A 60,948-nucleotide genomic window follows, 5' to 3' on the forward strand; every position below is an offset into this window, starting at 1 on the left:
TGCCCCCTGATATATTTATACATAGTAATTAGATCTCCCCTCAGTCGTCTTTTTTCTAACGTGAATAACCCTAATTTTGATAATCTTTCAGGGTACTGTAGTTGCCCCATTCCAGTTATTACTTTAGTTGCCCTCCTCTGGACCCTCTCCAGCTCTGCTATGTCTGCCTTGTTTACAGGAGCCCAGAACTGTACACAGTACTCCATGTGTGGTCTGACCAGTGATTTGTAAAGTAGTAGGAATATGTTCTCATCACGGGCATCTATGCCCCTTTTGATGCAACCCATTATCTTATTGGCCTTGGCAGCCGCTGCCTGACACTGTTTTTTGCAGCTTAGTTTGCTGTTTATTAAAATTCCTAGATCCTTTTCCATGTCAGTGTTACCGAGTGTTTTACCATTTAGTATGTACGGGTGACTTGCATTATTCCTTCCCATGTGCATAACTTTACATTTCTCAGTGTTAAACCTCATCTGCCACTTATCTGCCCAAGCCTCCAATCTATCCAGATCCCTCTGTAGTAGTATACTGTCCTCTTCAGTGTTAATTACTTTACACAGTTTAGTGTCATCTGCGAAAATTGATATTTTACTATGCAAGCCTTCTACAAGATCATTAATAAATATATTGAAGAGAATAGGGCCCAATACTGACCCCTGAGGTACTCCACTAGTGACAGTGACCCAATCTGAGTATGTACCGTTAATAACCACCCTCTGTTTTCTATCATTGAGCCAGTTACTTACCCACTTACAGACGTTTTCTCCGAGTCCGAGCATTCTCATTTTATATACTAACCTTTTATGAGGTACAGTGTCAAATGCTTTGGAGAAGTCCAGATACACGACATCCATTGATTCGCCGCTGTCAAGTCTAGTACTTACCTCCTCATAGAAACTGATTAAATTAGTTTGACATGACCGATCCCTCACGAAGCCATGCTGATATGGCGTTATTTGCTTATTTCCCATAAGATGCTCTAACATAGCATCTCTCAGAAAACCTTCAAACAGTTTACCCACAACAGATGTTAAACTTACCGGCCTATAGTTTCCAGGCTCTGTTTTTGGACCCTTTTTGAATATTGGCACCACATTTGCCATGCGCCAATCCTGTGGGACATTCCCTGTCAGTACAGAGTCCGCAAATATCAGAAATAAGGGTCTGGCTATGACATTACTTAATTCCCTTAGGATACGGGGGTGTATGCCATCCGGTCCTGGCGATTTGTCTATTTTGATTTTTTTAAGTCGCTGTTGTACTTCTTCCTGGGTCAGACAGGACACTTTTAATGGCGAATTTATTTCAGCATTCAGCATTTCATCTGACAGTTTATTTTCCTCAGTGAATACACTGGAGAAAAAAATATTTAACAGCTTTGCTTTCTCCTCGTCGCTCTCTGCGACTCCCCCCTCATTACTCTTTAAAGGGCCGACACCTTCAGATTTATACTTTTTAACATTTATATAATTGAAGAACATTTTAGGGTTAGTTTTACTCTGTTTGGCAATTAATCTCTCGGTCTCTAGTTTGGCCGCTTTTATTTGTTTTTTACATGTTCTGTTTTTTTCCTTATAGTTTTTCAGTGCTTCCGTGCCACCCTCCTGTTTTAGGGTTTTATATGCTTTCTTTTTGTCATTTATTGCTTTCTTTACAGTTCTGTTTATCCACATTGGTTTCTTTTTGTTCCTTAACCTTTTATTCCCATACGGTATGTACCTCTCACAATGAGATTTTAGGATGTTTTTAAAGATATCCCATTTTTTGGCTGTATTTTTATTTTTGAGGACTTTGTCCCAGTTAGTTAGGCCTATGGCCTCTCTTAGTTGGCTAAATTTAGCTTTTTTGAAGTTTGGTATTTTTGTTTCTCCCTGTAGAAACGCTCTTTTGAATGATAATTGGAAGGTTATTACTTTATGGTCACTATTTCCCAGGTGTCCCCCAACCTGCACGTCTGTTGTTCTGTCAGGTCTATTGGTTAATATTAAGTCCAGTATGGCCGTCCCTCTAGTCGGGTCCTGAACCAGTTGGGAGAGATAATGGTCTTTGGTTATTGCCAAGAATCTGTTTCCTTTATGAGATATACAAGTTTCAGTTTCCCAGTCTATATCTGGGTAGTTGAAGTCCCCCATAATAACCACCTCATTATGATTTGCCGCCTTGTCTATCTCGTTTAGTAGTAGATTTTCTGTGGACTCTGGTATATTAGGTGGTTTATAGTAGACTCCTATTAGTAATTTATTGTTGTTTTTAGCTCCATGTATCTCTACCCACAGTGACTCCACATGTTCATGTCCCTCACTTATATCTTCACGGAGTGTGGGCTTTAGACAAGATTTTACATAAAGGCAGACCCCTCCACCTCTCCGGTTTTGACGATCCTTTCTGAACAGACTGTAACCTTGTACATTAACTGCCCAGTCATAGCTATCATCCAGCCATGTCTCAGTTATTCCCACTATGTCATAGTCCTCCTCACACATCACTAATTCCAGTTCACCAGTTTTATTAGTCAGGCTTCTGGCATTAGTATACATACATATGAGAGGTTTATGTATATTTTTTACCCTACACCTTTCCTTCTGAACTGTTCTTGTCCCTCCTTCCATTTCCAGATATTTAGCTAATAGAGAGAAGACAGTTGATTTGTATGGTGGGGGAATATAAATAAACGCCAATATAATCTCCTGCCCTTTCCAAAAACCATGGAGGAATACAAATCTCCCTTCTTTATCTATCATATTATCTACAGGTTGAAACTCCATCCCGCGGTGAATATATACGCTGACCCCTCTTGCGTATGAAGAGAAGTAAGCGTGATAATTAAAAGAAGCCCATTTCCTTTTCAATGTATAGAGCCTATCTACTGTTGCGTGGGTTTCTAGTAATACCACAATAGCCGGCAAATGACGGGCCACAAGATCAAACACCACCGTCCTCTTCACTCTTTCTCCCAACCCTCTCACATTCCAGAATAGAATATTACGTGGCATAAGCGATGTATAAATGCAAATCCCAGTCCCCCATCTAGGAGAGAGACACGTAGACCTGAAAAGCAAGTGACGACAGCCAATCCCTCCCTTACACCCACCCCCAGAAAACCCCCTACATGGTTGACAAGGTATTTCACATTACCCATCAACCTCTTTCCTTCCACCAAACCTCCCCCCCGGCCATTTCCCCCCTTGACCTCCCTCCTCCCCACCTCTACATTCTCTTCATAGCCCCATCGAGTCCAGCCATTGCACAACATAAGCCTGTGTGGAAAAAAAACGGACAGAATCATTGTGTATCTATCACTTTCTTTCTAAGCCAAAAGCGATCTTCATCTACCTCTTCTAATCTCTTTTTTAATATACCGTTCTCTAAAGTGACAGAATTAACTGCGGATTCCAATTCCCTCACCTTCAGTCTCAGTTTTGTCATTTCATCTCTAATTATCGTGACATCTCCTTGTACTACTGAGAGGGAAAAGGCCAGCTCTGCAACTGAGGTGCTAGTGGAATTTACTACTCCCAATATATCCGCAAGTTTTTTATTAATACTCTCAAAACCTTCACTCTGGGGCGAACTGGTCTTTAACGAGCCCAATTCTGACCGGTCCGTATTAATCAATCCCAACTCAGCCTGTGGGACAGATCTTTGCACACCTCCCCTAGTTTTGGGTGGTGGTAACTTCAAAGATTTATCTAAATCGGGCCTGGGGGCTCCCCCCCGAACCACCTTTCGGCGAGGACACCCTCCTGATTTACGATACTTTGGTGGCATTTTTATAAACTTAAGAGGTAACCACTATGCAAACAATTCAGAGATCAAAAGGGGGGGGGGGGGAGTAATTTTAGAGCCAGGCAATATGAAATACAAAAGGATTTCCAGTACCAGATCCACTTATAATCCGAATCTGCCTAAGGCAATACCCCACTTTACTGTAAGACCCAGACGACTTATTTCGTGCTCATAGAGACATAAATATCGAACAGACGGATATATCATATGTACATACAATGCCCGGTAACCAAAAACGCCAAATACATATAGAAGGAGAACATAGAAGCTGGATACATATAGGCTAAGAACACAAAAAAGAACATGTTCAGCTAAGTACATAAACACCCCAAATGTCAGACTGATTCGGCTTGCCAGAAGTCATACAGGCAGGAGCCGCTGTATATCCAGATAACTTGTTGGAGTGAGAGTTTGTCATATAAATCGTATGCGGTAAATAAGGCAAAGGCCTCTTACAGACCTCACCGTCCTGCCCTCAAAAGGAAGCCCCCAAATGTGTCCTTTCCACCCAAACCACCGACTTGTCAAACCACCCAACTGAATGAAGCCAGTTTTTAGCTGCTGCAGCGGACCACATGAACCCGGCCGTCCAGAAGTTTACAGGACAGGTATCAGAAGAACGCTGAAGGAGCCACTTTTCAACAGGTCAAATGTCCCAAAAAAGTGCATGCTCAGATTTGATTTATCTCAGCTCACGCTGATAGAACCTGCAATATGATCAATATACATCCTCCATTATATACAGTCAGGTCCATAAATATCTGGACATCAACACAATTCTAACACTTGTGGCTCTATACACCACCACAATGGATTTGAAATGAACAAGATGTGCTTTAACTGCAGACTGTCAGCTTTAATTTGAGGGTATTTACATCCAAATCAGGTGAACGGTGTAGGAATTATAACAGTTTGCATATGTGCCTCCCACTTGTTAAGGGACCAAAAGTAATGGGACAGAATACTAATCATAAATCAAACTTTCACTTTTTAATATTTGGCTGCAAATCCTTTGCATTCAATTACAGCCTGAAGTCTGGAACGCAAAGACATCACCAGACGCTGGTTTTCATTCCTGGTGATGCTCTGCCAGGCCTTTACTGCAACTGTCTTCAGTTCCTGCTTGTTCTTGGGGCATTTTCCCTTCAGTTTTATCTTCAGCAAGTGAAATGCATGCTCAATCGGATTCAGGTCAGGTGATTGACTTGGCCATTGCATAACATTCCATTTCTTTCCCTTAAAAAACTCTTTGGTTGCTTTTGTAGTATGCTTCGGGTCATTGTCCATCTGCACTGTGAAGCGTCATCCAATGAGTTCTGAAGCATTTGGCTGAATATGAGCAGATAATATTGCCCGAAACACTTCAGAATTCATCCTGCTGCTTTTGTCAGCAGTCACATCATCAATAAATACAAGAGAACCAGTTTCATTGGCAGCCATACATGCCCACGCCATGACACTACCACCACCATGCTTTACTGATGAGATGGTATGCTTAGGATCATGAGCAGTTCCTTTCCTTCTCCATACTCTTCTCTTGCCATCACTCTGGTACAAGTTGATCTTGGTCTCATCTGTCTATAGCAGGGGTACTCAACTGGCGGACCGCGGTCCAAATACGGACCGCGGCCGCCAGTTGTCCGGACCCCGGCCATCCTTCAGAGCGCTGCTCCTCTCCTGCACACTGTACCGTGCAGGAGGAGGAGCTTACCGGCGCACTTCCACCTGTCCCACAGCACAGTGAGACAGGGCTTCCTCCACATGTAGCGCTCCTCCTCCTGCACACTCTGGCAGCTCTGCTCAATACAGCGGCGGAGCACAGGGGATGATCGTTCTCAGCAGCGCAGGAGGAGTCTCTCCCTCCCCCCTGTGCTGCTGCTGTCCCCGCCGCTGCCAATAAGAAGAGGCAGGAGGAGGAGGAGGGGAGGGGCTGTGGCCACTGCGCCACCAATGAAGAAAACTGACCTGTATTACAAATACAGGAGGCGGGTGCCGGAATCAAATAGCCGGCACCCGACCTCTGTGACAGGGAGCTGCGATCAGCTGCAGTTGAGTTAACCCTTCAGGTGCAGTACCTGAGGGGTTAATTGTAGCTGATCGCAGCCCCCTGTCACAAAGGTCGGGTGCCGGCTATTTGATTCCGGCACCCGCCTCCTGTATTTGTATAAGAAACGTTGGTGGCACAGTGCGCCCCCCCCCCCCCCTAGTATAAGAAACGTTGGTGGCACAGTGCGCCCCCCCCCCCCCTAGTATAAGAAACATTGGTGGCGCAGTGCGCCCCCCCCCCCTTCCCCATTATAATAAACATTGGTGGCGCAGTGCGCCCCCCCCCTAGTATAAGAAACATTGGTGGCGCAGTGCGCCCCCCCCCCCCCCCCCCAGTATAATAAACATTGGTGGCTCAGTGGGAAGTGCCAATGAGGGTTAAAAATGATAAAAGAAAATTAACTCACCTCCTCCAGTTCATCACGTAACTGCCGGTCTCCAGTTCTTACTTCTTTCTTCAGGACCTGTGGTGACGTCACTGAGCTCATCACATGGCCCATTACCATGGTGATGGATCATGTGATGAGCTCAGTGATGTCACCACAGGTCCTGAAGAAAGAAGTAAGAACTGGAGACCGGCAGTTACGCGATCAACTGGAGGAGGTGAGTAAATTATTTTTTAACCCTCATTGGCACTGCCCACTGCACCACCAATGTGTATTATATTGGGGGGGGCGCACTGCGCCACCAATGTTTATTATACTGGGGTGATGGGGGGGCGCACTGCGCCACCAATGTTTATTATATTGGGGGGCACACTGCGCCACCAATGTTTATTATATTGGGGGGCACACTGCGCCACCAATGTTTATTATATTGGGGGGCACACTGCGCCACCAATGTTTATTATATTGAGGGGGGGCGCACTGCGCCACCAATGTTTATTATATTGAGGGGGGGCGCACTGCGCCACCAATGTTTATTATACTGGGGTGATGGGGGGGCACACTGCGCCACCAATGTTTATTATTTTGAGGGGGGGCGCACTGCGCCACCAATGTTTATTATATTGAGGGGGGGCGCACTGCGCCACCAATGTTTATTATACTGGGGTGATGGGGGGGCGCACTGCGCCACCAATGTTTATTATACTGGGGTGATGGGGGGGCACACTGCGCCACCAATGTTTATTATACTGGGGTGATGGGGGGGCGCACTGCGCCACCAATGTTTATTGTGATGGGGGGGCGCACTGCGCCACCAATGTTTATTGTGATGGGGGGGCGCACTGCGCCACCAATGTTTATTGTGATGGGGGGGCGCACTGCGCCACCAATGTTTATTATTTTGAGGGGGGGCGCACTGCGCCACCAATGTTTATTATATTGAGGGGGCCGCCAGACGAAAAAGTCGGACATGTAGTACTTTTAGTCTGGCGGCCTCTCACCGTGCTGCGCCGTAACTCTGCCCCCATCCCCATTATAGTCGATGGGCACAGAGCAGCGGCACGGCGAAGTAGTGGCAAGATGGATCTGACGGGGTGAGCAGCCTGTCGGATCCGTCCTGCTGCAAGTGTGAAAGTACCCTTACTAATGAGCGCTTCCATCATGGAACGCCCATTAGTACAGCATTTACCTCCACCGCTACTTGTGCTAGTAAAAAAATATATATATTACGCCTACGGTACCTCCACCTCCATTTGCTCACGCTGTGGAGAACACTCCCTGCTGACTAGAAGCTCAGGACAGGACCTACAAGACGCCATCACGTTAGAGCACCGGTCCTGAGCTTGCAGTCAGCAGCGAATGTTCACCGCAGCCAGGTGAATGCAAATTTTATTTTATTTTTTTGCAAAAGCAGAGAAGGGGGGCACTACTCTTACTGGGGGCACTAATGGGGACATTATTCTTACTGGGGCACTAATGTGGCCATTACTAATTCTGGGACTTACCCGGGGCGCTCCACTATAATGTCAGAGCGCCCCACGCGCATGTATCACATGATCGCATGGCATCTTTACTGTTGGCGTTCAGCTCGGACCTTCACCTGACTGCAGACCCTGGTATGTGGACCTTTAATAAAACTAGTTGAGTACCCCTGGTCTATAGGATGTTGTTCCAGAACTGTGAAGGCTTTTTTAGATGTCGTTTGGCAAACTCTAATCTGGCCTTCCTGTTTTGAGGCTCACCAATGGTTTACATCTTGTGGTGAACCCTCTGTATTCACTCTGGTGAAGTCTTCTCTTGATTGTTGACTTTGACACACATACACCTACCTCCTGGAGAGTGTTCTTGATCTGGCCAACTGTTGTGAAGGGTGTTTTTTTCACCAGGGAAAGAATTCTTCGGTCATCCACCACAGTTGTTTTCTGTGGTCTTCCGGGTCTTTTGGTGTTGCTGAGCTCACCGGTGCGTTCCTTATTTTTAAGAATGTTCCAAACAGTTGTTTTGGCCACCCCTAATGTTTTTGCTATCTCTCTGATGGGTTTGTTGTGTTTTTTCAGCCTAATGATGGCTTGCTTCACTGATAGTGACAGCTCATTGGATCTCATCTTGAGAGTTGACAGCAACAGATTCCAAATGCAAATAGCACACTTGAAATTAACTCTGGACCTTTTATCTGCTCATTGTAATTGGGATAATGAGGGAATAACACACACCTGGCCATGGAACAGCTGAGAAGCCAATTGTCCCATTACTTTTGGTTCCTTAACAAGTGGGAGGCACATATGCAAACTGTTTTAATTCCTACACCGCTCACCTGAATGGATGTAAATACCCTCAAATTAAAACACATCTTGTTCGTTTCCTTTCAAATCCATTGTGGTGGTGTTTAGAGACAAAAATGTTACAATTGTGTCGATATCCCAATATTTATGGACCTGACTGTATATAGGCAACCAGGTAGAACACATGAATCTATCTTTTAATTACTCTTATAGTGCAACTACCTACAGCAAGATACTATAGACATAAATAATGCAAAACATCTGATACTTAGCTAGAGATATGGAAGGTATCCATCGCCAGTGCCCAAATGTTTTGCCCGGTCACATAGTAAGAGATATCAATGGTATCTATCGGCAGTGACAAGAAGTTATGACAGTCACACAGCAGGAGGCAAAGAAAATGATGTTCTCCTGGTACAGAAGCACACCAGAAGGCAGATCTACACATGCTTGCACCCACTATGGAGGTTTAAGTGGATGCGCTGATATATACATCACACGTCAACCGGTTTATACAAATCCCTCAAAAATGGCACAGGCATCACAAAAGGGGGCAGAAGTGACATATAACCCCTGTTCATGCACACCGCTAGTCGGCACTAGCATCTAGGGGACAGAAATGATACGCCCACCACGAGTAGGTGCTCCGCCCTCCTCAATACTGACACTAAAGACAAAACTACCCTCCCAGGGAAAACATCCAATCTAGCACCGCAAGCCGCAATGATACCCCACAGTACCACTAAAATAAAAACACTGCTTGCAAATTTAAGTGTTAAACAAATAATACAAGTAGGGAAAATCTACCCAGTGCAAAGATGTCATTTTAGGTGTATTCCCATCTTGGGCATAATGTCTGATAGGTGCCGGTCCCACCTTTGGAACCCACACCTGTACCTAGAATAAAGCCGGAGGGCACACCGCGCATGCGCAACATCCCTCCATTTATTCCTACGGGAGCACCAAAAATAGACGAGTGCTGGCTCGGCTATTTCCGTAAGCCCCATAAAAGTGAATGCAGCAGTGGTTGCGCTTGCACAGTGTGCTTCCTATTCAAACCTTAAAAGCTGCAAACCCTTAAAGCTGCCTCTGCAAACCTTAAAAGCTGCCTGAAAAACTAGAAAGGAGAGGGGTCTAAAATCCACAAGGTTTTCCTTTAATTCTGAGAACTCTAAGGCCACATATTGGATATTTCCAAAATCTACAGAATTAGGGTAATAAATGTGGAGTATTAGTTCTATTTTATCACCTGTTCCCAAAAAAGTACTAAAATTGAAAATCTGCAAAAAAATAAAAAAATAATGTTTAAGCTTCACCTCCATTTTGCATTAATTCCTTTGAAACACCTAAAGGGTAAAAAAGTTCTTAAATGTCATTGTGAATACTATGAGGTGGGCAGTTTTTAAAATGTGGTGATTTAGGGTACTTTCACACTAGCGTTTTTGTTTTCCGGTATAGAGTTCCGTCCTAGGGGCTCAATACCGGAAAAAAACTGATCAGTTTTATCCTAATGAATACTGAATGGAGAGCATTCCGTTCAGTATGCATCAGGATGTCTTCAGTTCAGTCCCTCTTATGTTTATTGGCCGGAGAAAATACCGCAGCATGCTGCAGTTTTCTCTCCGGCCAAAAATCCTGAACACATGCCAGATCCGGCATTAATTTCCATTTAAATGCATTTATGCTGGATCCGGCCCCAAGTGTTCAGGCAAAACGGATTTGTTCTTTCCGTCCGCGCATGCGCAGCCCATTAAATCTGTGAAAAAAATAAATACCGGATCCATTTTTCCGGATGACAACCGGAAAGACGGATCCGGTATTGCAATGCATTTTTTAGACTGATCCGCATCCGTCTCACAAATACATCCGTTTGTGTCCAGATTGCCGGAACTGCCTCCCGAAATCCTCTGCCACAAGTACCCTTATGGGGAGGGTCTATTATATAGGCCACTCAAAACCACTTCAGTACTGAATCGGTCCCTTAAAGTATTGGATTAGGAAATTTTCTTGTAAAATTGCTGCTAAACTTAGCCTTTTAACTTCTCCAAAAAAAGTTAAAAGTACATTTGACCAATGGAATATTAAATATTAATTATTAACTATTTTGAGAGATGTCTTAAAAGCAGAGACATTCAAATTTGGAGAAAAAACGAATTTAGATTTTTTATAAACAAAATATATTGACCGAAATTTGCTGCTAACATAAAGCACGTAAAAAACAATAAAATTTGTCCCTGATGAAGCATTAGCAAAACGTGCGTCAGGACGCAGGAGGAGACGGCTTTTTGGTATATCAATTGTTTGGGCTGCTTTAGTATGTACATGTGATTTGAGTTCATGCACTTGCACTTTATTTGGGTCTCAACATTGTATCATGTAGTGTATTATATATCTTGGTTTATAAATTGTCCAACCATATGCCTGTATTTCACCATTACCTCTTACTAGGGCATTGTCTGTACCTCTTGCTAGGGCATTGTCTGTACCTCTTGCTAGGGCATTGTTAGCCTTGTTTATGCTTGTACCCCCTGGGTCTCACAAGCAAGCAGGCTGTCAGTGTATTACACTGGTAATACACTGACAATCGATGCATTACAATACACATGTATAGTAAAGCATTGTAGAGGGGATCAGACCCCCAAAAGTTGAAGTCCCACAGTGGGACCAAAATAAAAATTTAAAAAACATAAACGTAAAATAAGTGTTTTCATAATAAACAAAAAAGTAAAAAAAAAAAGTCCCTTTTCCATAATAAACACATAAAATTTAAAAAAAAATAGAAAAAAAAAGACATATTAGGCATTGCTGCGTCAGTAATGACGGCTCTATCAAAATATCACACTATCTACCCTGTCAAATGAACGCTGTAAAAAAAAAATATATATTTAAAAAAGGGACAAAACAGCCATTTTTTGTCACTTTGCCTTACAAAAAGTACAATGATAAAAATTAAAATGTACCCCACAATGGTACCACTGGAAACATCACTTCACCATGCAAAAAATAAGCCCCTACACAAGATGACAGGCAGAAAAAAAAAATATATGGCTCTCAGAAAATGGCAACATAAAAAGTGTTTTTTTTTCCCCAAAAATGCTTTATTGTGCAGACTGCAAACAAATATAAAAAAATAGACATATTAGGTATAGCTGCGTCTATAAGGATCTGCTCTATAAAAATATCTAATGGTCAATGGCAACACAGCATTTTCTCTGATCCCTGCTGTCAGTGGCGGATCCAGAGCCTGGTCTCGGGAGGGGCACTTTCAGATTTTTTTTCTGTCTGCCGCCACAAAACAATGGTGCTTATAGAACAGACTACACAGTGTATGCTATATGTGTATAACAAACATATTTCACATGAAAACTTACAGTTACTTGACTTGGCCCTTGGGGATCTCGGACGCCACTTCAACACTTTGGCCGGGGGCTCGGTGGAGCTGATGTTGTGTTTTATCCTAATGAGAAAGATTTCATAATAAGGATTTGGAGAATGGGCAGAGGGATAGCAGAGCAGGGAGAGGCTGGTGCTGCTACTAGGGGGTCATTCCATGGGGGAGTAATAAAGCCCCCCCCCCCCCCAGTAGAAATAACTCTCCTTATAATGTGACAGTGCAAAAAATACCCCCTTGTAATGCCCCCAGTTGAGCTAATGTCCCCATAGTGCCCCCATAATGTCCCAGTATAAAATACCCCTATATAGTGCCCCTAGTAAATGCCCCCATAGTGCTCCACACCCTCCTTCCTCCTAGTGTCCCCCATAATGTACCAGTATAAAATGCTCCAGTAGATGCCCTCAGTGTCCCCCATAATTTGCAAGTATAAAATATCCCTTCTTAGTGCCCCCCATAGATGATCCCATAGTACTCCTCTCCCCCCTTCCCCATAGTACCCACCATAATGTGTCCCAGTATAAAATTGTACTGTACAGAGCGCCCATATAAAATACCCCTTCTTTGTTGCCTCAGTAGATGCCCCTATAGTGCCCCCAATCATGTGCCAGTATTAATAACAGCCCCCCATGTGGCAGTATTAATAACAGCCCCCCATGTGCCAGTATTAATGACAGCCCCCCATGTGCCAGTATTAATAACAGCCCCCATGTGCCAGTATTAATAACAGCCCCCCTGAGCCAGTATTAATAACAGCCCCCCCCTGTGCCAGTAATAACAGCCCCCCCTGTGCCAGTAATAACAGCCCCCCCGTGCCAGTAATAACAGCCCCCCCTGTGCCAGTAATAACAGCCCCCCCTGTGCCAGTAATAACAGCCCCCCCTGTGCCAGTAATAACAGCCCCCCCTGTGCCAGTAATAACAGCATTGTGTCCTGCGCTGTATGGCTCAGGCAGCCCGATGACGTCATCGCGCTGCCCTCTGATAGGCTGCCGGCCTAGTGCCTGCAGCCTATCAGAGGAAGGGAAAGGGACACGCCTCTCCCTCCCCTGCCGCAGCACAGGCATCTGTATCGCTGTCCTGAGGACGGCGATACAGATGACTGGAGATGAGCGCTTCCACAATGGAAGCGCTCATCTCCCTGTGCCCCGCCGCCAGCTAGGGGGGGCAATTGCCCCGTTGCCCCCCCCCCCCCACCTGGATCTGCCACTGCCTGCTGTGTGCCCAAACAGCAATATACCACTACATATAGGGTGTTGCCACGTTCAGGAGAAAATGCTTAGCAAAATTTGTGGTGCTTTTTCTCCTGTTACCCCTTGTAGAAATGAAAAATTGGCGAGCTTATGCAACATTTTTTTGCAGGAAATTAAAATTTACATTTTTACACCCAAGTGCGTCTAAATTCTATAAAAAACCTGTGGGGTCAAAGTGGTCAGTACACACCGGAATAAATTCCTTGAGGGCTGTAGTTTCCAAAATGGGGTCACTTTTTGGGGGATTATACTGTGGGGGTACCTTAGTGTGTCTTCAAATGTAACACCGTGCCCGAAAACCATTCCAGCAAAATCTGCCCTCCAAAAACAATATGGCGTTCTTTCCCTTCTGAGCCCTGCCGTGTGCCCATAGAACTGTTTACGACCACACATGGGGTGTTTCTGTAAACTGCAGAATCAGGGTAATAAATATTGAGGTTTGTTTGGCTGTTAACCCTTTCTGCCTTACAGTTAAAAATTTATTAAAATGTAAAAATCTGCAAAAAAAAAGTTACATTTTGCCTCCGTTTTCCTTTAAATCGTGTGAAACATATAAAGGGGTAACCACGTTTATAAAATCAGTTTTGAATAACTTGAGAGGTATAGTTTCTAAAATGGGGGATTCATGGGTGGTTTCTACTATGTAAGCCCCACAAAGTGACTTCAAAACTCAATTGGTCCTTAAAAAAGTGGTTTTGCAAATTTCATTCATAAAGTAGACATATGGTGCATGTGCAATGAGCAGGACCATGGTACGGTGGCCAATGTTGCAGTGGGTCAGGATATGTGTATGAAAGTCTATAGGTAGTTCGTGACGCCAATTGCAGTTTGCGCAGGTACTATAACAGGGCCCTTTAAGGTGTTGTAATTTACGTACCAGGTGAGGAATGCCAGAGTGGGGATAATGTCTCTGTGTAGTGTCAACGGTGTCTCCTACCTTGGTACGGCTGGACTCCTGGATCCTGGCTCACATCCAATAAAATGAGTATTGTCAGTAGGAGTAACTGAGGAACTTTGGTAGCAGTAAACGAGGTCCAGACTGGTAATATAATCCAACTTGTCTTTACTTAATGGCAGCTTGAATCCACGTGAGGTACAGCATTAGTCTTGGGTCCCAGCAGCAGGTATTGGCAATATGTGGCAGGAATCAATATACACTCACCTAAAGAATTATTAGGAACACCTGTTCTATTTCTCATTAATGCAATTATCTAGTCAACCAATCACATGGCAGTTGCTTCAATGCATTTAGGGGGGTGGTCCTGGTCAAGACAATCTCCTGAACTCCAAACTGAATGTCAGAATGGGAAAGAAAGGTGATTTAAGCAATTTTGAGCGTGGCATGGTTGTTGGTGCCAGAAGGGCCGGTCTGAGTATTTCACAATCTGCTCAGTTACTGGGATTTTCACGCACAACCATTTCTAGGGTTTACAAAGAATGGTGTGAAAAGGGAAAAACATCCAGTATGCGGCAGTCATGTGGGCAAAAATGCCTTGTGGATTCTAGAGGTCAGAGGAGAATGGGCCGACTGATTCAAGCTGATAGAAGAGCAACGTTGACTGAAATAACCACTCGTTACAACCGAGGTATGCAGCAAAGCATTTGTGAAGCCACAACACGCACAACCTTGAGGCGGATGGGCTACAACAGCAGAAGACCCCATCGGGTACCACTCATCTCCACTACAAATAGGAAAAAGAGGCTACAATTTGCACGAGCTCACCAAAATTGGACTGTTGAAGACTGGAAAAATGTTGCCTGGTCTGGTGAGGGGACACATAATCTGGCATAACCACTCTGAGGGGGCACATATATGGGCATATTTACTTTGAGGGGGCACATATCTGGGCATAAATACTGTGAAGGGTCACATAATCTGCCATAACTACTGTGAGGGGCACATAATCTGGCATTACTACTGTGAGGGGGCACATAATCTGGCATTACTAATGTGAGGGGGCACATAATCTGGCATTACTACTGTGAGGGGGCACATAATCTGACATTACTACTGCGAGGGGACACATATTTGGCATAACTACTGTAAGGGGACACATATTTGGCATAACTTCTATGAGGGGGCACATATCTGGGCATAACTACTGTGACAGGAACAAAGGTGTGCATAATTACTGTGAGGGGCCACAATGTGGGCATTAGTACTATGTGGTAGCACTTAGGGGAAATGTCCTAGATTACCCTGCTATACATTGGCATGGCTCAGTCTTACAGGCCAGCACAGTGCCCCCTGCTGGTGATTTCACAGGGGCAGTCACCATCCCTTCCTTATGTGATTATTCTTTTTTTCTCACCAGAGGGACCTTGTTCTGGATCCAGCGGACATCACGCCGATGCCAGTGACACCCTGGATGAGGTAGGACTAGATTAGGACTGGGTTAGTGTAGCCATGCATTGGGTTTAGGGCTCTTTTACACGAGCGGATCCAGTGCAGGTAATCCGCTGCGTGAAAGACAGCCAAGGCCTGTTCCGGACAGCAGAGACACGGAGCAGTAACATGATTGATAAGGCTCCGTGCCTCTCTGTGATCTTTTTACTACAAAATCACAGAAATATAAAATTGTCACTGTGATTTTGTAGTAAAAAGATCACAGTCAATCATGTTACTGCTCCGTGTCTCTGCTGTCCAGAATGGGGCTTGCCACTCATTCAAGCAGCGGATTAGCCACAGGGAAAAAGCCCTTAGTAAGATAATCTGCCGGTTCTTTGTAAAAATGTTTGCACTGTGGCCCATAACACTATAGTTACAGCACTGGTAGGGGAGGTAGTGGGGGGCCCATGGATCAGTTTTGCAGCGGGGCCCCATGGATTGTGTGTACGCCACTGATAACAACATAATATACTACAATACTATAATGCAGAAGTGACCCAGCGGGTGTGTGGAGACTTATCTTCAAGGCAATGAGCCATGGAAAAAAATTAGCTCGTCATCCAAACAAAAGTGTGACCCTTCGTCAGTAGAGAGCACGGACAAGCTGGCTAATTGAGATGCCTAGGATGCAGCTTGGGAAGGGAGGATATTGGTACTCACAGAAGAGATCAAGCAGGTGTATGGAGAATTTATTTTATTACAATGCTCCATTAGAAACAGGAACAAATTATAGCTGGTATAGATTTGCGCGATCACTCGTCCCCACAGAGTGGAGACCGTCATGATCAAGCAGTTATCAGAAACATTTAGTGCTTTAACCCTGACTGCTGGAAAGCAGTGTGTGTCAGGTATCCATTAGTCCAAGGCGCAACAGGTAGTGGCAGCGAGTTGCGACTGCGGTGTGTTTGTGTCAGATTTATGTTCAATTTTTGAACCAATCACAAGGTGAAAGCAAGATTGGTCTCTTACAGTTACACCCATATTGCTGTGAAGGTGTGTACATGGCAGTGAGTGGACTGTGGTGAAGAGGAGAGAGATAAACCACTTACATATCACATTCCATGAAGGTGTGTACATGACAATCACATTTACATCAAGTGAATGGATTAGTATATATAGAAATGTTTAAGTTGTGTTCTAGATCCATGCACACAGCAGAGGTGGCCTCAGTATACTACCATACCATGCTCTCAGGTGCCATATTTAACCACCTCAGCTCCCCTAGCTTAAACCCCCTTAATGACCAGACCACTTTTTACAATTCTGCACTACACTACTTTCACGGTTTATTGCTCGGTCATACAACTTACCACCCAAATGAATTTTACCTCCTTTTCTTCTCACTAATAGAGCTTTCATTTGGTGGTATTTCATTGCTGCTGACATTTTAACTTTGTTTGTTATTAATCGAAATTTACCAAATTCTTTGCAAAAAATGACATTTTTCAATTTCAGTTGTAAAATTTTTCAAATAAAACTACATTTCTATATAATTTTTTCTCTAAATTTATTGTTCTACATGTCTTTGATTAAAAAAATGCAATAAGTGTATATTTATTGGTTTGCGCAAAAGTTATAGCGTTTACAAACTATGGTACAAAAATGTGAATTTCCGCATTTTGAAGCAGCTCTGACTTTCTGAGCACCTGTCATGTTTCCTGAGGTTCTATAATGCCCTACAGTAGAAAACCCCCACAAATGACCCCATTTCGGAAAGTAGACACCCTAAGGTATTCGCTGATGGGCATAGTGAGTTCATAGAAGTTTTTATTTTTTGTCACAAGTTAGCGGATAATTATGATTTTTTTTTTTTTTTACAAAGTCTCATATTCCACTAACTTGTGACAAAAAATTAAAACTTCCATGAACTCCCTATGCCCATCACGAAATAACTTGGGGTGTCTTCTTTCCAAAATGGCGTCACTTGTGGGGTATTTATACTGCCCTGGCATTTGAGGGGACCTAAAGCGCGAGAAGAAGTCTGGAATCCAAATGCCTAAAAATGCCCTGTGAAATCCTAAAGGTGCTCTTTAGAATTTGGGCCCCTTTGCACACCTAGGCTGCAAAAAAGTGTCACACATGTGGTATCGCCGTACTCAGGAGAAGTAGGGCAATGTGTTTTGGGGTGTATTTTTACATATACCCATGCTGGGTGAGAGAAATATCTCTCTAAAAGTCAACTTTTCCCATTTTTTTTATACAAAGTTGTCATTTTAGAGAGATATTTCTCTCACCCAGCATGGGTATATGTAAAAAGACACCCCAAAACACATTGCCCAACTTCTTCTGAGTACGGCGATACCACATGTGTGACACTTTTTTGCAGCCTAGGTGCGCAAAGGGGCCCAAATTCCAATGAGAATCTTTTAGGAGGGCATTTGGATTCCAGACTTCTTCTCACGCTTTAGGGCCCCTAAAATACCAGGGCAGTATAAATACCCCACAAGTGACCCCATTTTGGAAAGAAGACACCCCAAGGTATTCCGTGAGGGTCATGGCGAGTTCCTAGATTATAATTTTTTTGGCACAAGTTAGCGGAAATTGATTTTATTTATTTTTTTCTCTTACAAAGTGTCATCTTCCACTAAGGCTACTTTCACACTTGCGTTCAGAGCGGATCCGTCTGGTGTCTGCACAGACGGATCCGCTCCTATAATGCAGATGTTTGGATCCGTTCAGAACGGATCCGTCTGCATTATAGTTTAGAAAAGATTCTAAGTCTGAAAGTTGTTCAGACGGATCCGTCCAGACTTTACATTGAAAGCCAATGAGGGACGGATCCGTTTGAAAAATGAGCCATATTGTGTCAACCTCAAACGGATCCGTCCCCATTGACTTACATTGTAAGTCTGGACGGATCCGTTTGCCTCCGCACGGCCAGGCGGACACCCGAACACTGCAAGCAGCGTTCGGGTGTCCGCTTGCTGAGCGGAAGCTGAACGCTGCCTGACTGATGCATTCTGAGCGGATCCGCATCCACTCAGAATGCATTGGGGCAGTACGGATGCGTTCGGGGACGCTTGTGAGAGCCTTCAAACGGAGCTCACAAGCGGAGCCCCGAACGCTAGTGAGAAAGTAGCCTAACTTGTGACAAAAAATAAAATTTTACATGAACTCGCCATGCCCCTCACGAAATACCTTGGGGTGTCTTCTTTCCAAAATGGGGTCACATGTGGGGTATTTATACTGCCCTGGCATTTTAGGGGCCCTAAAGCGCGAGAAGAAGTCTCGAATATAAATGTCCAAAAAATTTTACGCATTTGGATTCCGTGAGGGGTATGGTGAGTTCATGTGAGATTTTATTTTTTGCCACAATTTAGTGGAATATGAGACTTTGTAAGAAAAAAATAAATAAAATTCCGCTAACTTGTGACAAAAAAATAAAAAATCTATGAACTCGCCATGCCCCTCAAAAGTGATCTTTTTATAGCGCTGCAGCGATTTTACGGTGTTTTTGCAGTGATCAGAAAAAAAATATTTCTGTCACTGCGGTGGGGGAGATTGAACGCAAGTGTGCGCACAAGATCAGGCCTGATCGGGCGAACACTGCATTTTTTGTAGAGCCTATAGAACATGTCCTATTCTTGTCTGCAATTGCGGACAAGAAAAGGCATTTTCTATATAGTTCTGGCAATGTGCGGATCCGCAAAATGCGGAAAGCACATTGCCGGTGTCCGTGTTTTGCGGATCCGCGGTGTCCATGTTTTGCGGATCCGCAAAACACATACGGACGTTTGAATGGAGCCTTACAGAGGGGTGATCAGGGAGTCTATATGGGGTGATCACCCCCCTGTAAGGCTCCATTCAGACGTCCGTATATGTTTTGTGGATCCGTGGATCCGCAAAACACATACGGACGTCTGAATGGAGCCTTACAGGGGGGTGATCAATGACAGGGGGGGTGATCAGGGAGTCTATATGGGGTGATCACCCCCCTGTCATTGATCACCCCCCTGTAAGGCTCCATTCAGACGTCCGTATGTGTTTTGCAGATCCGTGGAAACGCAAAACACATACGGACGTCTGAATGGAGCCTTACAGGGGGGTGATCAATGACAGGGGGTGATCAGGGAGTCTATATGGGGTGATCAGGGGTTAATAAGTGACAGGGGGGGTGTAGTGTAGTGGTGTTTGGTGCTACTTTACAGAGCTGCCTGTGTCCTCTGGTGGTCGATCCAAGCAAAAGGTACCACCAGAGGACCAGGTAGCAGGTATATTAGACGCTGTTAACAAAACAGCATCTAATATACCTTTTTGGGGTTAAAAAAAAAAAATCGCATCTACAGCCTGCCAGCAAATGATCGCCACTGGCAGGCTGTAGATCCACTCGTTTACCTCCGGTTCCTGTAAACGCGCGCTCCTGTGTGTGTGCATTCACAGGAAATCTCGCGTCTCGCGAGAGGACGCATCGGCGCGTCCAGGAGGAATAACAGGGCCGCCGCCAGGACGCAATCCTGCGTTCGGCGGTCCTGAGGTGGTTAAAAATGTTCTCCAAGATTATTTAACAGATGATCTATCCTCTGGATAGTTCATCAGTATCTGATCGGTGGGGGTCCGACACTTGGTACCCTGCTGATCAGCTGTTTTAGAAGGCACTGGTGCTCGCAGAAGCCTTCTGGCAGCTTTGCCTAGGCCATGTGACATCACCTTCATCACTGAAGTGAATGGGGCTGTGTACGGTACCAAGCACAGCCACTATACGATGTACAGCACTGTGTTTGGTGAGCAGGGGGAAGACCATGGCGCTACTGCGAGCACCAGTGCAGTGCTCCAGACTAAAAAAAAAAAGGAGATTTTTGTGAAACTCACCTGTAAAATCTTTTTCTCGTCTTTTCCATTGGGGGACACAGACCATGGGTATAGCTTAGAGATATTACTAGGAGGGACACTATGCAAAAAAAGAAGCTCCTCCTCCTCGGGCTATACCCCCAGGCACCTCCAGGAGAACTTCAGTCGTTGCAAAAGCAGTAGGAGAAGGAGAACGGAAATAAAACACAATGGAAACCATCACACAGCACACCATGAGGCGTAAATGAAAAAAGGGGCGGGAGCTGTGTCCCCCAATGGAAAGGACGAGAAAAAGATTTTACAGGCGAGTTTCACAAAAATCTCCTTTTCTCGTACATTCCATTGGGGGACACAGACCATGGGACGTCCAAAAGCAGTCCATGGGGTGGAAAAAAAGAAAAAATCCAACACCGCCAGGAGTAAACGTCCAGCAGTCAAACAGGAACCACAGCCTGCAATACCCTGCGCCCAAGGACAGCATCAGCCGAGGCCAGCGAGTGCAACTGATAAAACTTTGTGAAAGTATGTAAGGATGACCAAGTGGCCGCCTTACACAACTGGGAGGCGCGACGGGGGAACCTGACCACGAGCGCGATAGGCCGCAGCAATAGCGGAACGGATCCACCGCGCCACGGTGACCTTGGAAGCCGCCAGACCCTTACGAGACCCCTCAGGAATCACAAAGAGGGAGTCCGAACGACGGAAGGAGGCGGTAGCCCCCAGATACACCTTCAGAGCCCTGACGATGTCCAGGGAGTGGAGAGCGCGTTCCTTGGGGTTCGCCGGAGAAGGACAAAAAGAGGGCAGGACAAGATCTTCGTTAAGGTGGAAGGGAGAAACCACCTTCGGCAAAAAAGAAGGCACCGGCCTGAGCACCACCTTATCCTGGTGAAAAACCAGAAAAGGTTCCCGGCAGGAAATTGCGGCCAGCTCCGAAACCCACCTGATGGAGGTTATGGCCACTAGAAAAACTACCTTCCAGGTGAGTAAAACCAGAGAGACCTCCCTCAGAGGCTCAAAAGGCGCCTCCTGAAGGGCTCGCAGAACCAAGTTGAGATCCCAGGGGGGCAAGGGAGGCACATACGGAGGAACCGAATGCGCCACCCCCTGCAGGAAGGTTTTCACAGGTCCCAAAAAGGCAATGGACCTCTAAAAAAAGATCGCCAAGGCAGAAACCTGACCCTTTAAAGAACTGAGCGACAGTCCCACCTCGAGGCCGGACTGGAGAAAAGACAGCACCACTGGGACAGAGAAACGTAGGGGCGAAAAGCCAGATTTCTCACAAAAAGCCAGATAGGCCTTCCAGGTGCGATAATAGATTCGTGAAGAAGCCGGCTTCCGAGCCTTGATCATGGTTCTCACCACCGCATCAGAGAAGCCTCTCTTCCTCAGGATGGAGGTCTCAACAGCCACGCCGTTAAACGCAGCTGCCGTGAACTCTGGTGGAAGAGCGGCCCCTGAGACAGGAGATCCTCTCTGTCGGGAAGAGGCCACGGAACGTCCGCCAGCATTCGAGCGACGTTGGAGAACCAGGCGCGGCGAGGCCAATCCGGGGCAATGAGAATGGTTGGTATCCCCTCCGCCTCGATCTTGCGCAGTACCTTCGGCAACAGAGGAAGTGGAGGGAAGACGTAGACGAGGCTAAATCGCTGCCATGGAGATACCAGCGCGTCCACCCCGCACGCCCGCGGGTCTCGGGCGCGAGCTAGATACACCGGCACCTTGTGGTTGAGCCGGGACGCCATCAAATCCACGTCCGGACGGCCCCATCGTTGGCAGATGTCCTCGAACACCTCCGGATGGAGAGACCACTCTCCCGGATCCACCTTGGTGGATCCGCCGTCCAGTTGTCGACTCCCGGAATGTACACTGCCGACAATACTGGAACATGAGACTCCGCCCATAGGAGGATCCTCGCCACTTCCCGCTTTACTGCCCGACTGCGGGTCCCGCCCTGATGATTGACATAAGCCACAGCCGTGGCATTATCTGACTGAACACGCACCGGACGAGTTGCAAGGAGAGGAGTCCAGTGGGAGAGGGAGTGAAAAATCGCCTTTAGTTCCAAAACATTTATCGGTAGACGGGATTCCTCCGTCGACCAGACACCCTGAACTGTGAGGTTCCGGAGAACGCCTCCCCAACCGATGAGGCTGGCATCGGTGGTGACTATCGTCCAGGAGAACGGAAGGAAGGACTTTCCTGACGATAAGTTCAGGGAGGACTGCCACCAAGGGAGAGACGCCTGAACTTGCCGTGACAGGCGAACAGGAGAGTCCAGACCCCGAGAGGTCTTGTTCCAGAGGGCAAGGATCATCTGTTGTAGCGGACGAGTGTGAAATTGGGCGTACGGAATCGCCTCAAAGGAGGAGACCATAAGGCCCAGAACCCGCATGCACTCCCGAATGGTGGAACGTGGGGAGCGTAGAAGGAGCGCCACTGCCAGTCGAATCTGGGAAGACTTGGAATCTGGAAGAAACACCCGAGAAATCGAAGGTGTCCAAGATCATCCCCAGGAAAGAGAGTCTCTGGGAGGGGTGCAGAGAGGACTTGGGGAGATTGATCAGCCACCCGAACTGTTCCAGTAATTCGGACGCTGTCCTCGGCCTGTGGAAGAGACGGGGATTTTATCAAGATGTCGTCCAGGTAGGGTAACAAAGAGATGCCCCTGGTGCGAAGAAGCACCATGAGAGGTGCCAGAATCTTGGTAAACACTCGAGGGGCGGTCGCCAACCCGAAAGGTAGGGCGACGAACTGGTAATGACGACCCCCTATGGCAAAACGCAGAAAGCGATGGTGCTACTCTGCAATAGGGACGTGCAAGTAGGCGTCTTGAATGTCCACAGACGCGAGAAATTCTCCTGGAAGCAGAGAAGCAATAACGGAGCGAAGGGACTCCATGCGAAACTTCCGGATCCGTAGAAACTTGTTGAGAAGTTTCAGATCCAGGATCGGACGCACCGACCCCTCCTTCTTTGGAACAACAAACAGGTTTGAGTAGAAACCTGTCCCTTGTTCTTCCGGGGGAACGGGGGAAATGACACCACGGTCCAGAAGAGAGGAGACCGCAAAAAAGAGGTCCGAGGCCCTGGCCGGACCCCCTGGAACGCGAGAAGGGAAAAAACGTTCCGGCGGACTGGACGCGAACTCCAACTTGTAACCGGACGTCACAATTTCCAGAGCCCAGGCGTCTTGAACGTGAGCCCTCCAAACCTGCTGAAAGGAGAGCAGACGGCCCCCCACCACGAGGGGTGGGGGCACCCCTTCATGCGGAGGGCTGCTTGGGAGCAGGAGGACGTGGCCGCCAAGAGGGCTGGGGCTTGAAGAAAGGCTTTTTGCGGGAGTCCTGGGATCCCCCTGCTGACAAGGACGACGACGTCCTGGCAGTGGAGAAGCGACGAAAGGACTGGCCCTGGAAACCTGAAGCCCGAGATCGAAAAGGGCGTTTGGTCCTGGGCTGAGGTAGATGAGTGCTCTTGCCCCCAGTTGCGGCAGAAATGAATTCATCCAATTGAGCCCCAAAGAGCCTGGACCCTTCAAAGGGAAGGTTAGCGAGGGAACGCTTGGATGAGGCATCAGCATCCCACACCTTCAACCAGACCTCCCTGCGCTGAATGACCGAGAGGGCCGAAATACGGGCAAAGAGGGAGCCGATGTCCATTGAAGCCTCACAGAGATATTTAGAAGCCTGAGACATTTGGAGGATAAAATCCAGAGTGTCCGCAGAGGCGTCCTGCTCTGACAGATCCTGGTGGTGGCGCTGTAACCACGCCGTAAGGGCTCTGGCGACCCAAGCCGACGCAAAGGCCGGTCGCAGGGAAGCGCCTGCCAGGGAGAAGATGGACTTGGAAAGTGAATCCAGACGTCTGTCCACCGCATCCTGCAGAGAGGAACCGTCTAGGACGGGAAGGGCCGTGTTCTTGGCTAACCTGGCCACCGGAGGATCTACCTTAGGGGAAGAAGTCCACTTTTCCACTGTGTCAGCGGGAAAAGGGTAAAGCGTATCCATGCGCTTGGTGGCCGAAAATTTCTGATTAGGGCGGTCCCAAGCTTTTGATATGACCGCAGTGAATTCCTCATGAACGGGGAACACATCGGACTCCTGCTTTTTGGGTGGAAAAAGGGAGAACTCCCAACTAGTGGAGGGAGGAGAATCCCCTTGGATATTAAAAGGTGTCACGTACAGCTGCCACCAATTCGGTTTCCATTGTGGAAAGCTTAGGCAGGGGTTCCCGCTCCGTGACTTCGTCCGATCTGGACAATTCCCCTTCGGATTTGCGCTCCCTGAGAGGGGGAGAGTCAACCAGGCATGCCTCAAGGCGGGGGGGAGAAGCGGAGTCATCCGAGGAGGAATGCTGCTGCTCACGCTGCCTCTTAGAAGTCAGACGCCCTCTGTGAGAATCGCTGAGAGGAGATGGAGTGGTGGATGCCACTGGAGTAGTAGCTGCCATGCGCTCCATGAAGGACATGGCTGCCTTGGCAACTAAGGCCAGATCCGCTGCCGCACTAGACATGGCAGAAGCCCAGGCGGGTACCGCTGGTTCCGCAGGGACAGAGGGAGGACCGGGCTGAGCAAGAGAAGGAGGCTGATCCTGTCCAGGAACCAGTGACAGAAAAAGGCATAAGGCACACCTTACATGACCCCAGTGGAGCCTGAGAGGAGGCCTTGGAAGACTTAGGGGCCCCAGGTTTTGGCATGATGGATTCCAAGTAAAAGATTTCCTACCAGGTTGCTGCAAGTCCTACCACCCAGGCAACAGCAGAAGTCTCCGGTACTGAGAATTGAGGAGCTGCACGGCCGCAATCCAGCAGAGTCTCCGGCGTAGGGAGAGTCAGAGCGGGACGCTGAGGCTCCGCCCCCTTGAACGCATCATTGCGGCGCGAAATAAGCGCGCGCGCGCGTAGTTTAAAATACACCCCTGCACCCAATACGGCACAGCGGGGGTTAATAGAGGGAGGAGCGGTCCGGCGGGAGCTGCAGAGAGCGCAGCGGCCATGGTCTGAATAAACATTAAGCGCCATGAGAGGAGTGCCGATAACTGCAGGCAGGTAGGGAACATATGGCCGTTTGCAGTTAGCTCTTGTCCCCTGAAAAAGTGGAATCCTCAGCCCTTCCCAGAAGGCCCCCTCCCAAAAGGAAAAGATGCACCCAGCAGGTCCTTCTCTAGCTCACCCAGGCCTCAGAGCGCCAGACAGATGACATGAAGAGAGGGGGGAGGGAGGGGAGGGAGAGGAGGGAGATGTGAAGCAGGCAATACTTATCTGCTCAGTATGCTCCCTCGATGTCCGGACCAGCAGGGATTCACCTCTTCAGACGTCTGACTCCAACCTAGGAGAACAGTGCTCTGGTGGAGGGTAGGCAGCAGGTGTCCCAGCAGCTGGTGGGATGCCAGAGCTAACATGTCGAGCCTGGATCCACTTTTCTTCTGTGGGGGAATGGGAGGTAGCCAGGAACCGTCAGAAGACCGTGGCAGACCCTCCACAGGGGCCAGGAAAGCGCAATGCTGACCTGCGTCCCCATCTGAAAACAGAAAAAAATAACAAACAGGAGAAGAATAAGCGTCAACCTCCTTGAACGGACACTAAGCAAAGACTGAAGTTCTCCTGGAGGTGCCTGGGGGTATAGCCCGAGGAGGAGGAGCTTCTTTTTTTGCATAGTGTCCCTCCTAGTAATATCTCTAAGCTATACCCATGGTCTGTGTCCCCCAATGGAATGTACGAGAAATACCTAGTAGCCATTGTCTCCTGAACTGAAAAATTTAGGAGCCAAATTAAATTTTTAGTCGCCAAATCGAAACCGAATAAAAATTTTGGTATCGTGACAACGTTACGCCGATCAGATCGGCGTGGGGTTGTTTCAAAACCAAAATTTTGATTCGCTTTCGTCACCATAAAAAAGTATTGCGATACTCAAAACCACGCAAAAAAACAAAAACAAAAAAAAAACAACACCAAAAAAAGCTGCGTGCATTTCGCATTTTATGAAATGTTCGGCCCATAATAGCACAGTCCTATCCTATTTTTGGGGGTGACAAGGTGACTAAAAAATGGCAAATCGCATGGTTTTTATTTATTTATGTCTGTTACGGCGCTCACCGCATAGTAGATATTTTTAAATAATTTGGATTTTTTGGACGCAGCGCTATGTAATATGTTTATTTATTTATTGTTTATATATTTTATATGTAAAATTGGGAAAGGGGGGATTTAAACTTAATACTTTAGGGTACTTTCACACTAGCGTTTTTCCGTCACAGGGGCTCTATACCGGAAAAGAACTGATCAGGCATATCCCCATGTATTCTGAATGGAGAGTAATCCGTTCAGGATGCATGAGGATGTCTTCAGTTCAGTCATTTTGACTGATCAGGCAAAAGATAAAACCGTAGCATGCTACAGTTGTATCTCCGGCGAAAAAAACGAAAGACTTGCCTGAATGCCCATAGGAATGTATTAGTGCCAGATCCGACATTCAAAATACGGATCCGTCCTTCCGGTCTGCGCATGCGCTGATCGGTAAAAATGTGTAAAAAGATACAAGACGGATACGTCTGTCCGCATGACAAGCGGAGAGACGGATCCGTCCTTGCAATGCATTTGTGAGATGGATCCGCATCCGGATTCGTCTCACAAATGCTTTCAGTCACATCCAGATCAGCGGATCCGGCAGGCAGTTCAGACGTCGGAACTGCTTGCCGGATCACACTGCCGCAAGTGTGAAAGTAGCCTTAGTGTTTGTGTTTTTTTTTACTTACTGTTAGCCCCCTTAGGGGCTAGAACCCTTGTCCTATTCACCCTTAGGCCCCTTTCACATGGGCGAGACTTCTGCGCGGGTGCAATGCATGAGGTGAACGCATTGCACCCGCACTAAATCTGGACCCATTCACTTCTATGGGGTTGTGCACATGAGCGGTGATTTTTACGCATCACTTATGTGTTGCGTGAAAATCGCAGCATGCTCTATGTTGTGCGTTTTTCACGCAACGCAGGCCCCATAGAAGTTAATGGGGCTGCGTGAAAATCGCAAGCATCCGCAAGCAAGTGAGGATGCGGTGCGATTTTCACGCATGGTTGCTAGGATGAAAGTCTATTCACTGTATTATTTTCCCTTATAACATGGTTATAAGGGAAAATAATAGCATTCTTTAATACAGAATGCATAGTAGAAGGTCAATTGAGAGTTATAAATTTAAAAAAAAATTAACTCACCTCCAATTGATCGCGTAGCTGCCGGTCTCCTGTTCTTTCTTCAGGACCTGTGGTGACATCACTGTGTTCATCACATGATCCATCACCATGGTAATGGACCATGTGATGAGCTCAGTGACGTCACCACAGGTCCTGAAGAAAGAACAGGAGAACAACAGCTGCGCGATCAATGAGGTGAGGTGAGGTGAGTTAATTATTTTTCTATTTTTTAACCCTCATTGGCACTGCGCCATCAATGTTTATTATATTGGGGTGTTAGGAGGGTCGCACTGCGCCACAAATGTTTATTATACTGGGGTGTTAGGAGGGTCGCACTGCGCCACCAATGAAGATAACTGACCTGTTAATACAAATACAGGAGGCGGGTGACGGAATCAAATAGCCAGCACCCGACCTCTATGACAGGGAGCTGCGATACGCTGCAGTTAACCCCTCAGGTACCGCCCCTGAAGGGTTAACTGCGGCTGATCGCAGATCTCTGTCATAGAGGTCGGGTGCCGGCTATTTGATTCCAGCACCCGCCTCCTGTATTTGTATTAACAGGTCAGTTATCTACATTGGTGGCGCAGTGGCCACAGCCCCTCCCGTCTCTCTTCTTATTGGCAGCGGCTGCAGCACAGGGGGGAGGGAGAGACTCCTCCACTGCGCTGCTGAGAAGAACATCGGCGGCGGGGCAGAGAACTATCAGCTCCTGTGCCCGCCGCTGTATTCAGAGCTGCGGCGGCGGGTCTAGTCGCAAATGGCGACAAGACTAAAAAGTCTTGTCGCCATTTGTAAATTCTAAGTCACATTGGCGACCATTTTGGTCGCTATCTGGAGCCCTGCAGTGCCTTCTCAAACAGCTGATCAGCAGGGGTCCTGGGTGTTGAACATCACAGATCAGATACTGATGACCTATCCAGAGGATAGATGATCAGTAAAAAAAAAAAACACACACACACACACACACACACACAAAACCCTTTTAAAAGGACCTGTCACCTCTTCTGACATGTCTGTTTTAGTAACTACTTGCATTTCCCATGTAAAAACAATTCTGGAACATCTATTCTAATGGATCTATGTTGTGTCGTTCTTCTTTTTATTCCAGCTAAAAGTTTTTGGATAAAAGTACAGACGGGTGTTGGGGGGTGGGGGGGCACCCGGGGTGGGGGGGCACCCGTCTGATTGGATAGTGTCACACTGAACCCCGCTCCAAACTAGTAATACCCATCTGTACCTTTATCCATAAACTTCTAGCAAGAATAAGAGAAGAATGGCAAAACAGAGTCACAAGTCTAAATGCTGCAGAATTGGTATTTCATGGGGAATGCAAGTAGTCACTAAAACAGACATGTCAGGAGAGGGGACAGGTCCTCTTTACGGTCCAAATCCTTAAATGGATGCCATATTACAGCTCCGTACAACCGAGCAATAATTTGCCCATGTGTATGAGGCCTTATTATGCATTACATTTTTTCACAGTAGTATATATTTCACACTTTATGTCTATATTAGGGATTTTATAACATTTTAATGTTGGATGATTTGTAAAGTGGTGTTTTTCTGTGTCAACTATATGGCATGACTTTCACCAGTCCTTGTCCTTCCCCTGCATTCAGGTAATAGTACACTTATGCGTCATGTTGGTCACAGCACTCTATCCACTGAACAAAAAGTCCAGGAGGATTGCTGTTCATACTATACTGAAATTTTGGCATGTTAAAGGGAATCTGTCACCAGGACATTCACTGCTCACTCTCCATACATGTTGCATGTTGGCTCGATTACAAAGCTGACACCCACCCTTAAAGGGGTTGTCCAGGTTCAGAGCTAACCCGGACAAGCCTCTATTTTCACCCAGGCAGCCCCCCTTGACTTGAGCATCGGAGCAGTTCATGCTCCGATTCTCTCCTTTGCGCTGCGCTAAATCGCGCAGGACAAAGGCTCTTTTGTTTACAATAACACACTGCTGGGCAGAAGCTTCCGCCAGGTAGTGTGTTCGGTGACGTCGCCGGCTCAGATGGGCGGGCTTTAGCACTGCCCTAGCCGTTTTACTGGCTAGAGCAGCGCTAAAGCCCGCCCATCAGTGCCGATAACGTCACCAGGCTCCCTGAGCAGCCGGAAGAAGAGGCTTCAGTGCTCCTGCAAGGGACCCGGTACGTCACCGAGTCTAAGAAAACTTCACTTCCGGCGAAGAATTTCCTATAAGAAAACGGGGCTTCAGAAACATGTGGAAAAGGTAGGAAATGGATGTATGTTATATGTATGTCTGTCTGTCTTGTACTAATGGAACAAAGTCCTCAATCCCGGACAACCCCTTTATAGGGGTTATCCAAGAACTATAATGCCCCCCCCAAATGGGCCCCTCACACAGATTGTACTTACCTCGCTCCCCGGCACCCGCGTTGCTTCTGATGCCGGCACGACCTCCGCATCTCCCTGTTGCGCGGATGAAAACATTTAGCAACGGGGGTGGGGTAGGCAGCCAATAGCAGGCCATGAAGGGAACAAGCCGCCCTAGAGTCAACTGCGATGCTACGGAGGCTCGTTGTGGCCTGCTATTGGCTGCCCCCCATCCCCGGATGTTTTCATCCTCGCGACAGGAAGATGCAGGGGCGGCATTAGAAGTGACACGGGTGTCAGGGAGCAAGGTAAGTACAATCTATGTGAGGGGCCCAGGCATATGGGGGAATTATAGGTCTTGGCTGGCATTAACGGCTGTGTAACCCTTCAGATGCTGAAGTCAATATTGACTGCGACATCTGAGCTGTTAGACAGAGGGAGAGTGCTCCTTTATTCCGGCTGACACCCACACAATGTAACCACTGTGTGCCAATTGGATTTCTATGGCTGTCAGGGGCCTTCTGATGGTCATAGATATGCCATGTTATGGCTCCTATAACACCCCCTGGCAGGCTGTAATAGAATGCTGGTAAAAATGCTATTCACAGCAATACAGAAGTACTGCTGTGAATAAACTAGAGAAAAGTAAAAAAAACTGTACCATGTAACAAATATGGTATCAATAAAACAGCAAACCCCATGAGGCCTCACACAGTCAGTTGGCTGGCACCACATGCTGCAACCTGCGCACAGTGTGAGAATATCAGTGCACTCTGTGACGTCAGGTCATAGCACAGCACGGCAGGAAGAGTACTGGATCTCCCGGGTGTCAGCAACCTCCGGCGCAGGAGAGGTGAGTTGATTGATTTTTTTGTACGATCTGAGATCTGATTAACAGTGGGGGGGTCTGATTAACATTGGGGGTCTGAGCTGAGATCTGATGACAAATATATTTTTCCCTTATTTTCCTTCTTTAAAACTCCGTCTAATGGGCAGGTGCATTTTATAGGGCAAAAAAATATGGTAAATTTTGCACTCCTGTAATCATACTAACCCATTCAATAAAGCTTACATTTTCATCACACAGTGGACATTATTAAAACAAAACCCAAAAGATAACAGTGTAATTGTTTCCCCCCCCCCCCCCCACTATTTTCACCCCACAAATATACTTTTTTACAGTTTCACAAAACTTGTCCCGCAAAAAAACACGTTAACGGAAAAAAAAAAAAAAGTAATGAATACAGGGCGACAGGGAGTCAATCAAGGAGAGGAAGGGTCTGGCAGAGGAAGCAGGAGGAGCAAGGTCGCAAGATATCATTACATTCAGCTGAACTAGCCCTACAAGATATTTCCTGGTCACAGATTCCCTTTAAAGTTGTGTAGGGCAAAGTGGTCAACAATAACTTATGTTCATTATAGTGCTGGCTTCAGCAGTACCAGTGGAATAGCCCATCTTTTCAGGGATGGACTACAATGTTATGAGGCAGAAGGTAGACACCTGGGACACATGGAATAAATGGGCGTTCATTGGTGGCATTATAGCATCTAGCACAGTGATGTCCCAACATCAATCCATTCTTTTACAAGATTTTGTATGGTTCAGTCACATATAAACATCCATTGATACCCATCTCAAGGGTATACATAATCTAATCACAATTCAGATTTCTTCAGCTTGGAAGAAACCTTGTGATGAAGCTACAGGTTTCTAGTTTGAAGATAATGTCTTATACATTAACAACCTCCAATGTTATTTTCCAAGAATAGAATAAATGAAACCGCAGTGGTACCGTATTTTCCGCCCTATAAGACGCACCTAGGTTTTTGGGGAGGAAAATAAGAAAAAAAAATGTTTTAACCAAAAGGTGTGCTGTGTGTTTAGTGGGTTTGGAACTAATGGTGGTCTGTGGATGGCACTATTACTGGAGATCTGTGGATGACGGACACTGTTATAGGGGGATCTGTGGATGACGGACACTGTTATGGGGGGATCTGTGGATGACTGACACTGTTATGGGGGGATCTGTGGATGACTGACACTGTTATGGGGGGATCTGTGGATGACTGACACTGTTATGGGGGGGATCTGTGGATGACTGACACTTTTATGGGGGGGATCTGTGGATGACTGACACTTTTATGGGGGGGATCTGTGGATGACTGACACTTTTATGGGGGGGATCTGTGGATGACTGACACTGTTATTGGGGGGATCTGTGGATGACTGACACTGTTATGGGGGGGGGGGATCTGTGGATGACTGACACTGTTATGGGAGGCATCTGTGGATGACTGACACTGTTATGGGGGGGATCTGTGGATGACTGACACTTATGGGGGGGGGAATCTGTGGATGACTGACACTGTTATGGGGGGGATCTGTGGATGACTGACACTGTTATGGTGGGGGATCTATGGATGGCACTGTTACAGGGGGATCTGTGGATGGCACTGTTACATGGGGGATCTGTGGATGGCACTGTTACAGGGGGGATCTGTGGATGGCACTGTTACAGGGGGGATCTGTGGATGGCACTGTTACAGGGGGGGATCTGTGGATGGCACTGTTATATACGTGCCATCCACAGACCCCCCCCAACCCCATAACAGTGCCATCCACACCCCCCCCAGCCCATAACTGTGCCATCCACAGATGTCCCCCGTAAAAATGTCATCCACAGATTTCCCCCCCCCCCCGGCTCCGGTATACTAATATAAGATGTCCTATTCAATTAATAGTTATTAAACATGCCCCCCAACTCCTAATAGTACCTTACATCCTAACAGCTTCTGTACAATGCCGGCAGGCAGGCCGGGCGGCCGGCGCGTCCCTTACTGACGTCACTTGCCTGCGCCGCCTGCTTCATTCATAAAGTAGGCAGCGCAGGCATGTGACATCAGGGAGTTACGCTGCTGCCGCCCGCCCGGCCTGCCGGCATTCTACAGAAGCTGTTAGGATGTAAGGTACTATTAGGAGTGGGGGGAGAAAAAGTGCGTCTTATGGGGCGAAAAATACGGTAAGTGGTAAAACTGTTAACCAATGGAAATAGCTTATTTACGAGCTTTCAATGCTGGAACCAAGATTACATTTCTATTCATCTAACACTGTGCCAGTGTTCTCATATTTATGATGAGATCTCTGATGTGTGACAAGTTCAGGTTTCCTTATGAAACATCTCCCACATTCAGAGCAAGAAAACGGCTTCTCTCCCGTGTGAATTCTCAGATGTTTCCCAAGGTCCGATTTCTGGGTAAAACCCTTTCCGCACTCTAAACACGTAAACGGCCTCTCTCCTGTGTGAGTTCTCTGATGAGTGACGAGCGTAGACTTCTGCGTAAAGCATTTTCCACAATCAGGACATGAGAATGGCTTCTCCCCAGTGTGAATTCTTTGATGTTTAACCAGTTCTGATTTCATTGCAAAGCTATATCCGCACTCAAAACATGAAAATGGCTTCTCCCCCTTGTGAATTCTCTCATGTCGAATGTGTTCTGATTTGTGGGTAAAGCGTTTCCCGCACTGAGAACATAAAAATGGCTTCTCCCCTGTGTGAATTCTCTGATGTTTACCAAGCTCAGCTTTCCTTGCAAAATTTTTTCCACAAATTGAGCATGAAAACGGCTTTTCCCCAGTGTGAATCTTCTGGTGTTCAACAAGGTTAGACTTTTGCGTAAAATATTTCCCGCATTCGGAGCAAGAAAACGGCTTCTCACCCGTGTGAATTCTCTGATGTTTAAGAAAGTCAGATTTCTGCCTGAAACCCTTCCCACAATCAGAACATGAAAAGGGCTTCTCACCTGTGTGAATTCTCTCATGCCGAACAAGTTCTGATTTGTGGGGAAAACATTTTCCACAATCAAAGCATGGAAAAGGTTTCTCTCCGGTGTGAATTCTTTCATGTCGAGCACGTTCTGATTTATGGGTAAAGCATTTTCCACACTCAGTGCATGAGAACAGAGACTTTTTTGAGTGCATTTTCTGATGGCGAAGCAAGAAATAGTTTGTTGTGAAACACTTGCTACATTCAGAACATGAATAGATTTTGTCCCTTTTCTGATCTGCACCTCTACTTTCAACATACGACCCATCAAAAGAATGTCCCTCGTGATGTGATGACTCAGGAGACTGATCTGTAGTATCAAGGACTTGAGGTGTACTGGAGTTTTCTCCAGGAGAATCTTCATTATCTTCACTTTTACAATCTGAGGATAATGGGGCCTGCTCATCTGAGACATTTCCATGCAGAACTGCAAAAAAATAAATAATAATAATGTTTTATATAGCATGGAATAGACTGTGATGGACAAAACTACCAGGGGAGCTGGTTATTTGGTTATTCCTCCCTCTCCCAATGTACAACAGAAGAAGGTGTGGAATAAGAAATGGTCTGATCAAGATAAATGTTTTATGATCGGTGGTTATCACTGACCTGTGTCGATATCTACAGCAATTTCCTCTTCCTTAATTTGTCTATCCTCCACCAGAAATGCCTCCTCTTCCTCTTCTTCCTCTACAACTTCAATTTTGATATCAATCATATCATCACACTGAAAAGACAAGAAAATAAAACCTTCTGTTTCAGGAAAAGAATTTAAAATATTTGCCTAAAGATTATCTAAAAAAATAAAAATAAAATGCGTAGGTTACAAGAATACTCAGGTGACTACCTGACTGACTGGAGGAACATCTTGATTTTCTTCTGAACAATCCTGAGAAGACAGAGGACTCTGACTTTCCTCCGGTGTACTTCTGCCACTGGATTCATCTATAAGAAACATACCGGGACGGAAGTAATTATTTAAAGATATTTACCATAGACAGTGTATCAAGGCCAACAACAAAAGCTCAAAAGAGCTCTTCCCCATCCATTAAAGGAAATGTATCACCTATAAGCAACACTATATACTATTTTCAATTTCATTTTCTGAGCATGATTATGGGTATAGTCAAGCTGAGCTGCTACTTTGTACTGTTAAAGGGGTTGTCTAACCTTTTTTAAGTGATGCCCTATAGCTAGGATAGGCCATTACTAGCGGATCAGCTGGGGTCCAGCACCCCGCACTCTGTGTAGCTCTATCACTGTCCACTAAAATGTTGACAGTGCTCTGTAGCTGCAATGCAGACTTCTAGCAATGGAGCTACACAGAACAGCTGATCCGAGGGGGTGCTGGACCCCCTGCCGATTAGTTACTGATGGCCTATCTATTAAAAAAGGCTGGAAAATCCCTTTAACAGAAGTTCAGAGATACATTTTTTTTTTTTTTATTCTTTTTATTGAACACACAAAGTCAAGTATGATGACAGTCTTTGTACATATTCTATGACATAATGTACATCAGTAGTTTTGGTAATTACCGTATTTTTCGCTTTATAAGACGCACTTTTTCCCCCCCAAAAGTGGGGGGAAAATGGCAGTGCGTCTTATAAAGCGAACACTGCCATGTTTACTTTGCTGACGCTGATACATCGCAAGCCGCAATGTATCAGAGGGGTGGGAGGAGGGGACGGAGGCTGGCAACACTCGCGGCGGGGCCCGATGCAGGCACTGTACTGTAATACATCGGACCCCGCTCACGGTAATTATCACATGTAAAGTCTATAATCTTCAAGCAGTGTCTCTGCTTTAAACTAGGGCAATCCTCTGTAGTGCAACTCACTATGAAAGCGGCAGGCAGAGCGGCAGCGTAACCTCGCGATTCTCACTCATTCATGGGAAGGAAGTGGGAGGAGCATTAATGAGTGAGAATCGCGAGGTTACGCTGCCGCTCTGCCTGCCGCTTTCATAGTGAGTTGCACTACAGAGGATTGCCCTAGTTTAAAGCAGAGACACTGCTTGAAGATTATAGACTTTACATATGAAAACGGCTTCATTACACTCTGCTTTCTTCTATACCAGTACTCACTATTAAAGCAGCGGTCCTGCCGGCGCGTGACGTCACTCACTCGGTCATGCTCCTCCCACTTCATTAATGAAGCTGGCAGGAGCGTGACTGACTGAGTGAGTGACGTCACGTGCTGGCCGGACTGCTGCTTTTATAGTGAGTACTGGTATAGAAGAAAGCAGAGCCATTAAAAGATTTTACATATAAAGTCTACTGTGTGCCCTGTGGTGTAATGGGGGTCACTATTCACACAGGGACAATATACTGTGACACATGATACTGTGACCAGCATAAGATCATCTTATGCTGGTCACAGTATCATATGTGTCACAGTATATTGTCCCTGTGTGAATAGTGACCCCCATTACATAAGATGCTATATATGATGCTACATCCCCCGTAGTAGTGCGTCACCCACAGGTCCCCCCATAACAGTGCGTCACCCACAGGTCCCCCCATAACAGTGCGTCACCCACAGGTCCCCCCATAACAGTGCGTCACCCACAGGTCCCCCCATAACAGTGCGTCACCCACAGGTCCCCTCATAACAGTGCGTCATCCACAGACCACCATTAGTTCAAAACCCCTCCAAAAGCACACCATTAGTTCAAAACCCCTCCAAAAGCACACCTTTTGGTTCAAAATTTTTTTTTCTTATTTTCCTCCTCAAAAATCTAGGTGCGTCTTATCATCAGGTGCGTCTTATAAAGCGAAAAATACGGTACATAAAAATGATATGACTTTGCAAAATAAAAGAGAGAAAAAAGGAGAACATAATAAACATTTGTGCTGTATCCAATCTTTGCACATTTTTTCTTTTCCAGACAAGAGATATTTGCATAACTGAATAAAACTCTTTAGTACCACACTCCTCATAGTTCCTAATGCTTTTATCTGTACCCACAATTTTCGCATATCAAGGTTTTACTTCTATCCAACTTGCTCTGCATTTAAAGCTTCAGTTAGTCTTCTAGCCGAATAGGCTGTCCTAGAAGACAAGCACCATTTCCCCCACACTTTTTGAAATTTGGATGAGCAGCCTCTATTCTTATACACTATGTTTTCATATGGTATGACAGTGTTAACCAGTTGTTTCCACTGCGTTAGGGAGGGCGCCCTGTCGCCCATCCATCTCATAGCTATAGCCTTGCGTGCTAAAAATAATGTTTCTCTCAAAAATATCCTAGTATGATGAGAGTATATAGTTTCATCCAATATTCCAAATATGCAAGTTTTCGGATTTAGTGAGAGCGTGTTATCTATGAGATCTGAGAGTAAGTTTACAACCTCACTCCAGAATGATTGCAATGCTGGACATGCCCAGATAAGGTGCCAGAAATCAGCTCCCTCTGACATGCATCTATGACATTCGGAGTGAGTACGTCTGCCTATCCTGAATAGTCTGGACGGAGTTAAGTAACTTTGGTGTATTATGCATACTTGAATAAATTTGTATTTTATGGCCGGTGATACTAGTGTGGGGGATTCCAGTATATCCTCTATATCTTCGTTGGATAAGTCAGGAATCACAGCTTTCCATTTATCTAATGCTAACATCGGGGTACCTTTCAGCTTGGCATCTAAGAGGTGAGTGTATAATGCTGAGATGAAGCCTCGTGGCCCTTGAGAGCGTATAATACCAATCATTGGAAAAGAGGAAAAAAGGACTGGGGTGTTCCGATAATGCGTCTGCAGGGCGTGTCTCAACTGTAGGTATCTATAGAATGCCTGTCTTGGCAGCGCATATTTACGACTCATAGATTCAAAGTCATTGAATACATTATTAGTGTATAGATTTCCCATCGTGACAACCCCATGCTCCTTCCAGAATGTTTTATCCTGTAGAATCAACAAATCAGGGAACATGGGGTTATCCAAAACTGGGGTCTCCAACAGATCTGTCTCCATAACATGCAAGCGCTTGCAGGCCGCCCATACCTGGATTGCTACTCTGTGAATTGGTAATAGTTTACGAGGGAACAATTTCGGTTGTTCTAGGATCGGCCATAGGTTAGTGAGACCTAGATACTCGGCTAACTGTTTTTCCTGTCTGCAAAGAGAACCTTCCGGGTATAACCATGATTTGATATTCCTTAATTGCCCTGCAAGGTAGTACAAGTGAATATCTGGTAAGGACATACCTCCTTCTTTTTTAAGTCTGGTTAAATTCCCTATTGACAATTTAGGTCTGTTAGCTCCCCAGATAAAGGGTGAAAGCAAGGAGTTAATTTTCAGAAAAGTGACTTTTGGGATTAAATATGGAGCATGCTGTAGAATGTACAGACATTTCGGCAATACGATCAGTTTTATCAGATTTATTCTCCCTGAGACTGATAAGGGCAACTTCTGCCATATCCTGCATTTTTCTTTGCAGTATGTTATAAGCGGCTAAATGTTTAGATCATGATAGGACGCAACATCTTTTGTTATGTAAATACCTAAGTATTTATAGCTATTTACAATGGGTAATTCCCCTCGGATAACGTTATCATCCATTTGATACAGTGGGCATAAAGTCGATTTGGACCAGTTTATTTTTAATCCAGAGAACTGGCTAAATTGTTCTATTATTGCAATTGCCCTAGGAAGCGTGGACTCAGTCTGTGACATGAAGAGCACCATGTCATCAGCGTATAGACCTACTCTATCTTCTTGCTCTCCTATACGAGTACCCTGAAATTGTGAGTCTGCCCTGATCCTTATAGCTAATGGCTCTATGGCTAAGGCGAACAATAATGGTGACAGAGGACATCCCTGTCTGGTGCCACGTCCCAGCCTAAACCTTTCTGAGAGCATCCCATTCACCAATATGTCTGCCCTTGGGAATTTGTATAGCATTTCCACCCATTGCAGATATCTAGGGCCGAACCCAAATTTTTTAAGAACCTGGAATAAATAGGGCCATTCGACAGAGTCGAATGCCTTTGCTGTATCTAAAGACGCTAAAGCCCATTTTTCCTGTCTCTGGATCCCAATCTGGGTCACCACTTGCACCCTCCTAATATTATCAGTGGTAGATCTGCCTGGTAAGAATCCGGATTGATCTGAGTGTACCAAGGAGCATGCTACTTTTCCAAGTCGTATGGCTAAGATCTTTGCTATGATCTTATAATCGATATTCAATAAGGATATCGGGCGATATGATCCACATTCATCCGCATCCTTCCCCGGCTTCAAAAGTACCACAATAGTTGCATCATACAATGATGGTGGAAAACATCCATTCTTAAATGCATCTCTATACATACGCAGTAGCACCGGATTGATATGGGAAGCATACTTAATGTAAACTTCTAGGGGGAGTCCATCAGGACCTGAAGCCTTCCCCCTAGCTAACTGTGCTATGGATTCCTGTATTTCCAGAGCAGTTATAGGGGCCTCCAGAATCTCCACCGCCTCTTGCGACAGAGTGGGAAATTCCAAGTCCTCGAGGTAATGCATAACGTCTTCTATCTCGTAGATAACCCTGGTTTCATATAGTTCTCTGTAGTACTCTTGGAACCTGTTCGCCATAGATTCCGGATCAGAAAGCGTCTGTCCATCTATCGCTTTTACTCTCAGCACCGCAGGGGAGGCCTGGTTTTGCATAACTATATGGGCTAAAAGCTTACTAGATTGATTTCCCATTTCAAAGTATGTTTGTTTGGTGAAGAACATTTTCCTTTGAGCTTTCTTTTTAAGTAAGGTTAAATATTGCCTTCCTTGTGGTTATATAGGCTCGTGATGGTCAAGACCAGTTGTCAGGGAGGGGGGGGTTAGGGTAGGGTGGGGGGGGAGGGATGTTGGGGAGGTTAAGATATTGGTAATTCTCTGTCTCAAGTATTTGTTTTAGCATATGTACACGCAATGTATAGATACTTGATAAAACTGTGTGTTGGTACTTCTATGATTACTGTTGTACACTGATTCCACACGATGGATAAAGCAAAGAAAAAAATACAACGTATTGTTTTATGTTATATTCTGTATTTATTGGTTCAATAAAAACGATTTGATTTAAAAAAAAATATTGCCTTCCTGTTGTCAACCATGATACTCTATTTTCGTCACTGGGATCAGCTATGTACGCTGCTTCCAACCTTGAGCACTCTGCTGCTAGTCTTTGCTCCTGTTTACCTGCTTTTTTTTTTTAATGTATGATATGGAGGATCGCAGACAGCCTCTAAGATATGCCTTCATAGTTTCCCATAGCAACATATTGTTTGATTCTTCTTCATGGCCCTCCATAAAGACCGCCAGCTGATCGGGAATGCGATCAGACGGTCCAAACAGGGTCAACCAAAAGGGATTAATCCGAGTTGAGCGTCTGATCACACCCCCATCTAATATCAGCTTTAGTTGTACTGGCGCGTGATCGGATGCACCTCTAGACCCATACACTATATCGTATGCTAAAGAGCACATATGTGAGTTACCCAGGACGAGATCTATTCGTGATAGCGTGTTATGGCTAGCTGAATGACATGAATACTGTCTAACGTCAGGATATTTAAGACGCCACAAATCTGACCAACCTACCTCCTCTAGTAGTGCTGCAAGAGCTGTTTTATTATGAATCCTATTATCCACCGACCCCTAGCTCTTTATCTAGAGTCATATTAAAGTCTCCTAGGCTTAGTATGCGGGCTGATGGGTAAGATGCTGCGAAACTCACAGCTAGATGTATCACCTGCATAGAGAACGGCGGTGGAATGTATATACCCAGAATTACATATAACGTACAATTAATGTATGCTGCTACAAACACATATCTCCCTGCCGAATCAATCTGATACTGTTCCAGTTCCCATCTAAGAGATTTATGCACCATTAGTGATACTCCTCTGGACAGAGTCGTGTGACATGAGTGTTGCATCCACTGTACCCAAGGTTTTTGTAGCCGCCCAGTATTCTCGGATGTCATGTGAGTCTCCTGTAGGCATAAAATATGAGGATTGAATTTCCTGACAGCCGAGAATACCATGGCGCGCTTCCTTGCAGTTCCCAGTCCCCTTACATTCCAAGACATTATACGAAGCTCTGACATGATGTTTTGGTTTCAAGGACCTCATTTACCTCTTTGTTAGGTGGCACTGCATATTAACGGGGTGTGCATTTGGTGATTTACCCGTTGCACTAAAGATCTTATAACCAATATGAGAAAAAACTGCAACCAAAACATAAGCTCACTCCCTAACTTCCAACGGAGAGCCGGTTCAGGGCTTGGATCATTAGATCATCAGGGGATTCCACCCCTTTCCATTTCCCCCCCCTCAGCCTGTTCTGTATTCTTAATATAGCTAATAACTTAACAGGTCTATTCACTCCATCTCCTTCCTGTCACATTTTTCTGACCCTGTTCTAAAATATTATCATGGTTATAAATATCGACAGAGGAGAAAACTCTATGACAGGGCCTAGTAATATCTCAATTTTTGTTAGGCTGACTATATATTCATATAGAACTTTACCACAAATAATATACTCAAGTCCCCGGCTCTCCTTGTCTTGCCGTCAGCAAGACTTGTTTGTCCGCATCTTTATCTTGGGGCCCCTGCATTTCTTCCTCTTCCATCCAGCCAGTCAGTGTCTTCTTCAGGATTATTGAAGAATCTGCTCACTTCTCCATCTACTACTCTTAAGCGGGCCGGATATACCATGGAGTAAGGTAGATTCTTTTCTCTCAGCCTCCTTTTAACTGTGATAAATGTCGCCCTCCTTTTCTGCAATTCAGATGAGAAGTCCGGGAAAATCATGATGGTGCTATTTTCATATTTGAGTTCTCGCCTGGTGCGCGCCATCTGTAACACATGATCTCTATCCATCGAGTTCAGAAGTCTTGCTAGAAGTGGTCTCGGTGGGTTCCCCGGTGGAAAGGGCTTGGCGGGTACTCGGTGTGCGCGTTCTATAATAAACGCTGCTGAAAAAGACGCCTCTGGAAAGGAGCTGCGCAGCCATGTGGTGACGAACTCGCACGGATTATTGCCCTCAGCTTTTTCAGGCATACCAATTATCCGTAAGTTATTACGGCGCGTACGGTTTTCATAATCGTCACACTTTTGTTGCCAAAAGTTGACCTTTTGCTCCAGCTCTTGCACTTTCGTGGGTATCGGCTGTAATCGATCCTCCACATCAGAGATCCTGGTCTCGGCCTCTCTCACACGCTCCCGGATAGCCTGCATGTCGTGGCGGAGTAGGCCTATGTCAACCTTTACTTCCTCCAACTTACCCACCATCGATGTGCGGCAGGTAGATATTGCGTGTAGCAGTTGTTCGGTGACTTGCTTGAGGGATGGTTCGGCGGTCACTTGCTCTGTTCCCACATGCGCCGGCTCTTCCGTCGTCTCTGCTGTTGGTAAGACCTGTGAGCCCGCGCCATCTTGGTCTTCCACGCGGGCAAACTCCCGGAGCCGGACTGCGCTTTGTTTCGGGACATGTTTATATTGCGGGACTTCCCCGACCTGCTGGCTCTGGAGGTAATTTTTGCGGTGAATAAGCGTCAGGATAAAGTAGAAGTTAGGGATTTAGGCTCGGAGCTCCTCTACATGCGTCCTCTCATATCGGCTTCCGGCCAAGCCCCCTCAGAGATACATTTTAGTCTCATCGTCATGGGAAGCTGTATTAGGGGGATGACTCATTGACTTCTGTTGGAGAAAGTTCTGGGCATGACGGCGAGTTCAGAGGCGGGAAGCTGTGTCCATCACCTATTGTAATTGGTGGATCCCATGTTATCTCTTTATATATAGGTATTACCTTTCATCATGCCTGTGGTGATGAGAAGACTGCCAAGAACGAATCCTTACAAAATAGGAAGTAGTAGGTTATAGAGGGCTCAGTATCTAGAGTGAAAACTGTAAGATTTTAGGATTCAATTATAGATGGTGATATGGAAAAAAATGTTCAGACTGCCGTGTACATCAGAGGCATATGCTGGGACATACTTCAGACGGAAGCATCTGACGTTTACCTGTGGTAGGTGTACATTGCCGACTGAATCCAGTTATAAAAAGAAAAAGCGTACCACAAGGTGCATTTCTTTTGCCTTTGTATTAAGTAACACGGACAACAAAGATATACTATATAGTTATAAAAAAGGAATGCTGATGCTATCAAAAAGACACTTTTTTGGCATACATTGGGTTAATAGGTCTCAATTGGACAACTTTCTTGGAAGTAAGAAGCCTAACTGGTCATCTTCTAATGATGCATTGCTTTTAAATGAAAGTCTCCTCTTACCTGGTGATGGCAGGGGCTGGTACAGTTCATTGTCGTCATCTAGAAGCTCACAATCCTGCAGGATAGACAATAACATCTTTTAAGACCCCCTGCAAACTGAGAAAAGGCAGGGAACTAATTCAAAAGCTAAAATACATATTTAAATGGAACCTGCCAAGAGCTTCATGCAGTCCAAGACACAAGAAGCATACAATCACGACAGGGTTCCTAGTTACAAGCAACTATGTTTTACACTGAAACGCTGCAGTGAGCCAGGAACGGGGAGAAGTCAATGGGCTGGCTCCTCCCTGCCCGACTCCGCTTGATTGACGGGTCTCTCCTTATTTGTGCATAGTGAGAGACCAGTCAATCAAGTCAAGATAGGCATTGAGAAGCCAGCAGGAAGCCAACCTCATGACTCTTCTGCCCGTTCCAGGCTCATTTTAACCACTTAACGCAAAATTACATTCCAGTATGTAATTTGCATTAAGGGTATGTAAGGAGTGAGCTCACAAGGTGATCCTGCTCCATACGTGGTGGATGCCAACTGTATAATACAGCAGACACCGGGCCACAATAATTGGGATCGGAGAGAACTCCAATCCCGGTCATTTAACCTCTCAGATACCACGATCAATAGTGATCCTTGCATCTGAGCAGTTTGACAATGGGAGGGGCTGTCCTCCAATAAGAGCCACTTCAGCAAAATTGCGGGGCTCTGATTGGTAGCTATGACAGCCTGGGACCTTGTGAAGGCTCACAGGCTTGTCATAATAAGCTGACTGCTAAGCTGTGCCTGAGGCATGGCTTAACAGGCAGCCTGCAAAAATGCCATAGAATTGTATTTTATAGCACCAAACACCTACATAGGAACTACTGTGTGGTATGAATGTACAAATCGCTAAAAACATGAAGCCACATAGTTAAAAAGTCAAGTTAAAAATATCACAAATATGCAGTGTGGACTCAAAATACAGACAAAACCCCCCTCCTAGAGACCAGGTCAAGATATCTAACACAAAGCTCAGTACTCGAATGTAAGGGTAAGGAAATACGTACATTTTGCCCAGCTTCCTCTTGGGGACTGGGCGAAACGGACGTCGGGGTGGTCGCTCACCCCCTGGACTCTGGGTCTGTACCTATTATGTTTTTCCCATCATTATGTCAGTTTGTATAGATTTTGATTTTGTAGGTATGCTTGTTATAGCAACTGATACAATGCTGAATTGAATATATACATTTCTGATGGGTTTATAGTGTGTCAGAATTGCTCTAATCTATGGATTATGATCATCTATTCACCCTCTTTATTTATATGGGTGGTATTTTATAGTAATTTCATATCCTATTTTTGAGCAAACTAGTATTACTAAATGGTATTTTCTTACCCTCACATTCGTGTACTGAGCTTTGTGAGATATCTTGACCTGGTCTCTAGGAGGTGGAGTTTTGTCTGTATTGTGAGTCCACACCACACTGCATATTTGTGATATTTTTAACTTGACTTTTTTTATGATGAAATAAAGGATGTATTTAGATTGTATGCGTGGCTTCATGTTTTTGGCGATTTGTATTCTATAGCAGTCTATGGCATAAGAGATCAGAAGATCAAATATTCAAGTCCCCTAAAAGGACAAAATTTTTGTAAAAAAATGTAAAAGTTTAAAAACCTAAGAGTTAAAAATTCAAATCACCCCCTTTCCTAATTTTACATAAAATAAAATAAAAATGTGCATTTCAGCATTTTTTGGTCACCCTGTCCCCCCTCAAAAAATGTTATAAAAAGTTATAAGAACTACAGCTCAACCCACAAGAAAACAAGCCCTTACACAGCTCTGTAGAAGGACGTATAAAAATAAAAAGTTATGGCTGTCAGAATATGGTAATGCAAAGAAAGTTTTTATTTTTTTCAAATGTTTTTACTTTAAAAGTAGTAAAACGTTTGACTCTTGGAAGGTTTGGAGGAAAAAAACGAAAACACAAAAACAATAATTGGTCCAGTCCTTAAGGGGATGCAGTGCCAAATCAACACAGGCTGGGTAGTGGTCCTAGAAGTCAGACTCCCAGGTACTACAAAGTGATGGCATATTGTTGCGATATGACATCACTTTACAGGAACACTTACGCATCACGATATAACATCACTTTACAGGAACACTTACTCATCACGGTATGACATCACTTTATCCTTTAAAACAGGTGTGCACAACCACAACCTTTTTTGGTGTGGGGGCCGCATTGTCACATTGCTCTATTTCAAGGAGCCGCAAAAAAAAAGTTGATAGGCGCTCGTTTGCATCGGCCTATTACACAGATGCAACATGAATGGGGAGGTGCGATCACTAGCACAGTCATAGAGATGTGCTGACGATAACTGTACATCTCTCATCCTTATAAAATTTGCAAATCAGACGACAAAGGAGTGATGGCTCATTTATCAGCAGCAGAATTATACAGGCCAGTTTTAAGGAATGAACACCTATGGACACTTGATCCCAGTAATTTGCCCAAATCTCGTACAGTGTAATAGGGGCTTAAAGAGATTTATACTTACCTGCCCCCGCAGCTCTGTTCCTCTGCACTGCTCAGCTGTCTCAATCTAGCTGGGATGGTCACATGCATGGCTCCAACCAATGACTGGATTCAACAGTGATGTGGCCACAAGTAGCACGTCACCACTGAAGCCAGTAATTTGCTGGAGCGGTGCATGTGAGCATACCCATGCACTGCCAGTGTAAATAGCGCAAGGGCCGTAAGATGGAGACAGCGTGGGCGGCATGGAGCAGGAAAGTATGAATGCTCTGTTTCAAGGGTCATGCAACACGAATGTATTAAAAAATCATTTTTACCAGAAAAAACAATTAAGTGGCGACATTTCCTTTTGTTCTGCCTCCTATTCATAAATCAGCGCTTTGCTTTACTGCAGAGAATGGCGCTCACTGGTCATTACCACCTCCTGCCCCCCCTTCCTAGTTATAGGCGCCCTGCAATAACCAGTAAGCATTTTACCTTATTACTGGGGAGAGCGCCTATTGATTAACCCTTTAATGACCAGGCCTGAAAAGGCCTTAATGACCAGACACTTAATAGTGATTTACCACAAGTGATTCACATATATCATGAAAGTAGGGCATTTAAGTAGAAGCATGCAATGGTGATTTCCTCATCTCAAACAATTTATTGGAAAAAAAAGCCGACACCAGGGGTGGGTATACCCCCACAAAAAATGTCAGCGTCTTAATAACTTGTCATGTGGCCTTGAGCATCAATTACAGCTTGACAACGACGTCTCCTGCTGTTCACAAGTCGACTTAGGCTGGGTTCACATGGGCGTGACGGATTTGTTCAGGATGCGTCCCGCCCGCGGGAGTAGGTACGCAATTGCAGTCAGTTTTGACTGCGATTGCGTTCAGTTTTTATCGCGCGTGATAAAAAACTGAATGTGGTACCCAGACCCGAACTTCTTCACTGAAGTTCAGGTTTGGGTTTGGTGTTGTGTAGATGTAATTATTTTCCCTTATAACATGATTATAAAGGAAAATCATAGCATTCTTTAATACAGAATGCTTAGTACAAGGTCAATTGAGGGTTAAAAATTAAATAAAAATTAACTCACCTCCTCCAATTGATCGCGTAGCTGCCGGTCTCCTGTTCTTTCCTCAGGACCTGTCAAAGGACCTATGGTGACGTCACTGAGCTCATCACATGGTCCAATCACATGATCCATCAACACGGTGATGGACCATGTGATTGGACCATATGATGTGACGTCACCACAGGTCCTTTAGCCGGCAGCTCATGATTAAAGTAGTAAGAAGAGATCGGCAACTCAGCGATCAAGAGGAGGTGGTGAGTTAATATTTTTTTATTTTTTAACCCTCAATTGACTTTCTACTAAGCATTCTGTATTAAATAATGCTATTATTTTCCCTTATAACCATGTTATAAGGGAAAATAATACAGTGAATAGACTGTCATCTTAGCAACCATTCGTGAAAATCGCACTGCATCCGCAGTTGCTTGCGGATGCTTGCGATTTTCACTCAGCCCCATTCACTTCTATGGGGCGTGATAAACACACAATATAGAGCATGCTGCGATTTTCACGCAACGCACAAGTGATGGGTGAAAATCACCGCTCATGTGCACAGTCCCATAGAAATGAATGGGTCCGGATTCGGTGCGGGTGCAATAGGTTCACCTCACGCGTGGAAATCTCGCCCGTGTGAACTCAGCCTTATTGTCTGCTGAGGCATGGCCACTTTTGTTAAAGGGCGGCCATCAGGTCATTGAGGTTCTGGGGTACAGAGTTACGAACTTCTACACGGTGATTCAGCTAAGCCCACAGGTTTTCAATGGGATTCAGGTCTGGAGAAAGAGCAGGTCAATCCATTTGAGGTACCCCGGTCTCCAGCCACTCTGTATAATGGATGGAGCTGTGTAGTTCCGGCGCTGACTTCTGTATAATATCCCAGCACTCACCTCTGGAGTCAGCAACTCAATGATCTTGTTGGTGAGTTCTATTATCTTTTGATCATGGTGTCTCTCATTTATCAGTGAGTGAGGAGGAGGCACGATGGGGCTTCTGGCTCTCTTCCATCGGGCAGACACACTGCTGTGCATTTTAGACTCGCATGATTTCTTCTTCACTATTATGTAATCCTGTGTATCAAGAAAAAGACAAATTCCCATAGTTCCTTGCTTTTGACAATAACACTTGCACCTGTCATTTTATAAAACAAATACTAACGTTAGAAGTTCTGACTGGTTGGAAGTCGAGGTGCTAAAACCCCCACCGATCACAGATCGCTGTATTTGATTGGTTCTCCTTGGAGAGAGGTGCACAGGGTCATAGAAAGTTTAAGGGTCCATACGCTGCTCATTCTTCCTCAATGAAGAGGTAAATTAAATGGAACCTGTCACCAGATTTATGCTGCCTTATCTGAGGGCAGCATTAACTGGAGACAAATCCCCCGAGGAAAAAAATGGGTCACTTATTTGAATTGATCCAGACGTTTTGATAAAATCTGTACAGAACAGTTCTTACAAGAAGAAAACACTGAAATCCGCTCATTACAGATAAGGCAGAAGTGGTAATAAACTACTTCTGTCTTCTCCTCAAGGTCACCGACTGTCACTGACAGCTACAGAGCTCACCTGCTCCAGTTAGGTTGCAGGAGAAGGACCTATAATCCTGCACTGTACATGTAATCTGCTCCAGATTAAAGCCCACCACCAGGTGCCGTACATGTACGGTGCTCCAGAATAAAGCCCACCACCAGGTGCCGTACATGTACGGTGCTCCAGAATAAAGCCCACCACCAGGTGCCGTACATGTACGGTGCTCCAGAATAAAGCCAACCACCAGGCAACGTACGTGTACGGTGCTCCAGATTAAAGTCCACCACCAGGTGCCATACATGAACGGTGCTCCAGATTAAAGTCCACCACCAGGTGCCATACATGTACGATGCTCCAGATTAAAGTCCACCACCAGATGCCATACATGTACGATGCTCCAGATTAAAGTCCACCACCAGGTGCCATACATGTACGATGCTGCTGATTAAAGCCCACCTCCAGATGCCGTGCCTGTATGGTGCCTGGTCGCTCTAGATTTAAACAAACAATAGCAATAAATGAAGTAAAATGTCCATGTTCAAAAGTTTCCATACCCTTAGTTCTTAAAAGGTATGTCTTACGTTAGGACAAAAAGACATAGGCCATTTAATTTAAAGGGACTGTCCTAAGAAAAATATTCAGAATTTTTCAAACCTGCACTTAGTTCTGAATATTTTTATTGTTTTCCATATTTGTCTGTACACCTCGGTAACATCACTGTGGTGGTCACACATGCTGAGGTCCATCCTTCAACTGCCACTAACTGTATCTACTGTTTGAAGTGGTGACAGATACAGGAAGAAAGCGGCAGCAGAATGGACACCCCCCCTGAGAAAGGACATGCCCTTAAACTCTGGCAAAAAGAGATATTCTGCAGAAAGTACACATCCTATGAGCTCCGACAAGGAGAGAGCTTCAGCAGTAAGGACACACATCCTGAACTGTTAGCCTAAAATTAATTTAGGAAAACAATTGGAACAATGAATGGGAGGAGATCTGGATCCATGTGAGGTAAAGGGCTGGTTCTAGTTCTGTTAGAAAGAGTCATGTACTATACAATCTCTGAATTTCATGTTTTATATTAGTCAAGTAAGGCATGGCTTTTTGTCCAGAGCAACCAATCAGATTCCACCTTCCATCTTCCAAAGAAGCTCTGAAAAGTGGAATCTGAATACGGTAGCTGCTATCGGCAAGCAAACCAGTTTTGATAAATATCCTCCATAATTTCAACAACCCCTCACCTCTCCAGTCAGCAGGTAGATGATCTCTAGGGTGAGGTTCAATATATCCTCATTCACGTGGCTCTTGTCCTTGTCCATCTTCACCGAGTCATGTGATCTAGGAAGTTCTAGGAGAAGAATCAAGTGATGTCACGACTTCATCTATTAATAAAAGAGATACATTTATTATTAAAAAATAATACAGGTAAAAATCGACCTAATAATCTGAACAAGGCAACGTATTTCTACTTGTTTCTACTCTAGTGCTATAATGATGCTGAAAAAATGGATATTGCATCAGCCCCGCTTCACATATATGATCTTATTCATTAGATAGAAGAGAAAGATAAAATCCAGAGACTGTGTTTAAACTGAAAAACAAAACTGGAAAAGTCCATAAGTCACAGTTCCCCTACTACAACACTACTATGAGGATCGGTCCCCATTTTTTATTTTTTTCAAGCAAAATGTTTTACTTTGTGCAGACCACCGCAAATTTACCTACAATGGAGGAGAATTAGGAACCCAGGAGGATAGGGAAAAAAAAGACTGACGTCAACAGCAATTTTCATTCTTGCCCACACCCACAGAAAGACAAACAATGAAGTTTTACCAAAGGACAAGCCAGAGGAATTCCTCATAGCCAAATGTTAATATCTGAATAAAGTATGGGGGGCGGTAAGAGAAGCAGGTAGCGGCCCACCATATTTGTTCCAGAGATTCCCAAGAGGCTGCCAATGCCTGAGACGTGTAGGGCTTCAGACCCGAAGGAGTTCGTAGACTAACAGAAGTGAAGTCGCTTATTTAAAGGGCACCTGTCTGCAGATTTGTACCTATGAAACTGGCTGACCTGTGTCATGTGCGCTTGGCAGCTGAAGGCATCTGTGTTGGTCCCATGTTCACATGTATCTGCATTACTGAGAAAAATGATGTTTTAATATTTGCAAATGAGACTCTAGGGGCAAAGGGGGCGATGCCGTTCCACCTAGAGGCTCTGCAACTGCTACTCCCCTGTCCAGCTTAATTGACAGGGCCAAGAGTGGGATCACATTGACACTGCCTGGCCATGTCAATCAAAGTGCAGAGGGAGCGGCAGTTGCAGAGAAAGCAGGGCCTCTCGGTGTAATGACAACGCCCCGTTGCTCCGGGAGTCTCATTTACAAATATTAAAATGTCACTTTTCTCAGCAATGTGGGCACATATGAACATGGGACCAACACAGATGCCTTCAGCTGCCAAGCTCACATGTAACCGGTCAGCCAGTTTCATAGGTACAAATCTGCTGACAGATGCCTATAGCAAATCTGCTGACAGATGCCCTTTAATCCAAATAGAGGTTTACTGGGATCATAACTTTTGCTGGGCCCTTGAAAACCAATCACTGTACAGCTTTATTTTTTCAAGAACAGAATAGGAGATGAAAGCTGTGCTGTGATTGGTTGCCACTGGCAACAAAGGCAGCTTTTTTTTAGCGCTTTAGTGGCTGTCATTTATTTTTCTTTTCATTGTCAGATTCCAAGAGCCATATCCTTTTTATGTTTACATAGATGATAGCTGTTTTTTTTGGGGGGGGGGGGCACCATATTGGTGTACATATAACGCCACTGTTATTTTTTTCCCCATGGCATACATTATAAAAAGCATGATAAATGTATTCTGTGAGCCAATAAGATTGTTGGCGATATCAAATTTATACAAAAACCTATTTTTTTTTAAACAATACTTTGTCTTTCTGTCTGTGGCGATATCAGTTATGCATTTTAATTTTAATTTTTATCCAAGAAAGAGTTTTATGGAGAAACACGTTACTTTGAAAGATTTTTTTAAACTAAGAATGTTATTGAATTTTTGAATACATTTTTAGTTCCAGAAGAACGTGCAATCATTTAACTGCTAACACTGCACTGCTTCATACGCATGGCTGTGTGTATGAAAACATACTCAAAATGTGTCACCTTACCAAATTCGGTGAGGTAATGAGCTTTGGTTGTATCTTTTTGTGCACCATACACACAAGCACCCATTCTCTGCTTATGCCTGTAACATCAGGAGATTGTGAGACAGATGCCCCGAATCCTCTGAATCAGGTATACAGCACGTCAGCCTCCCGAAACAAGTATTGACGTGGTAATGATTCCCCACCATCCTGCTTCCTGGTGAGGAAATTATATACCAGAAATAGAACAAGAACTGAGCAGAGAAATTAGCAGAATCTCTGCCCATCACATTAATAAAGCCAAAACTGTATACAGATGGCACTCAAGTCCACTCCTCCTGTATTACAATGAGCAGACACACGGTACACCGGAGTAGTATAATAACAGACAGGACACCAGAGTCTGCTCATCCTGTAGTATAATAACAGACAGGACACCAGAGTCTGCTCCTCCTGTAGTATAATAACAGACAGGACACCAGAGTCTGCTCCTCCTGTATTATAATAACAGACAGGACACCAGAGTCTGCTCCTCCTGTATTATAATAACAGACAGGACACCAGAGTCTGCTCCTCCTGTAGTATAATAACAGACAGGACACCAGAGTCTGCTCCTCCTGTATAATAATAACCAAACAGGACACCAGAGTCTGCTCCTCCTGTATTATAATAACAGACAGGACACCACAGTCTGCTCCTCCTGTATTATAATAACAGACAGGACACCACAGTCTGCTCCTCCTGTATTATAATAACAGACAGGACACCAGAGTCTGCTCCTCCTGTATTATAATAACCAAACAGGACACCAGAGTCTGCTCCTCCTGTATTATAATAACAGACAGGACACCGCAGTCTGCTCCTCCTGTATTATAATAACAGACAGGACACCAGAGTCTGCTCCTCCTGTATTATAATAACAGATAGGACACCACAGTCTACTCCTCCTGTATTATAATAACAGACAGGACACCACAGTCTGCTCCTCCTGTATTATAATAACAGACAGGACACTACAGTCTGCTCCTCCTGTATTATAATAACAGACAGGACACCACAGTCTGCTCCTCCTGTATTATAATAACAGACAGGACACTACAGTCTGCTCCTCCTGTATTATAATAACAGACAGGACACCAGAGTCTGCTCCTCCTGTATTATAATAACAGACAGGACACCACAGTCTGCTCCTCCTGTAGTATAATAACAGACAGGACACCAGAGTCTGCTCCTCCTGTATTATAATAACAGACAGGACACCAGAGTCTGCTCCTCCTGTATAATAACAGACAGGACACTACAGTCTGCTCCTCCTGTATTATAATAACAGACAGGACACCAGAGTCTGCTCCTCCTGTATTATAATAACAGTCAGGACACCAGAGTCTGCTCCTCCTGTATTATAATAACAGACAGGACACCAGAGTCTGCTCCTCCTGTATTATAATAACAGACAGGACACCACAGTCTGCTCCTCCTGTATTATAATAACAGACAGGACACCACAGTCTGCTCCTCCTGTATTATAATAACAGACAGGACACCAGAGTCTGCTCCTCCTGTAGTATAATAACAGACAGGACACCGCAGTCTGCTCCTCCTGTATTATAATAACAGACAGGACACCACAGTCTGCTCCTCCTGTATTATAATAACAGACAGGACACCAGAGTCTGCTCCTCCTGTATTATAATAACAGACAGGACACCACAGTCTGCTCCTCCTGTATTATAATAACAGACAGGACACCACAGTCTGCTCCTCCTGTATTATAATAACAGACAGGACACCAGAGTCTGCTCCTCCTGTATTATAATAACAGACAGGACACCACAGTCTGCTCCTCCTGTATTATAATAACAGGACACCAGAGTCTGCTCCTCCTGTATAATAATAACAGACAGGATATCAGAGTCTGCTCCTCCTGTATTATAATAACAGACAGGACACCAGAGTCTGCTCCTCCAATATTATAATAACAGACAGGACACCACAGTCTGCTCCTCCTGTATTATAATAACAGACAGGACACCACAGTCTGCTCCTCCTGTATTATAATAACAGACAGGACACCAGAGTCTGCTCCTCCTGTATTATAATAACAGACAGGACACCACAGTCTGCTCCTCCTGTAATATAATAACAGACAGGACACCAGAGTCTGCTCCTCCTGTAGTATAATAACAGACAGGACACCAGAGTCTGCTCCTCCTGTATTATAATAACAGACAGGACACCAGAGTCTGCTCCTCCTGTATTATAATAACAGACAGGACACCAGAGTCTGCTCCTCCTGTATAATAACAGACAGGACACCACAGTCTGCTCCTCCTGTATTATAATAACAGACAGGACACCACAGTCTGCTCCTCCTGTATTATAATAACAGACAGGACACCACAGTCTGCTCCTCCTGTATTATAATAACAGACAGGACACCACAGTCTGCTCCTCCTGTATTATAATAACAGACAGGACACCACAGTCTGCTCCTCCTGTATTATAATAACAGACAGGACACCACAGTCTGCTCCTCCTGTATTATAATAACAGACAGGACACCAGAGTCTGCTCCTCCTGTATTATAATAACAGACAGGACACCAGAGTCTGCTCCTCCTGTATTATAATAACAGACAGGACACCAGAGTCTGCTCCTCCTGTATTATAATAACAGACAGGACACCAGAGTCTGCTCCTCCTGTATAATAACATACAGGACACCAGAGTCTGCTCCTCCTGTATTATAATAACAGACAGGACACCAGAGTCTGCTCCTCCTGTATTATAATAACAGACATGACATCAGAGTCTGCTCCTCCTGTATTATAGTAACAGACAGGACACCACAGTCTGCTCCTCCTGTATTATAATAACAGACAGGACACCAGAGTCTGCTCCTCCTGTATTATAATAACAGACAGGACACCACAGTCTGCTCCTCCTGTATTATAATAACAGACAGGACACCAGAGTCTGCTCCTCCTGTAGTATAATAACAGACAGGACACCACAGTCTGCTCCTCCTGTATTATAATAACAGTCAGGACACCAGAGTCTGCTCCTCCTGTATAATAACAGACAGGACACCAGAGTCTGCTCCTCCTGTATTATAATAACAGACAGGACACCAGAGTCTGCTCCTCCTGTATTATAATAACAGACAGGACACCACAGTCTGCTCCTCCTGTATTATAATAACAGACAGGACACCACAGTCTGCTCCTCCTGTATTATAATAACAGACAGGACACCAGAGTCTGCTCCTCCTGTATTATAATAACAGACAGGACACCAGAGTCTGCTCCTCCTGTATTATAATAACAGACAGGACACCACAGTCTGCTCCTCCTGTATTATAATAACAGACAGGACACCAGAGTCTGCTCCTCCTGTATTATAATAACAGACAGGACACCAGAGTCTGCTCCTCCTGTATTATAATAACAGACAGGACACCAGAGTCTGCTCCTCCTGTATTATAATAACAGACAGGACACCAGAGTCTGCTCCTCCTGTATTATAATAACAGACAGGACACCAGAGTCTGCTCCTCCTGTAGTATAATAACAGACAGGACACCACAGTCTGCTCCTCCTGTATTATAATAACAGACAGGACACCAGAGTCTGCTCCTCCTGTATTATAATAACAGACAGGACACCAGAGTCTGCTCCTCCTGTATTATAATAACAGACAGGACACTACAGTCTGCTCCTCCTGTATTATAATAACAGACAGGACACCACAGTCTGCTCCTCCTGTATTATAATAACAGACAGGACACTACAGTCTGCTCCTCCTGTATTATAATAACAGACAGGACACCAGAGTCTGCTCCTCCTGTATTATAATAACAGACAGGACACCACAGTCTGCTCCTCCTGTAGTATAATAACAGACAGGACACCAGAGTCTGCTCCTCCTGTATTATAATAACAGACAGGACACCAGAGTCTGCTCCTCCTGTATAATAACAGACAGGACACTACAGTCTGCTCCTCCTGTATTATAATAACAGACAGGACACCAGAGTCTGCTCCTCCTGTATTATAATAACAGTCAGGACACCAGAGTCTGCTCCTCCTGTATTATAATAACAGACAGGACACCAGAGTCTGCTCCTCCTGTATTATAATAACAGACAGGACACCACAGTCTGCTCCTCCTGTATTATAATAACAGACAGGACACCACAGTCTGCTCCTCCTGTATTATAATAACAGACAGGACACCAGAGTCTACTCCTCCTGTAGTATAATAACAGACAGGACACCGCAGTCTGCTCCTCCTGTATTATAATAACAGACAGGACACCACAGTCTGCTCCTCCTGTATTATAATAACAGACAGGACACCAGAGTCTGCTCCTCCTGTATTATAATAACAGACAGGACACCACAGTCTGCTCCTCCTGTATTATAATAACAGACAGGACACCACAGTCTGCTCCTCCTGTATTATAATAACAGACAGGACACCAGAGTCTGCTCCTCCTGTATTATAATAACAGACAGGACACCACAGTCTGCTCCTCCTGTATTATAATAACAGGACACCAGAGTCTGCTCCTCCTGTATAATAATAACAGACAGGATATCAGAGTCTGCTCCTCCTGTATTATAATAACAGACAGGACACCAGAGTCTGCTCCTCCTATATTATAATAACAGACAGGACACCACAGTCTGCTCCTCCTGTATTATAATAACAGACAGGACACCACAGTCTGCTCCTCCTGTATTATAATAACAGACAGGACACCAGAGTCTGCTCCTCCTGTATTATAATAACAGACAGGACACCACAGTCTGCTCCTCCTGTAATATAATAACAGACAGGACACCAGAGTCTGCTCCTCCTGTAGTATAATAACAGACAGGACACCAGAGTCTGCTCCTCCTGTATTATAATAACAGACAGGACACCAGAGTCTGCTCCTCCTGTATTATAATAACAGACAGGACACCAGAGTCTGCTCCTCCTGTATAATAACAGACAGGACACCACAGTCTGCTCCTCCTGTATTATAATAACAGACAGGACACCACAGTCTGCTCCTCCTGTATTATAATAACAGACAGGACACCACAGTCTGCTCCTCCTGTATTATAATAACAGACAGGACACCACAGTCTGCTCCTCCTGTATTATAATAACAGACAGGACACCACAGTCTGCTCCTCCTGTATTATAATAACAGACAGGACACCACAGTCTGCTCCTCCTGTATTATAATAACAGACAGGACACCAGAGTCTGCTCCTCCTGTATTATAATAACAGACAGGACACCAGAGTCTGCTCCTCCTGTATTATAATAACAGACAGGACACCAGAGTCTGCTCCTCCTGTATTATAATAACAGACAGGACACCAGAGTCTGCTCCTCCTGTATAATAACATACAGGACACCAGAGTCTGCTCCTCCTGTATTATAATAACAGACAGGACACCAGAGTCTGCTCCTCCTGTATTATAATAACAGACATGACATCAGAGTCTGCTCCTCCTGTATTATAGTAACAGACAGGACACCACAGTCTGCTCCTCCTGTATTATAATAACAGACAGGACACCAGAGTCTGCTCCTCCTGTATTATAATAACAGACAGGACACCACAGTCTGCTCCTCCTGTATTATAATAACAGACAGGACACCAGAGTCTGCTCCTCCTGTAGTATAATAACAGACAGGACACCACAGTCTGCTCCTCCTGTATTATAATAACAGTCAGGACACCAGAGTCTGCTCCTCCTGTATAATAACAGACAGGACACCAGAGTCTGCTCCTCCTGTATTATAATAACAGACAGGACACCAGAGTCTGCTCCTCCTGTATTATAATAACAGACAGGACACCAGAGTCTGCTCCTCCTGTATTATAATAACAGACAGGACACCACAGTCTGCTCCTCCTGTATTATAATAACAGACAGGACACCAGAGTCTGCTCCTCCTGTATTATAATAACAGACAGGACACCAGAGTCTGCTCCTCCTGTATTATAATAACAGACAGGACACCAGAGTCTGCTCCTCCTGTATTATAATAACAGACAGGACACCAGAGTCTGCTCCTCCTGTATTATAATAACAGACAGGACACCAGAGTCTGCTCCTCCTGTATTATAATAACAGACAGGACACCAGAGTCTGCTCCTCCTGTATTATAATAACAGACAGGACACCAGAGTCTGCTCCTCCTGTATTATAATAACAGACAGGACACCAGAGTCTGCTCCTCCTGTAGTATAATAACAGACAGGACACCACAGTCTGCTCCTCCTGTATTATAATAACAGACAGGACACCAGAGTCTGCTCCTCCTGTATTATAATAACAGACAGGACACCAGAGTCTGCTCCTCCTGTATTATAATAACAGACAGGACACCACAGTCTGCTCCTCCTGTATTATAATAACAGACAGGACACCAGAGTCTGCTCCTCCTGTATTATAATAACAGACAGGACACCAGAGTCTGCTCCTCCTGTATAATAACAGACAGGACACCAGAGTCTGCTCCTCCTGTATTATAATAACAGACAGGACACCAGAGTCTGCTCCTCCTGTATTATAATAACAGACAGGACACCAGAGTCTGCTCCTCCTGTATTATAATAACAGACAGGACACCAGAGTCTGCTCCTCCTGTAGTATAATAACAGACAGGACACCAGAGTCTGCTCCTCCTGTATTATAACAGACAGGACACCAGAGTCTGCTCCTCCTGTATTATAATAACAGACAGGACACCAGAGTCTGCTCCTCCTGTATTATAATAACAGACAGGACACCAGAGTCTGCTCCTCCTGTATTATAATAAGACATTACACCAGAGTCTGCTCCCCCTGCACTGTGACGGCAGACAGGTTACACTGGAGTCTGCTGTGGCTGTAGGTGACACTACTACACTGCATGTTAGGAGAAGGTAGGTATAGCATACATTACGTTACTGCAGCCTGAACAATGACTCCTCCCCGTCTCCTTTAGGGTCTTGAGTAGAATGGAGTAGTTCCTGGTAGGCATGATGTCACAGGAAGAGGCGGAGACTCGTGGTCTAATGGGCGGGGCCTCTTAGATACAGGCGAAGCGTCCGTGTATGTTGTGGTGGTGAAGAAAGCAGAGCAGTGACGTTTTAGGTTTGTGCTGTATGTACTACAGAGGGGGTGCTGATGGGAATTATGTTCTTTACATGGGACTGTATGTTGGGTTTAAGGTAGAGGAATGTTATTTACATGGGACTGTATGGTGGAGGGGCGGAAGTTAGGGAGTGGTGTTATTTACATGGGACTGTATGTATGGAGGGTAGAGATGTTCTGCAGAACAGGACTGTATTGTTGGGGGTGGATCGGTATAAATGTGTGTTCAAGGGGTTTCCAATTAGGCTACATGCACAGGAATGTTGTTTGTTTCTGTGTCCGTTCCGTTTTTTTTTGCAGATAGGATGCGGACCCATTCATTTTAATGCACAGAACCGTATGCGTTTTGTGGTCCGCAAAAAAAAAAACAGATGACGTTCCGTATGGCATCCGTTTTTTTGGCGGATACATTGTAATAATGCCTATCCTTGTCCGCAAACTAGAAAAAAATAGGACATGCACTATATTTTTTTGCGGGGCAACGGAACAGACATACTGATGCAGACAGCACACGGCTGTTCCGTTGCCCCGCAAAAAAATAGTGCATGTCCTATTTTTTTTCTAGGTTGCGGACAAGGATAGGCATTATTACAATGTATCTGCCAAAAAAACGGATCCACAAAAAAAAAACAGATGCCATACGGATCTGTTTTTTTTTTGCGGACCGCAAAACGCATACCTTTTGTGTGCATGTAGCATTAGGCCTCATGCACACGACTGTTCTGTTTTTTGTGGTCCGCAAACCGCCCATTGTAGAAATGCCTATTCTTGTCCGCAAAACAGACAAGAATAGGACATGTTCTATTTTTATTTTATTTTTTTTGCGAGGCCACGGAACAGAGCAACGGATGCGGACAGCACACGGAGTGCTGTCCGCATCTTTTGCGGCACCATTGAAGTGAATGGGTCCACGTCCGAGCCGGCAAAACGGTGGCTTGGATGCGGATCCAAACAACGGCCGTGTGCATGAGGCCTTATTATGTTTCTCTATTCTCTATTTTCCTGTTATCTTTATTAATGGAGTCTTTTCCTCCTCAGAGTACGAACCTGCAGCGTTGTTCCATCACCCGACCCTGAGGAGTGCCTGACCTGTAGTCACTGAACAGCCGCCCCTGCTCCCCTCCTCCATTGTTCTCGTGCCAGCATTGTCCTCCTCCTTGTAGTAATATTGTATATAAGAGCATCTGTCACCTTTAGGGATGAGCGAATCGACTTCGGGTGAAACATCTGAAGTTGATTCGCATAAAACTTCGTTCTAATACTGTACGGCGCAGGAGCTCCATACAGTATTAGGCTACTTTCACACCTGCGTGAGGTGCGGCTCCGTCTGGTATCTGCACAGACGGATCCGCACCGATAATGCAAACGATTGTATCTGTTCAGAACGGATACGTTTGCATTATGAAGAACAAAGTCAAAACGGATCCGTCCTGACTTATGGGGACGGATCCATTTTCAATTGCACCATATTGTGTCAGTGAAAACAGATCCGCCCCCATTGACTTACATTGTAAGTCAGGACGGATCAGTTTGGCTCCGCATCGCCAGGCAGATACCAAAACGCTGCGTTTTGGTGTCCGCCTCCAGAGCGGAATGGAGCCAAACTGATGCATTCTGAACGGATCCTTATCAATTCAGAATGCATTGGGGCTGAACTGATCCGTTTTGAACCGTTTGTGAGATCCCTGAAACGGATCCCACAAACGGAATTCAAAACGCCAATATGAAAGTAGCCTTAGAATGTATTGGCTTCGATGAGCCGAAGTTATTGCTTCACGAAGTATCGTGAGACTTCACGTAATAACTTCATAAATTAATTTGTACTGTAAAAAAACATTTCCCGAACTTGGGTTCGGTTCCAAGGTACCACTTGGAACCAAACCCAAGTTCGGGAAATGTTTTTTTACAGTACAAATTAATTTATGAAGTTATTACGTGAAGTCTCACGATACTTCGTGAAGCAATAACTTCGGCTCATCGAAGCCAATACATTCTAATACTGTACAGAGATCCTGCTCCATACAGTATAAGGGTCCATTACACGGACACCGGCAATGTGTGTTCCGCATTTTGCGGACCGCACATCGCCGGCACTTAATAGAAAATGCCTAATCTTGTCTGCAATTGCGGGATCAATTTTGTGCTGAACCACAATTATTTTCAATTTGGGTCCAATTATTATTTACAGACGACTGGCACCGCCATGGGTACCAGGTTCGCTCCGAGCTATGCCAATTTATTTATGGCAGCTTGGGAACAAGATATCATCACCCCTAAGCTTGGAGCGGACCTGGTCCTATGGCGGCGCTATATAGATGATATTCTGTTAGTCTGGAAAGGATCCCATTCATCACTGTTAGAGTTCATAAGTAATATTAACACTAATGAACTAAATTTGAAATTTACAGCCAATATTGATCCACACACAGTAAACTTTTTGGATCTGCATATTGAAAAGAAAGATGACACATTTGCATGTAGTACTTACCAAAAAGATGTGGCCAAAAACAGCTTCATTCTGAATACAAGTTGTCATCTCCCAAGATGGCTCTTGAATGTCCCCTATAGCCAATTTAGGCGTTTAAGAAGAAATT

General features: G+C 45.1%; 1 protein-coding gene across 1 annotated transcript; it reads right to left on the bottom strand.

Annotated features, from left to right (window-relative positions):
* Positions 1-31,524: 31,524 nt before the first annotated feature.
* Positions 31,525-58,279, bottom strand: LOC121005392 (zinc finger protein OZF-like). Its single transcript, XM_040438121.1, has 8 exons — positions 58,159-58,279; positions 49,297-49,437; positions 47,417-47,596; positions 42,956-43,010; positions 34,526-34,623; positions 34,288-34,405; positions 32,877-34,105; positions 31,525-31,638 (listed from the first exon to the last, which is right to left on the bottom strand). The coding sequence occupies exons 2-7, from the start codon at positions 49,372-49,374 to the stop codon at positions 32,949-32,951; spliced, it is 1,686 nt and encodes a 561-aa protein (XP_040294055.1). The 5' UTR covers positions 49,375-49,437; positions 58,159-58,279; the 3' UTR covers positions 31,525-31,638; positions 32,877-32,948.
* Between the last annotated feature and the right edge of the window lie 2,669 nt (positions 58,280-60,948).

The sequence above is a fragment of the Bufo bufo genome, chromosome 6 (assembly GCF_905171765.1).
Source record: "Bufo bufo chromosome 6, aBufBuf1.1, whole genome shotgun sequence".
NCBI lineage: Eukaryota > Metazoa > Chordata > Amphibia > Anura > Bufonidae > Bufo > Bufo bufo.

Coding starts and splice junctions, on each gene's coding strand:
- LOC121005392 (XM_040438121.1), bottom strand. CDS start 49,374: ATGGACAAGGACAAGAGCCACGTGAATGAGGATATATTGAACCTCACC. Junction 43,011..47,416: donor TTGAGTTGCTGACTCCAGAG/GTGAGTGCTGGG, acceptor TCTATCCTGCAG/GATTGTGAGCTTCTAGATGA. Junction 34,624..42,955: donor CCAGCCCCTGCCATCACCAG/GTAAGAGGAGAC, acceptor TGTTTCTTATAG/ATGAATCCAGTGGCAGAAGT.